At 44.8% G+C, this 70047-nt stretch overlaps 4 protein-coding genes across 12 annotated transcripts; all 4 read right to left on the reverse strand.

Moving 5' to 3' along the window:
- Positions 1 to 1187: 1187 nt before the first annotated feature.
- On the reverse strand, positions 1188 to 11522 carry LOC145505337 (glutathione S-transferase Mu 1-like). 4 transcript variants are annotated; one of them, XM_081487048.1, is made up of 8 exons: positions 11407 to 11522; positions 11039 to 11113; positions 10548 to 10612; positions 10163 to 10244; positions 9964 to 10064; positions 9138 to 9233; positions 8940 to 9050; positions 1188 to 1693 (listed from the first exon to the last, which is right to left on the reverse strand). In XM_081487048.1, the coding sequence occupies exons 1-8, from the start codon at positions 11450 to 11452 to the stop codon at positions 1604 to 1606; spliced, it is 666 nt and encodes a 221-aa protein (XP_081343174.1). In that variant the 5' UTR covers positions 11453 to 11522; the 3' UTR covers positions 1188 to 1603. The 4 variants fall into 4 exon arrangements, with proteins under 4 accessions (XP_081343174.1, XP_081343175.1, XP_081343176.1 ...); XM_081487049.1 differs by lacking the exon at positions 11407 to 11522 and adding an exon at positions 3554 to 3626 and having other exon boundaries at positions 10826 to 11088; XM_081487050.1 differs by lacking the exon at positions 8940 to 9050.
- A 6220-nt stretch (positions 11523 to 17742) lies between these two features.
- LOC145505339 (glutathione S-transferase Mu 1) lies at positions 17743 to 28230 on the reverse strand. 3 transcript variants are annotated; one of them, XM_081487054.1, is made up of 8 exons: positions 28125 to 28230; positions 27746 to 27821; positions 27265 to 27329; positions 26880 to 26961; positions 26681 to 26781; positions 25859 to 25954; positions 25661 to 25771; positions 17743 to 18271 (listed from the first exon to the last, which is right to left on the reverse strand). In XM_081487054.1, the coding sequence occupies exons 1-8, from the start codon at positions 28158 to 28160 to the stop codon at positions 18182 to 18184; spliced, it is 657 nt and encodes a 218-aa protein (XP_081343180.1). In that variant the 5' UTR covers positions 28161 to 28230; the 3' UTR covers positions 17743 to 18181. The 3 variants fall into 3 exon arrangements, 2 of the variants coding, with proteins under 2 accessions (XP_081343180.1, XP_081343181.1); XR_014052947.1 differs by lacking the exon at positions 17743 to 18271 and adding an exon at positions 19852 to 21528 and having other exon boundaries at positions 23522 to 25771; XM_081487055.1 differs by lacking the exon at positions 25661 to 25771.
- Positions 28231 to 30503: 2273 nt separating this feature from the next.
- LOC145505343 (glutathione S-transferase Mu 1-like) lies at positions 30504 to 39410 on the reverse strand. 3 transcript variants are annotated; one of them, XM_081487064.1, is made up of 8 exons: positions 39315 to 39410; positions 38947 to 39024; positions 38446 to 38510; positions 37936 to 38017; positions 37736 to 37836; positions 36989 to 37084; positions 36792 to 36902; positions 30504 to 31018 (listed from the first exon to the last, which is right to left on the reverse strand). In XM_081487064.1, the coding sequence occupies exons 1-8, from the start codon at positions 39346 to 39348 to the stop codon at positions 30929 to 30931; spliced, it is 657 nt and encodes a 218-aa protein (XP_081343190.1). In that variant the 5' UTR covers positions 39349 to 39410; the 3' UTR covers positions 30504 to 30928. The 3 variants fall into 3 exon arrangements, with proteins under 3 accessions (XP_081343190.1, XP_081343192.1, XP_081343191.1); XM_081487066.1 differs by lacking the exon at positions 36792 to 36902; XM_081487065.1 differs by lacking the exon at positions 38947 to 39024 and having other exon boundaries at positions 37936 to 38066; positions 39313 to 39410.
- Positions 39411 to 62612: 23202 nt separating this feature from the next.
- Positions 62613 to 68718, reverse strand: LOC145505342 (glutathione S-transferase Mu 1-like). 2 transcript variants are annotated; one of them, XM_081487062.1, is made up of 8 exons: positions 68576 to 68718; positions 68332 to 68407; positions 67839 to 67903; positions 67456 to 67537; positions 67256 to 67356; positions 66050 to 66145; positions 65852 to 65962; positions 62613 to 63138 (listed from the first exon to the last, which is right to left on the reverse strand). In XM_081487062.1, exons 1-8 carry the CDS (start codon positions 68609 to 68611, stop codon positions 63049 to 63051), a joined length of 657 nt encoding a protein of 218 aa, XP_081343188.1. In that variant the 5' UTR covers positions 68612 to 68718; the 3' UTR covers positions 62613 to 63048. The 2 variants fall into 2 exon arrangements, with proteins under 2 accessions (XP_081343188.1, XP_081343189.1); XM_081487063.1 differs by lacking the exon at positions 65852 to 65962 and having other exon boundaries at positions 68576 to 68651.
- Between the last annotated feature and the right edge of the window lie 1329 nt (positions 68719 to 70047).

A 70047-nucleotide genomic window follows, 5' to 3' on the forward strand; every position in this document is an offset into this window, starting at 1 on the left:
CATTAGCTTTTAGTTTACTGGACTTTTTTGTTAGCCGTTTCACTTTTTTAAATAATCATTTGTTTCTTATTTCTTAAAATAATCATGTGTTTCACATTATTCCTTTGCTATCTTTTTATTCAATGACTGCAAGAAATGACCGTCTAGACAAACACCCAACAGGATTCTTCTCCAAAGCTCAAGGCCTATCAGACTGCAGGCCAAGTCAAGACTTTAGGCCAAGCCATAACAAGGTCCAGCTCCACCATCCAGCCACTCTTTGAGCCTGCTAATCATATTGTTATCTGATGAGTCCTACACTTTGCAGCTATCCTAACATAAAATGGCACACCACTTCCTGATTGCACAGATAGGCTACACTTTGGCCCAGCACACTAGACCTGCCCATTTCAGGTCAAGTTATCCAAGGCCCAGCTACAACCTAGTAAATGCTTAAGTTAGTGAGACCTAATGTCTTTCTCCCAGACCTACAGATATTAAATCTTCTGAAATGTATTCTTTATCTCAAATGGCTATAACCATATTCAGACCAGTAAATCCATAGTGACTGTAGAGTTTGCCAGGGTTTTAACTAGAGATAATTCTATTATATTTCCAATTTTAATGAATATTTACTGTTTGCCAGGCAGTGTAATAGATATGAGATTTAAAGTCAAATAAGATATTGATTGTCTCCTTAGTGTCTTTATGGTCAAGTTACAGAAGAAAACAGGTAAAACAACAATTATAATACAGTGGGGGTAGGTTTTATTGAGATATGTTATAAGAACGCAGGGAAAGCTTCTAGGAAAGGGTGACAGAAATGAGTCCACCAGGATCCCACACCATCAGTAGACTACTCAGACCCCTTTCCTAGCACCCGAGAGCCCCCTAAACCATGACACAGAGTGCTACAAGCTTAAAGGAGGCATCCCATGAATGCTGAATTAAAGAGGGAACCAGGCACAGAAGGGCCCCCCTTCTGTAGAGACCCCATGCTAAGGAACAGAGGTGCATGAAGTGGAGACAGAAATGAACAAGCAATGGTATAATCCCACCTGTGCCCAACCTCCTACCACACACACACGCATGACCATCCATATAGCCCTGCAGTGGACAACACTAGGAAAAATAGACACCCACACACACCCAACACAGTCAGTCATGACTCCAGGAAGCCCCAAGAGAATAAGACAAGACACAGCAGGTATGATTAAGGCTTTATTGGGGATCAGACAGGCTGGGCAGGAACCATACTGGGAAGCAGGGCTTGCACACCAGGCCAGGTCTGGTCTTTAGACCTGCAGTGCTGGGAGCTCAGAACAGAGCCCCGTGGGTCAGGGGTCTGGCTGGGCTGCTCACAGCAGAAGTAATCATGGAGGGGAAGGACAGCCTGGGTGACTTTAATGAAGGAGGGATAATGTGCGGTGGGGGAGGAAATCTGCTCAAAAATAGTGGGAAACTGAATCTTTAAAGTAGGGACGGAAAGGGGTGTGGGAGGGAGATAAGGGGGCCAAGAAGCCATCTAGAGTGAACAGAAGGAAAAAGAAAAAGACCGATGGTTCTGCGGGCAGGAGGTCCACCTGGTCTCTGGCTCCTCGTGCCCATCTTCTGATTTCAGGCACTACTTGTTGCCCCACAAGGCAGTTTTTAAAAACAGAGGAGCTGGGAGGAAGCGGCTGGACTTCATGTAGGCAGAGATCTTCTTCAGGCCCTGAGGGTGGGAAAAAGAACACTGGGTCTGCTGCCCCACTGGATCCCAAGCAGCTTTCCCCAAGTTTGGGACCTGGGGTACAGCCCTTCCATGTGGGAGTCAAATGTTGGGGCAAAAGATAGTCTTCTGGGGTCCCCAGCTCTGGAAAGTTAACTCTTCCAATTTCCTGTAATTCATCTGATACCCAGACTCACCACATACAGAGACTCTATACTGTATTAGGTGCTACCTATCTACTAGGCATGATGACATAGGTTCAGAATCTCTACACGACTCCCCTGCAAGATGGGTTCTATGGAGACTATTTACCAGAAGGGAAACTGAGGCACACAGAGGATAAGCACCTCCCTCACGATCACACTGCACATAAGTAATATGGCTAGAATGCAGCCTGCTCACTCTCTCTCTCCGTTCTGAGTCTCTCCGCTGCACCCTTTTCCCCACAGCTGAAAACAACAAGGAGGCTCACTCATCATCCACTTACACAAACAGTTAAGTGACCCTCAGGGCAGTTGCCCACCATGCTGTTACATTGTGTGGGCTTTCCTTTCCGGTAGACAGGTTTGGTGACTCCAACAGGGCCCAGAGAAGACTTTTTCCCCTCACTGGAACGTTACCAGGAGGTGGAACATTGGTACCAGCAAGCCCCCTTGTGCTGGTCTACATCTCTATTTATGAATACGAATTTGGCTGAGTTCTCTAGTGATCTCAGATTTACCATCTTAGTTGACAATCCCGACTTTTCTTCAGTGGTGGGTGAAAATGTACCTGACTTCTCAGTTCAGAAATACTGCGAAAGTACCCATTGGAGAGAATAGGTCAGGATGAATAGATCAGGGGTTGGTTGGTGTCTTTCCTTGAAGTGACCACTTTACTAGAGTTGGTAGGAATACAGTGTAGATACTACAGGAGAGCTCTTAGCTCTTTAGATAAGGAACAGAGCTCCTCTTGGCTAAGCAAGGCTTTCCAAGGCAATTGAGAAACTTGTAGCAGAGGTGGAGGCCAGTCCTCATACCATGCAGCAGTCCCGTAGGGAAACCCACTCTTTAAAGAAACTTGCCCATCTGGGAGATGCACACAAAAGGTTTGGCGATCCTGTGTTCCCAGTGCCCACGGTGGTTTTAGACTGTCAGAAGGAAAAACTGAGACATGTATAAAACCTGAAATGACTATAGGATGACAACTAGGAGAGTTAAGCTCACAAACAGCAGAAGGGCCCACTACATACAGTTATCAATAGCAATTTGTCCAGACAGACTCTGAAATGGGAAATCAAACTTTCTAGGCAAAAGAAAGAGGGGTGATCAGTTGCTAAACAGTGACTAACACCACAGGTTTGGGTACATTACATATGAAGCTTAAACTATACCAGAGGAGATCTTGTCCTAAAAATCACCAAAGTGGGGTTCTTTGACATCACAAAATTGGGTTTTTTTTTCATGTACACAGCTAAAGAAATAGACTACAAGATCCAACAGACTGAATAAAAGGTCTGTTTCAATTTGTATTTAGAAGCTTCTAAAAGAGGAAATGAGAACGTAACTTCTTGCAGAAAACCAACAAAAAATTGTTTGAAATTTTATCAGAATTTTTAAAAGGCCCCTGAAGCTGGCCCTGCTCTCCACTGCTCCTCCCTGCTCCTCTAAGGATATTCTGCAATGCTCTCCTTCATGCTATTCAACTCTCTCTGAACTTCCTTTTTATAACACCAAAATCGATGCCCACAAAAGCAACAATAATTCAGAACACTTGGTAAAATTGTGAATATTTTGGCAAAAATAGTTTTTAAAACCTTTCTTTTTTCTTGACCTTAAGGAAACAAAAGGCCTTATAGAAGGACCTTGCTTCATCTCCCTGTACCTTTGAGACATCAGTGTTCTACCTCATCTTCTTAGGCATCTTCTAGTGCATTTTGAGAGATTAGTCTCTGCAACTGTAAAGGAACACATATGGTGAACACTCAGCACCAAGCTGCGTAGACTGCGATTCCAAGTCTTTTTGTGCAGCTATGCTAGCATTAGGTAAATGTGTCATTAAGGGTCCCAATTCATAAAAGGGTGTTTGTTGTTTCAACCTTCCTTGTGTCTCCCTGTACAACAAAAGCCTTTACTTTCTTAGACTATATTTGGGAGTAAACTTCCTGGTTCTTGAGAAGGCTGCATCCTTTGTACTCTCTTGTGGGGATTCTTCTTGCCTCTTACTGGTTTGAATCACAACTAAGAATCCTAACAATGGATCTTTTAAACTGGAAAAACTTCTAAATTGGTAAATTGTTAGAGAACTCTCATTGTAAACAGTTGTTTTATTGGTACCCATGGAAAGATACAATTAAAAGGTAGATATTCACAGTATTGATAATCAGCTATACTCCAATAGAAAATTAAAAGTTTAAATTAAAAAAAATTTTTAATTAAAGATGGCTACAAAGAAATATAATCACTGCTAACCTTAAGAACTTCCTTAGTTTCAAATCAATCAACCAACAAACAAAAGTTTTTCATAGAGCCTTATTTGTGGTCTCACACTTCCCCTCAATTGATCTTATAGGTGCTAATAAAAACAATAGAATAACTAAAGTTAATTAGGTTAATAAATAAGGGAATAAAAGCTGAGAGGAAAATCAAGTGATTTCTTCCTACAAGTAGGAAATTTTAAAGGGACTGGTCCCAACAGGATAAATACCTTTATATGGTTATTAAGAGATGAGATAAATGAAACAGACTTTGATGGCATGAAAACAAAAGTTTTGATACAACACTACCAAAAAGGATGTTTTCGACGGGCCAGAAAGACCCCTTTGTCAGTCCCCCAAACATTAAAGGGACCCAAACAAGTCCATTCTACTTACCCCAGTTTAGAAAAATTTTAAAGGTAAGAGGGTAAAAAAATTACACTGAGATACTTGACCAGCAATTGCATGGGGCAATCAATCCAGTTAGAGACTGACAAAAAGGCCTGGATCCCTTGGCTCAACTCCTCACTGGAGCTCAAAACCTTTTATACAGGACTGGGTATAAAATGGCCTGGGAAATAAAAGGGGAAGTTTCTATGACTCCTTATAAGACCAAGAGTTGTTAACAGAGTCCTGACAAGGGCTACAGTTAAAGGTATAACAGTTGATAGAACTGAGATTTGTTACAGGTAAAAACAAAATCTGATGCCACGTTGGATCTGTTTCTTTTACTTTAAGCATTGCTTCTCATTGCTTTTGTTCACTAAAAGGACACTGCCTATATATAATAGCCTACACAGGGGAACCCTGCCCCTCTGCCTGAATGTTAAACCAAAGTACCTTTGTTCAAGACCCTGGCTACCTATGGATGGCTACAGGAAAGAAGAAATTAACACATCCCCTCCACGAGGCTGGTCATTCCAGAAGACATTTGCAAGATTAATGGCCTTTTTACTTTACTTTCTCACTTACCCACTCTCAGTTCTATAAAACTGAGGCATATGGGCATTCAGACCCTGATAAGTTGGTTATTTTGGGACACTTGTCTGCCATTTTCTCAGTCCGCCAGCTTTCTGAATAAAGTCACATTCCCTCCCTCAACACCTTGTCTCTCAGATTATTGGTCTGTTGTGCAGCAAGCAGACCAAGCTTGGATTTGGTAACATATTTAAAAAGTGGTATATTTGAACAGGCTTTATGTAAGATGGTTACATCTCTTTTACCTGATTATACTGTGGGGATATACAAACATGTCTCACTGGGGAATGCTCCCCTGCCTGGCATAAGACAGGGCATATAATCTGCCTCTCAAACAATTTTAATCAAACATAATAAAGGAAACTAATAGGGTTACCTAAGCCCACAAACTATGAGATAAAAATTGCAGTCTAATATTCAGGGCCTAAGGAGAAGGAAATGGCAACCCACTCCAGTGTTCTTGCCTGGAGAATCCCAGGGATGGGGGAGCCTGGTAGGCTGTCGTCTATGGGGTCGCACAGAGTCGGACATGACTGAAGTGACTTAGCAGCAGCACTCAGGGCCTAATAGAAGCAATAATGGAGTTTGGTCTGGGGGGTTTGTTTGGTTGGTTGGTTTTATCTTTGTTCCTATGATAAATTGGCCTGAGTTTGACTTGTGCACTCAGAAAGATGGCCTTCTGCAAACATCTGAAGACATGATACATTGATCATGAATACAGATCAAGAATACAGAAATCTTTTGATTTCCAGTTGAGTTGGAAATTTTCCTACTGATATAAAAAAGCAAATTAAAGAAAACGTAGTTGGGAAAATCAATCTTTTGCCATCATTTAGGTGGCAGCCCAGTTCTTCAGAGAATTAAAAGCAACTATGTTTGTCTTGCAAATCTCCACATATCAAGGGACTTCCCTGGTTGTCTAGTGGTTAGGAATCTGCCTTCCAATGCAGGGACTCAGGTTCAATTGCTGGTCAGGAACAAAGATCCCACATGCCCTGGGGCAATGAAGCTCTCACATCACAACTACTAAGCTCATGAGCTCTAAAGCCTGCACACCACAACTGGAAAAAGCCCAAGTACCACAGTGAAAGATCCGGCATGACGCAACTAACACGCTATGCAGTCAAACAAATAAATGTTTTTAAAAAATCTCCACACACCAGAAATGTAAATACAGCTCACAATGACCTGAGACAAAGCAGGATTAACTTAATAAGGTAGAACCTGACACCAAAGGGAAGAAATAACAAAGAGGCCTCTTTAAACTCAAATGGTTGGAAAGGCTTCTTTACTCACAATATACTTAACAATCTCTTTAAGGGTTTGTAAAAAATGAATGCAAGGACTTCTCTAGTGGTCCAGTGGTTGAAAATCTGCCTGCCAATGCAGGGGACATGGGTTTGACCCTGGACTGGGAAGTTTCAACATGCCCAGCGCAAATGGGCCCATGTACCACAACTACTGAGCCTGGGCTCTATAGCCAGAGCGGCAAGTACTGAAGTCCACACGCCTAGAGCCCATGCTCCATGACAAGAGAAGCCACTGCAATAGAAGCCGGATGACCACACGAGAGATTAGTCCCAGCGAGCTGCAACTAGAGAAACCTGTCCCCAGGAACGAAGAAGACTGTAGCTGAGACAAAAATAAATACATATTTTTAAAAATCTACGAAAAAAAAAGAATGAATACAAATCTTATTCTTTTCCATGAGGGGTAAAAAGCCTGAAGATTTTCCTTCATTATTGGTTATAGAAAGGGGTAAGTTGCCACCAACTCCAGTCCCTCACAAACAGTGTACCCTGAGGAGAGCTCAGGATGAAGAAAACCAGGATTAAACATTCTGTGCTTTGGACATGGGGTCCTATAGAGAGTTAGGATGCATCCCAAACTAAGAATTACAGTGACCTAAGATTTATGCATCTTCCTACACATAGAAAAGCACTAAGATTATTAACTTGAGATGTCGGTGTTCCGATGATTAGCACTAATCTTTTATCAAGATGCATGCTTGGCTACATGTATTTCCCAGTCAAAAATTCATGTACCTACTGTCTCCTACCCTACATCTTCAGAGCTCTCTGAGAGGCTGTCTCTTGGGCTACAGTCCTCAGTAAGGTCTCCAAATAAAACTGTAATATGCTGCTCTTAAGTTCTGTCAAATGTTTTCCAATCAACATCTCATTATAGGAGTATTTGTTCTTCTCTTTATGCAAAAATATTCTCTTTTTCAGAAAAGGCTCCTAGGTTCCCAGGGTTCGCATAGACAGATGCGCCCCTAGCAAAACAAAAGCAACAAAAGAGTTCAGAAAGTGCCCGAGCAACTTGCAGAACCACATCTCACCCAATGACTCAGCAAAACATGGATGAAACATGATAGGAGGGTGTGGAGCACCAAGACTAGCCCAAGCCACACTCTAATTATTCCACTGAAAGGACACAGTCCAACTACCTGGCATGGGACCTCAGCCCAGTCTCACTGGGCCCCAACCTATCTCATCCCCAGTCCCGCTGCAGCCAATCAGGCAGCAACACTCAGGTGTATCTGTGCACCACCTTCCCAAGACAGACAATGCCCAAGAGTTCCGAGGACTCCAATATCTAGGGCTGCCTGTGCCCCACAGCCCAGGGCCCAACAGGCCACACACTGCAGCCCACATCTGTCCCCATCCTCTCTGCAGGGCAGTAATCCCAGTTCTTGGAAAATTCTCAAGGCAACAAGTCTTGGGCCAAAACCAGAGCGGATGAGAACTAGGTGAGAAAGCAGATTTCATGATGAGGAGTGGGAATACGAAACAGATTTCAGGCTGAAAGCCTTTATGACTAAAGCCTCAAATTCCCAAATCCATCACAACGCAGACTTCTTTGCTCTCAAATTAGTCGACTGAGGGTGACAATGAAGAGCTGAGAGGTGAGGTCAGGCTGTGCTCCTCCAGGACCAAGGCGGCTCCACCCACACCACACAGCTTGGGGTCCCTGTAGTTCTCCAGCTGCACTGAGCCCAAGAGGCTGGGCACCAGGGCTGCATGACTTGTGTATCCCCCTTGTGCCTGACACAGTGTCTCATACAGGGGAGAGGATCAGATCAGTGAATGTGACTTAAAATGAATGCACTATTGCATCTCTGAGATGGAATCTGGAGTTAACATGAAGGAAGAAGGGACAGGAGATGAGGAATGAAGGAACTGCCCATCATAAGATATGTCAAGATGAAAATCCTTGCACAGGACACCTCTGTTTGTACCCAAATCCCAACACCAACTACAGCCCTGAGAATCTCAGAACAACAGGTGGGGGCTCAATTGCTGCAGAGCCCTTTAGAGATCAGGAGAAAATATTGTCTGTGTTTTTACTACTTGATATCAATCCTACTGTGTCTCACTCTACTAATGCCAGCTGCATACCATCTCCTGAAGGTTCCGCTTCCTCCACACTTTCCAGAACTGTGAACACAGTCATGAAAGGGATCTGAGGTTTCTTTTTCCCATAGGAAATGAGGAGCCACTGATGCTGCCTGTAGAAGTTAGATGCTCTGACTGGGAGCCCAGCACAACCTGTACTGGTTCTATGACCTGCAGAAACTACTTGTTCTTTCAGGTTGACTCCTTATCTGTAAAATGCAGAGGATAATTCTTCTACCATATAGCAATGTTATATAAAGATTAAATTTGACACAATATATATCAGCTGCTGAGCAGAGATTCTGGCATAAACCAAGATCTCCATAAATGCTATTCTTCATCATAGTTCCAACTAGGAAATCAGGGAGAATAAGAAAGAGAAGAAAGATGTAAATACTAAGGAGTTCAGGGGAATCACCTCAAAACGAGAAATGAAGTCTTTCAGGTTTGGGAATTCATCCAGGCACTTGGGCTCAAATATGCGGTACGTGTCAAGGACGTCGTAAACCAGGAAATCCACATAGGTGAGCTGCAGAAAGACAAAGCATGAATGCAGACCGAACTCTGAACATGGGAAAAATGACAGCTATCCCACCCCCAAAGCCGTCCAACTTACCTTGTCCCCTGCAAACCAAGGCCTCTTCCCCAGAAACTCTGAGAACAGCTTGATTTTCTCAGGGATCTCCTTCAAGAAACCAGGCTTCAGTTTCTCCTGAGACACAAAACAGCTGTCACCACCCTCACACACAGACTCCCTGGCAGAGAGCAGTCCTCCCAGGGCTGTGTCTGATCCCAGCTGTCAGGTGAGCAGTCATGTCCCTTGACTGCACATGAATCAGGACCCAGGGGCAATTTAATCTACCTGTGTTCACTAGACTTCTATGGGTACCACCTCCCATCTGTGAGAAGCAATGGGAAGGCAAAGAGCAAAAATACACTGTTCCTGGACCTGTCACCGCTCAGTTCCAGACCCCTGCCCTGGGTCAGACCAGCAGTGCCGTGAGACCTGGCAGAGCTTGGGCCTCAGACCTCAGGCCGATCAACACTAAAATGACTAGGAAAGAAGTCCTACATTCCAGTGTGGGAGACAGGAATGGTGTGGACGCCTGAGCAGTTTCTGGACACTTGGAGAGAACTGGAAGCTGAAAGGAAGGAGGGAGAGGAATAAAGTCTAACCCTGTGCTGCCCACTGGGCACATGTCCTGATCCCTGAGATGCCAAGAAGGAGGCTGTGTGGTAAGGAGGAAAACATTCTGTTTACGAATTGAATTTCTATCCAGGGGAAACTGGACTCCTCTTAAGATTAGTGGGTACTAAGTCAGAGTTTCCAAGGAAATGTCTTGGTGGATAAAAAGCTCCAAGAAGATCAAAATCTAAAACACCAGTAGATGAGATCCTGACAAGCATCTCACACCCTCTCCAAGTCAGTGGGAAGGACTCACAAAGTCAGGGCTGTAGCAGATCCTGATCATGGCAAAGCGGACATCCATAACCTGGTTCTCCAAAATGTCCACACGAATCATCTCCTCCTCTGTCTCCCCACCTGTGGACACAAACAGAGACTCACCCTTGGCATCCCATTCCAGCCCAACCCAGGGCATGGCCACCTGTGTCCCTGCCCCCAACCCCAGCCCTACTCACACATGTTGTGCTTGCGAGCAATGTACCGAAGGATGGCGTTGCTCTGGGTGAGCTTGTGAGTCCCATCGATTAAGTAGGGAAGCTGGAAGAACAACAGAGTCTGGTTATTTGGGCCACCAGACTCCCCTGCACTCCCTCCATTGACCAAGGGCAGAGATGAAATCTGGCATTCACAGAACCTAAATACTATGGTGGGCACTAAATAATATGCTGTAAAATGGAGGAATGAGCTGGGACACAGAGTATCATGGCAGGGCAGGGGAGAGAACCAGGAAGCTGAGAGACAGAGCAGAAGGCACCTGTTCCTGAAACCTCTAAGCCAGGAAAGAAGATGGATGGAGACACTGTCCACTCCACCTCCCAGCACCTCAGCCCCTGCACCTACATTGGGGAAGTCCAGGCCCAGCCTGAATTTTTCATTCAGCCACTGGCTTCTGTCATAGTCGGGAGCTGTGAAAAAGAAGATGCAGTGAAACAACCTCCCACAGATTCAACTCTCCTTCCCGGGGAACCCACCAAGGAATCAGAGGCAAGACCCCCTGAACTGGTGGATATGGATTCTGAACTGGATTCTAATCTCATATCCATGTGAGATTTGGGGGAAATCTTTAGGGTTGAAAGCACACTTAGAAGGATTTGGAACCTCCCTGAGTTGAGGCTTACAAAGAGCTAATGCAAGCACTAAGCGGAGCCCAAAGGGGCTCTCATGTTCTGCTTTGGAGGACAGCTGCACCCCCAAAGGCTTTGGGAAGGGGCAAATCCCTACTCCAGCTGGTGGAGTTTTAGGAATGGAGCAACAAAGGCAGAACATGGGTTGCTTGGCAACAAATCAGCATGAGTTGGGCAGAAGTCAGAATAGGAAATGGATTCCATTACCATCTCCAACCGAGTACTGTCTCTCCTCATAGTTTGTATCTGTGTACTCCAGGAGAAGGCGGATGGATGGGCTAGCTGGGAGAGATGGTGAGACAGAGGGCAGACGTCAGTCTTGACTGCAAAACTCTCACTGTTCCAGGTCACTTCCACACCTCCAACTCCCTCAGCACCATCACCTCCACCAGCCCACCCACGCCACACACATACAAGCCAACACCCAGATAAGATGATCGGGCTGAGGGGAGAGGGGCTCCGCTGCAGCAAGTCCCGTGGAAGTTTCTGGTTTGAACAGGCCTCAGCTTTGCAGCATTTTCCCAGCGGGGCGCAGCATTTCCCCACCCGCCTCCACCTTCCCCGCCCTGGAGGACCCCCGCTCACCCCGCGGATGTCCCAGTAACCCAGGATCATGGGCATGGTGCAGGTTATGACGCTCAGAGTGCAGGAGCTTCACTGCAGCTGGGCTTGAAACGTGTCTTCTGAATCCGGGAAAAAGAGGGCCCGGAAGCACCCGCCCCTCTTCTCGGCCCCGCCCCCAGCCCAGCCCCTGAGTCAGCCCCCAGCCCAGCCCCTGAGTCAGCCCCCAGCAGGCAGAACAGGGTCTACTCTCGTCTCTCAGCAGATTGCTTTGGGAGCTAATCTCTGGGCGCCTAGAGATCAAAGGCCGCCGAGGTCGGGCTCGCCTGGTTCCCGACCCCAGTTAGACGTCAGCTAACCGGGGGAGTTGCCAGTGCCCTTGGGAAACAAGCCTGAATCATAACATTAAATCGACCCGTGAATGAAGATGAGAACCCAGGCAATCCTAACGCTCCCCCGTGATTTGCAACCCTAACGCTCCCCCATGATTTACAATCCATGATAGCTGCAGTCTTCCAGGACAGATATCAGTGCGATAGAAAGAGGTGAGGAGGCAGAGAAAGGAAATGTGTCCTCCATGTCTTCCTTTCCGGGACTGTGGAGGGCCCTGCCCTCCTCATGTGCCTAAAAATAAAAATATAACATAAATTAATCAAGTAGTTTATGGCCTCACTTGTGAATCTAAATCCAGAGTCATGCACAGGAGGGAGGGTACCCAGGGGCAGCTCCAGAGATGTCCTGACAGACAGCTCCATGTCTCTCACATTGATGGGACAGTGACCCAGGGGAGAAGACCTGTCCTCTGTGTGGGCGGCTCCAGAGGGTGTCCAGAGAAGGGTGACAGCCTGGATGACTCCACTCAGGACCAGAGTCAGAGTGGCCCAGACACCCTTGGCTACCTAGATCCACAGATCCCAGCCCTCACCCTGCCTCCTGACCCAATGTGATTTTAAGAGAGTGATCTGTGCCTTTAAAAAAAATTTTATTGAAGTATATTTGATTTACAATCCTGGTTTATTTCAGGTGTACAACAAAGTGATTCAATTATACATAAACATATATTCATTCATTTTCAGATTCTTTTCTCATATAGGTTATCACAGAATACTGAGTCGAGTTCCCTGTGCTGTGCTTAGTCTCTCAGTTGTGTCTGACTCTTTGTGACCCCATGGACTGTATGTGTCCACCAGGCTCCTCTGTCCATGGGGATTCTCCAGGCAAGAATACCAGAGTGGGGTGCCATGCCCTCCTCCAGGAGATCTTCCCAACCCAGGGATTGAACCCAGGTCTCCTGCATTGCAGGCAGATTCTTTACCATCTGAACCACTAGAGTCCCCTGTACTGTATAGTATGTCCTTGTTGATTATCTGTCTTATATATAGTAGTGTGTGGGCTCAGTGTCCTTTGAAGTTATTCTGTGATCTGTGACTTGTGGTACAAACTGCACAAGGACAATGTCCTACCTGCCAACTTTCCTCTTTGAGGCAGAAGGTTATTTCAAAATTAGGAGAATAGGACATGGGGTGGGCTCTGGGTTTTTTTGTTTGTTGAAAGGATATTACAAAGTAGTGGATGTAGGAAACACATGAGAGAAAGTTTGAAAAACAAATGAATTTTATAAATTAAAACACAAAGTTGTGCTATGTGTTATATGCTAAATTGTCTCAGTCATGTCTGACTCTTTGCAACCCCATGGACTATAAGCCCACCAGGCTCTCTTTCCACGGGATACTCCAGGCAAGAATACTGGAGTGGATTGCCATGCCTTTCTCCAAAAACACAAAGTTGGTATACTACAAAAATATATGTTTAAAAATAGAGTTTTCCAAGTGGCTCAGTGGTAAAGAATATGCCTGCCAGTGAAGGAGACTCAGGAGCCATGGTTTCGATCCCTGGGTTTGGAAGATCCCCTAGAGGAGGAAATGGCAATCCACTCCAGTGTTCTTGCCTGGAGAATCCCAGGGACGGCGGAGCCTGGTGGGCTGCCGTCTATGGGGTCGCACAGAGTCAGACACGACTAAAGTGACTTAGCAGCAGCAGACTTTTTCTAATCTCTGTTAAATCACAGACTTAGAGTTTGCTCATCTCTGCTAAATTTGAAAGCAGAGAGAGTGTGTCAGCAGAGACCAGCAGAGCTCAGTCCCTCTACGGATGGTCCCAGCCATTCCTCCCCTGCCATTCCTCAGGGCTCAGCTCTGGGTCCAGACTCAGGATGTAGCTCAGGGTCAAGTGGATTCTCTTGTCCTTCTGCCCACAGGGAGGCGATGGTAACTATGGTCACCAAAAGTGCTGACTTTCACAGTAGTTACACATTTCATAACATAATATGGAATTACAATTCTGACCTTTCTACATCTTGAACTTACAGAAACACCACTAGATTTCACTGAGAAAATGACTTTCCAAAGCAACATTAAGCACAATAGTAATATTTAAAATAGGCAAAGCAGATGCTGTAACATAATGCAATCGAACGCATCCATTTATCATTTTCCTTTATGAAAAAACAATCACTATGATCCTGACATATAGCAGCACCATAAGTAAGACCATCCTGGGTAATAAAGGCTGAAAGTCTTCTAGGAAATACAAGGAGGAATTTTTAAATATGGAAGAGATTTTCAGTGTTCAAACACCGAGGGGCACTGAGAAGGAGAGAGGTTGAAGACAGGAGAAAGAGGCAGTGCCTGGTAGGACAAGGAACTGAGGACCCAGGGATGGGCCCCGAGCACAGGTGGCCCCGTCAGGAGGAAGACGTCAGTTCTGCAGGAGGAGGAGGAGGCCTGGCTGAGCAGGCTCTCAGACTCAGCCTCCAGATTCAGGGGTCCCACCAGTGGGGGAGTGGGTGTGTGGAAGGCAGTAGGGGGCAGTGGGGACTCGGGAAATGGAGAGGGGGCTGAAGGGCGTGATGCAGCCAGTGGTTGTCTTGCTGACATTCAGTGTCAGTGTGGTCATGTCTTCTGGCTTTACATGTGCTCTCTCTCGACTGTAAATGTTGACAGGTTCTAATATTTTAGAGAACACTGTGCAAGACATCAAAACATACAGTGTCCAGTATCCAGTTGAGAAGTCTAGCCTGTGGTCTTTCTTCTGTACGGTCTTCCATAATTCCCTCCAGTTCTACTTCTGACCTGAATTCTCAGTGAATTAACAGTGTTTCTATATGAAATAGACTCAGAACACAAGATTAATAGTATAATAAATACAAACAGTAGAATCTAAATGTGTCTTCATCTTGCTAATTTTTTTGAGTTTATAAGTGTTGTCTGTGTAACTTTAGGTTATAGAGAACATTTTTTAATCTGAAAATAAAACAGTAGAAATAACCATTGACAAGATACTGACAAATTATATATGAGAAAAAAATTTCCCACTTGCTTATAACATTTTTAATAACAAAATGCAAACTAGGATTGCAAGAATTTACAAAAGGAACCAAGTTTAAGATGAAAAGTATGGAAAATAAGAAATACTATTAAGAAGAAATATATTCACATTTAAACAAATGTGTTCAGACTTTATTTGCAACTGTCTTCATTATCACATATTGCCTCATTTTTTTAAAGGATTGAGTTATTTTGTTCTTTATGTTTTTTTGATGGTCACCTCTTACATCTGAATCTAAGATTTAAGTTTTAAGATAGCTATTTATTTTTTATTTGGAGGATAATTGCTTTATAATATTATGTTGATTTCTGTCATATAATCAACATGAATCAGCCATAGGTATACAAATGTCCCCTCTCTCTTAACCCTCCCTCCCACACTAGCTATGCCTTTTTAATTTGAGCATTTAAATCTGGAGTCAGAGAAGTAAGTTCACCTGTTTTTGAAGTTCTGTTGAAATACAGCTCTATCCATTCATTTATATATGTCCCATGGCTGCTTTCACACTACAGTAATAAAGATGAACAATTGTGATGATGGAGACCATATGGCCTGCAAAACCAAAAATACTTACTGACTTATAAGTTTCATTAACTATTAGTTTACTGGACATTTTTATGTTAGCAGTTTTACTTTTTGAAATAATCATTTATTTATTTAAAAAATCATTTACTTCACATTATTTCTACTTTTGCTTAATGTTTTTTGCTTAATAACTGCAAGAAATGAGCACCCAGACAAATACCCAACAGGACTCTTCTCCAAAGCACCTGAGGGCTATGACTTGAGGCCAAGTCAAGACTTGAGGCCATGCTATAACAAGCCCAACTCCACCATCCATCCACTCTTTGAAGGACCTGCTAATCATATTGTTATCTGATGAGGCCTACACTTTACCTAAAATGGCACTCTCTCTCCTGACTGCACAGAGTGGCTACACTTTGGTCCAGCACACTAGCCCTGCTCATTTCAGGTCAAGTTATCCAAGGGCCAGCTACAGCCCACTAAATGTTTAAGTTAGTGAGACCTAATGGCTTTCCCCTAGACCTATAGATTTCAAATCTTCTGATGTTGATTCTTTATCTTAAGTGGCTCAGGAAACTATATAGTGCTGAGTCGCTTCAGTTGAGTCTGACTCTGCGACCCCATGGACTGTAGCCTGCTAGGCTCCTCTGCATCTCTTACATCTCCTGCATTGGCAGGTGAGTTCTTTACCACTAGCACCACCTGGAAGCTAGGTACCTGTATGCAGAGCTCTAAATCCATAAAATGGCTGTAGAGTTTCCCAGGGTTTTAACTAGAGATACTTCTTTCACATTTCCAACTATTATTGAACATTTACTGTTGGGAGCTGTTCTGGAACTACTGCCGGGTGACAAAGTCACGGCACCAATCAAGAAGAAACTGCAAAGCGTTTCTCTCCAGGATCAGAACCTTCCCTCCTTCCTGTTTCTATGCTTTTGTTGTGGCTAACTCTGTTTCATTCTCTGATGGCTGGAGTTGTAGGGGCTTCCATGATGAGATCATGAGAGTTCAATAAAAAGAAAAATGATCCCTTGCCCCAGAGAAACATTCCAAAAATGATTAAACCTACTGAGGCCCCTGACTGGTGGGTCCCTAACATTCAGCCAGGGAATAAGGCCATGATCATTTGGAAAACAAGCCCTAAGCCTATTGTGACCTGGCCTCATGAGGAAATTGTTATTGATGACTGGAAAATTTGGGTCATGTATCAGGGATGGTTACAGAAACTAAGCCAATTGCCTTTTCCCCTCAGAATCTAAGCATAAACGGGAAAGATATATATAAATCGTATTGTAAATAGTTTCTAGATAACTGCAAAAGATTTCCCCTTGCCAGAAATAGTCTTGTGGTATGTGGGTAGATGGTAAACAATCCACCACTGACAATGGCTGTACTATGAAACACTGCCCTTAGCCACCTCTATAGTTTTTAGTCATTGAAGCAAGACGCTGTACTCACTGTAGTAGCAGGCTGTACAAAATAAGCAGATGGAATAATATGATTTATAGATTATGTTTCAGTAAAATAAAAATAGGTTTCGGGGTAAACATGTAACCAAAATGTGACAATAGACTAAGAAAAAACTTTTAACACATCTTAGAATCAGGGGATGTTGATCTAAATGGAAAAATATTGTAAGAATCATTACGTAGAAGATCATATGCTATATAAATAGAAACTAAAGCAATAAAGTGTGTGGTCTTTGGGCCATCAAAGAAAACTCTCTGTCTCTTTTCCTTTCGCTGACGCCGTTCATCCCTTGGGGACCCCTGGACCAGCTGGAGAGGGACTCCGGCAATTTACTGTGTGCAAGGCAGTATAATAGATGTGAGATATAAAGTCAAATAAGAAATGGATTCTCTCCTCAATGTCTTTATGACCAAGTTAGAGAGAAAACAAGTAAAACAATGATTATAATACAGTGCCGGCAAATTTTATTGAGATATGTTGTCAGAACACAGATGAAGGGTATCTAAAGCAGAGAAAACTTCCAGGAGAAGGTGACAGAAGTGAATCCACCAGGATCCCACACCATCAGTAGACTACTCAGATCCCTTAACCAGCACCCAAGAGCCCCTTGAACCATGACACAGAGTACTGCAAGCTGAAAGGAGGCATCCCATGAATGCTGAATTAAAGAGGAAACCAGGCACAGAAGGGCCCGCCTTCTGTAGAGACCTCATGCTAAGGAACAGAGGTACATGAAGTGGAGATAGAAATGAACAAGCAATAGTATAATCCCACCTGTGCCCAACCTCCCAACACACACACACACACACACACACACACACACACACACACACACACACACACACACACACGCCCATCCATGTGGCCCTGCAGAGCACAACAGAAGAGAAAATGAACACCACCACACACCCAACATAGCCAGTCATGACTCCAGGAAGCCAGGAGGGAATAAGACAAGACACAGCAGGTCAGGTGTGATAAGGCTTTACTGGGGACCAGACAGGCTGGGCAGGAACCACACTGGGAAGCACAGACTGCACACCAGGCCAGGTCTGGTCTTCAGGGCAATGCGGGAGCTCAGAACAGAGCCCCACAGGCCAGGGATCTGGCTGGGCTCCTCACAGCAGAAGCAACCATGGAAGGGAAGGATAATCTGGGTGGCTTTAGTGCAGGAGGGATAATGTGGGGTGGGGGAGGACCTATGCTAAAAAAACATGAAAAAAAAGGTGGGAAACTGAATTAAAGGATGGATGAAAAGGGGGGTGGGGGTGGGAAGGAGATAAAGGGCCAAGGAAGCATCTAGAGTGAACAGAAAGATAAAGAAAAAGACAGATGGTACTGTGTGCAGGAAGGTCCACTTGGTCTCCAGGGCACTGGCTCCTCACTCCCATCTCCTTGTTGCAGGCACTACTTGTTGCCCCACACGGCAAGCTTCAGGAACAGAGGGCCTGGGAGGAAGCGGCTGGACTTCATGTAGGCAGAGATCTTCTTCAGGCCCTGAGGGTGGGAAAAAGGTCAGGCTTCAAGTCTGGGGCTCCACTACGGTTCATGCAGTTCTCCCTAAGTTTGGAACCTAGGTATAGCCCTTCCATGTGGAGTCAAACATTGGGACAAAATACCATCCTCCTGGTATCCCCAACTCTGGAAAGTTAACTCTTCCGATTATCTGTAATTCAAGTGATATCTTGAAAAAACATGACATATGGAGACTCCATTCAGTGCTTGTTGCTAGAGATGATGACATAGGTTCAGAATCCCTAAATGACTCCCCTGCAAGATGGGTTCTACTGAGACCATTTATCAGAAGGGAAACTGAGGCACACAGAGGATAAGCACCTCCCTCATGCTCACACTGCACATAAATAATATGGCTAGAATGCAGCCTGCTTGCTCTCCCTTTCAATTCTGAGGTCTCTCTGCTACACCACCTTCCTCACAGCTGAAAAAAAAAAAAAAAAGGAGACTCACTCAACATCCACTTATACATTTAAGTGACCACTCCTGGCAGTTGCCCACCAACAGTGTGCCCACAGGGGAATTCAGGTTGGGAAAAAAACAGATGAAACATTGTCTGTTTTGGATACATAGTCCCTAGACAGTTAAGATGCATCTAAAGAAGCACTCTAATCAACCTAGGTTTGTATAGTTTTCTATGCAGAGTAAAGCACTAAAATCAGTAACTTGAGATCCCTAGCTTTTGGTGATTAGCAGTGATCTTTACCAAGATGTATAATTGATTACTCCTATTTCCCAGACCTCCTCCTCCACCTCCTAAAAGCAGTTTCCCAGAGATATCCGAGATATCTGAGAGGGTGTCTCCTAGCATACAGTCCTTGGTAAGGTCTCCAAATAAAAGGGAAACTCACTGCTCTTACATTGTGTGGGCTTTGTTTCCAGTGGACAGTTATAGTGACCACAAAGGAGTCCAAATGAGACTTCTTACTGGTACTGGAACCTTACAAGGAGCTGGAGCCTTGGCACCAGCAAGGCCCCTTGTGCCGGCCCACCTCTGTACGTGATCATATGAATTTGGGTGAATCTCTCATGATCTCAGATTTACCATTTTGGTTGACAATCCTGAGTTTTCCTCAGTGATACATGAAAAAGCTTCCTGTCATCTCATTTTAGAGATACTGAGAAAGTACCCGGCTGAGACACTGGGAAGGTTCAGGTTGGGTGCGTAGGTCAGGGGCTGGTTGGTGTCCTTCCTTGAACCGACTAATTAACCAGAGTTGGTTGGAATATAGTGTAGATACCACCTGAGATCTCTTAGCTCCATAGTAAGGGACAGAGCTGCTCCTGGCCAAGCAGGGCTTTTTCAGGCAACTGAGAAACTTGTAGGAGTGGTGGAGGGAAGTCCTCATACCACACAACAATCCCATAGGGAATCCCACTTTTTAAAGAATCTTGCTCATCCAGGGACACACACAAAAGGTTTGGCCAACCTGTGTTCCCAATGCCCACAGTGTTTTCAGACTGTCAGAAGAAATTGAGACATATTAAAGACCTGAAATGGCTATAGGGTGACAATGAGAGTTAAGCTCCCAAATAGCAAAAGGGCCCACCACACACACTTATCAAAAGAAATTTATTCTGACAAACATACTGTGAAATAGTAAACAAAAGCTTTATAAACAAAAGAAAGAGGGGTGACAGATTGCCAACCTAAGACTGACACTACAGGCAGGTTCAGGTACATTACATATGGAGTTTATACTTGCAAATACTTACTTAATTGGGGAAACTATACCAAAGTAGATCTCATCCTAAAAATGGTCAAAAAAGGGTTCTTTGACATTCAAAATTAGGGTTTTTTTTGTGTACACAGCTAGAGGAATGGGTTATAAGATAAAACACACTGAATGATTCAGAAGGCTTGGTAAAATTGTGATTACTTTGGCCAAAAATTTTTGTTTTCAAATTCTGACCTTAAGGAAACAAAAGTCCTAGGAAGAACTTGCATCATCTCCTTGTACCTCTGAGATGTAAAAGTTCTACCTCATCTTCTTAGGCACCTTCCAGTGCACTTTGAAAGCTTAGTCTTTCTAATCGTGAAGGTACACATATGGTGTATGGTTGGCAGCAAGTTGCATAGACTATGATTCCAATTTTTGTCCAGCTATGCTAGCATTAGGTAAATGTGTCATTAGGGGTCCCAGTTCATAAAGGGTCTTTGTTGTTTCAACCCTCCTTGTGTCTCCCTACACAACAAAGGCCTTTACTTCCTTAGACTATATTTGGGAGTAAACTTCCTGGTTCTTGAGAAGGCTGCATCCTTTGCACTCTCTTGTGGTGATTCCTCTTGCCTCTTATTGGTTTGAATCATAACTAAGAATTCTAACAATGGATCCTTTAAACTGGGAAACCTGCTAAATTGGTAAATTTTTAGAGACTTCTCATTGAAAACAGTTGTTTAGCTGGTACCTATGGAAAAATCAAATTAAAGGGTGGATACACAGATACATAATGGTGGCTAACCTTAAGAACTTCCTTAGTTTCAAATCAACCAACCAACCAACAAAAATTGTTCCTCGAGTTTTATTTGTGGTCTCAGCTTCCCCTCAACGGATCTTACAGATGCTAATAAAAACAAAAGAATAACTAAAGTTAATTAGGTTAATTAACAAGGGAATAGTTGAGGAGAAACAAGCTGAGGAGAAAGTCAAGTGAGTTCTTCCTACAAAGTAGAAATTTTAAAGGGACTGGTCCCAGTAGGATGAAAATCTTTGGATGGCTATTGAGAGGTATGATAAATGAAACAGACTTTGATGGCATGAAATCAAAGATTTTGATACAACACTACCAAAAAAGATGTTTTGGACTGGCCAAAAAGACCCCTTATCAGTCCCCTTAAATGTGAAAGAGACCCAAACAAATTCACTCTATTTACCCCAGCGTAGGAAAATTTTAAGGCAAGAAGGTAGAAAAATTCACCAGCAATTGCTCAGGGCAATATGCCAAACAATCCAATAAAGACTGACAAAAAAAGCCTGGGTCCCTTGCCTCAATCCCTCACTGGGGACAGAACGGGGTAAAATGGGCAGGGAATAAAAAGGAAAGTTTCTGGGACTCCCTGTAAGACCAAGACTTGTTAACAGGATCCTTACAAGGGCTACGGTTAAAGGTAAAGTATTAATAGTTGATAGAATTGAGATGAAAGTTTATTTGTTACGGGGAAGAACAAAATCTGCCTCCATGTTGGATCTGTTTCTTTTTTTTTTTTTAAGATTTGTATCCTTTTTTTTTTTTTTTGGCTGCACTGGGTCTTCATTATGAGCCTGGGCTTTCTCTAGTTGCAGCCAGTGAGGGCTACTCTTCATTATGATGCACAGTCTTCTCATTGCAGTAGCTTCTCTGGTTGGAGCACACAGACTCTAGGTGCATGGGCTTCAGTAGGTAGTTGCAGCACACAGACTAGTAGTTGTGGCTTTCAGGCCCTAGAGCCGGGCTCATTAGTCGTGATGCAGGCTTAGTTGCTCTGCATCATGTGGAATCTTCCCAGAACAGGGATCGAACCCATGTCCCCTGCACTGGCAGGCAGATTCTTATCCACTGTACCAACAGAGAAGTCCAGATCTGTTTCTTTTACTTTAAACTTTGCTTCCCATTGCTTTTGTTCACTAAAAGGATACCCTCCCTACATAATGGCCTGCCTTGGGGAACCCTTCCCCTCTGCCTGAATGTTAAACCAAAGTGCCCTTGTTCAGGACCCTGTCCACATGGGGATGGCTACAGGAAGGAAAAAATTAACATATCCCTTCCCCAAGGCTAGCAGTTCCAGGAGATATTTGCAAGATTAATGACTTTTTACTTTACTTCCTCACCTCCCCCATCTCTGTTCTATAAAAGAACCTGGCATCCAGCCCCTGATAAGATGGTTATTTTGAGACATTAGTCTACCATCTTCTCAGTCTGCACATCGTCTCTCAGATGATTGGCCTGTTGTGCAGCAAGCAGACTAAACTTGGAACAGGCTTTATGTGAGATGGTTATATCCCTTTTACCTGATTATACTGTGGGGATATACAAACATGTCTCACTGGGGAATGCTCCCCTGCCTGGCATAAGACAAGGCATATAATCTGCCTCTCAGGCACTGTTAATTAAATATAACAGAGGAAACCAATAGGGTTACCTGAGCCCACATACCATAAGGTTAAAACTGCAATCTAATATTCAGGGCCTAATAAAAGCAATATTGGAGTTTGGTTTGGGGTTTTATTTGGTGGGTTGGTTTTGTTTTTGACCAAGGGTAAATTTGGTCTGAGTTTGACTTGTGCACTCAGAAAGAGGGCCTTCTGCAAACATTTGAAGACGTGATACACTGAACCCTAAAGTTCTAGAATATAGAAATATTTTGATTTCTAGTTTAGTTGGAAATTTTCCTACTGATATAAAAAAGCAAAATTTTAAAAAAGGTAGTTGGTCAAATCAATCTTTTGATATCATTAAGATAGCAGCCCAGTTCTTAGGGAAATTGAAAGCAACTGTGTTTGTCTTGCAAATCTCCACATATCAGGGGACTTCCCTGGTGGACCAGTTGTTAGGAATCTGCCTTCCAGTGCAGTGAAGGCAGTTCAATCCCTGGTCAAGGAACTAAGATCCTACATGCCCTGGGGCAACTAAGCCCGCACACCACAACTACTGAGCCCATGTGCTCTGAAGCCCACGCACCATAAGTAGAAGCCTGAGTACCACAATGGAAGATCCCACATGACACAACTAACATGCAATGTAGCCAAAAAAATTATATATTTTTAAAAATCTTTTCATATCAGATATGTAAATATAGCACACAATGACCTGAGACTAAGCCTGATTAACTTAATAAGATAGAATCTAACACCAAAGGGAAGAAATAACGGAAAAGAGGTGTTTTTAAACTCAAACAACTGGAAAGGCTCCCTCACCCAAAATCTAATTTACAGCCTTTTAAAGGATTTGTCAAGAATGAAGGACTTCCCTGGCGGTCCACTGGTTGAGAATCTGCCTGCCAAAACAGTGGACATGGGTTCAATCCCTGGTCTGGGAAGATGTCACATGCCCTGGGGCAACTGAGCCTACACTCTAGAGCCTGAGAGCCACTACTGAACCTCAAGTGCCTAGAGTCCAGTGCTCTGCAACAAGAAAAGCTACTGCATTAGAAGCCGGAGTACGGCAACTTGAGAGTAGACCAAGCTCCCTGCAACTAGAGAAGGCCAAGGCCCAGCAATGAAGACCCAGCCCAGCCAAAAATAAATAAATAACTTTTTTAAATTTATGAAAATAAAAGAATGAATGCAAATCTTACATCGTTTCCATGAACAGTAAAAAGCCTGAAGATATTCCCTCCTAACTGGTTATACAAAAGGGTAAGCTACAATCTACTGTGGTCAACCACAGACAATACCCTGAGGAGATTTCAGGATGAAGAAAACCAGGATGAAACATTCTGTGTTTCAGACATGGGGCCCCCAGAGAGTTAGGATGCATCTCAAAAAAAGAATTTTCATGACTCCAGATTTACCCATCTCCCTACACAGAGAAAAAGCACTAAGATCATTAACTTAAGATGTTTGTTTTTCTATAATTAGCACTAATCTTTTACCAAGATGCATGCTTGACTATATGTATGTCCCAGCCAAAAATTCATATACCTACTGTCTCCTACCCTACATCTTCAGAGCTCAATGAGAAGCTGCCTCCTGGGTTCCAAACAAAATTGAAGGTCTCCAAATAAAGTCAAAACTCACTGCTCTTAAGTGGTGTCGAATGTTTCTCCATCAACATCTCATCATAGGAGTATTTGTTCTTCTCATCAAACAAAAAATAATCTCCTCCTCAGAAAAGGCTCCTAGTTCACAGGGTTTGCCCACAGAGGGATGAATGTCTAGCAAAACAAAAGGGCTCAGAAAGTGGCCAGGCAACATAAAGAAGAGACCACATTTCACCCAATTACTCAGCAAAACATGGATGAAACATGATAGGAGGGTGTGGAGCAGCAAGACTAGCTCAGGCCAGACTCTAATTATTCTACTTAAAAGACACAGACCAACTGCCTGGCATGGGACCTGAGTCCACTCTCACTGGGCCTCAACCTACATCATCCTCAGTCCTGCTACAGCCAACCAGACAGTGAGACACTCAGGTGTACCTGTGCACCATCTTCCCAAGACAGACAGTGCCCAGGAGTTCCCAGGACTCCAAGATCTAGGGCTGCCTGTACCCCACAGCCCAGGGTCCAACAGGCCACACACTGCAGGCCACATCTGTCCCCATCCTCCCTGATGGGCAGTCACCCCAGCTCTTGCAAAATTCTCAAGGCAACAAGCCTTGGACCAGAACCAGAGCTGATGAGAACTAGCTGAGAAAGCAAATTTCAAGATGGGGAGTAGGAATACAAAACAGATTAGAGGCCAAAAAAACCTCCTGGACGAGAGCTTCAAATTCCCATATCCGTCACAAAGCAGACTCTGTTGCTCTCCAGTTGGGTGAATGATGAGCTGGGAGGTGAGGTCAGGCTGTGCTCCTACAGGACCAAGGCGGCTCCACCCACACCACACAGCTTGGGGTCCCTGTAGTTCTCCAGCTGCACTGAGCCCAAGAGGCTGGGCACCAGGGCTGCATGACTTGTGTATCCCCCTTGTGCCTGACACAGTGTCTCATACAGGGGAGAGGATCAGATCAGTGAATGTGACTTAAAATGAATGCACTATCGCATCTCTGAGATGGAAACTGGGGTAACAGGAAGGAAAAAGGGACTGGAGATGAGGAATGAAGGAACTGCCCACCATAAGATGTGTCAAGATGAAATCCTTGCACTGGACACCTCTGTATGTACCCAAATCCCAGCACCAACTACAGATCTGACAATCTCAGAACAACAGGTGCAGTTGCTGCAGAGCCCTTTGGAGATCAGGAGAATATATTGTCTGTGTTTTTACTACTTGATATCAATCCTACTGTGTCTCATTCTACTAATGCCAGCTGCATACCATCTCCTGAATATTCTGCTTCCTACACAATTTCCAGAACTGTGAGCCCAGACAATAAAAGGACCTGAGCTTTTCATTTCAGTACAGGAAATGGAGAGGCACTGACTGCTGCCCATAGAAGCCAGATGGTCTGACTAGCAACCCAGTACAGCCTGTACTGGTTGTGTGACCTTCAGAAATTACTTATCCTTTCAGCTTAATTCCTTATCTTTAAGATGGAGAGGATAATTGTTCTACATGTAGGAATGTTATAAAGATTAAATGTGACAGAATACACATCAGTAACTGAGAAGAGAGTCTGGTAAACAAAATTTTCCATAAATGCTATTCTTCATTGTAGTTCCAACTAGGAAATCAGGGAGAATAAGAAAGATAAGAAAGATGTAAATACTAAGGAGTTCAGGGGAATCACCTCAAAACGAGAAATGAAATCTTTCAGGTTTGGGAATTCATCCAGGCACTTGGGCTCAAATATGCGGTGCATGTCAAGGACGTCATAAACCAGGAAATCCACATAGGTGAGCTGCAGAAAGACAAAGCATGAATGCAGACCGAACTCTGAACATGGGAAAAATGACAGCTATCCCACCCCCAAAGCCGTCCAACTTACCTTGTCCCCTGCAAACCAAGGCCTCTTCCCCAGAAACTCTGAGAACAGCTTGATTTTCTCAGGGATCTCCTTCAAGAAACCAGGCTTCAGTTTCTCCTGAGACACAAAACAGCTGTCACCACCCTCACACACAGACTCCCTGGCAGAGAGCAGTCCTCCTAGGGCTGTGTCTGATCCCGGCTGTCAGGTGAGCAGTCATGTCCCTTGACTGCACATGAATCAGGGCCCAGGGGCAATTTAACCCACCTGTGTTCACTAGACTCCTGTAGGAACCATCTCCTATCTGTGAGAGACTATGGGAAGGCAAAGGGCAAAACCACACTGTTTCTGAACCTGTCACCACTCAGCTCCAGACAATGCCCTGGGTCAGACCAGCAGTGCTGTGAGACCTGGCAGAGCTTGGTCCTGAGACCTCAGGCTGATCAACACTAAAATGGCTAGGAAAGAAGTCCTATGTTCAAAGTAGGAGACTGGAATGGTATGGACACCTGGGCAGTTTCTGGACAGTTGGAGAGAACTGGAAGCTGAAAGGAAGGAAGGAGAGGAATAAAGTCTGACCCTGGGCTGCCCACTGGACACATGTGTTTAGGCCTTAGATGTGGAGAGGAGGTGCTGGGGTAAGGAGGAAAATATCCTGTCTAGGAAGTGAATTTCCATCTAGGAGAAGCTGGACTCTTCTTAAGATTTGTGGGAACTGAATCAGAGTTTCCAAGAAAATGTCTTGGTGGATAAGTAGCTCTAACGAAGTAAAAATCTAAAAGACCAGTAGATAAGATCCTGACAAGCATCTCACACCCTGTCCCGCCAAGTGAGAGGACTCACAAAGTCAGGGCTGTAGCAGATCCTGGCCATGGCAAAGCGGACATCCATAACCTGGTTCTCCAAAATGTCCACACGAATCATCTCCTCCTCTGTCTCCCCACCTGTGGACACACAACAGAGACTCAACCTCAGTATCGCCTCCAGCCCAGCCCAGGGCATGACGACCTGTGCCCCTGCCCCCAACCCCAGACCCACTCACACATGTTGTGCTTGCGAGCAATGTACCGAAGGATGGCGTTGCTCTGGGTGAGCTTGTGAGTCCCATCGATTAAGTAGGGCAGCTGGAAGAACAACAGGGTCTGGTTATTTGGGCCACCAGACTCCCCTGCACTCCCTCCATTGACCAAGGGCAGAGATGAAACCTGGCACTCACAGAACCTAAATACTATGGTGGGCACTAAATAATATGCTGCAAAATGAAGGGATAAGCTGGGACACAAAGCATCATGGAAAGGCAGAGGAGTGAACCAGGAAGCTTCGAGACAGAGCAGAAGGCAACAGATTCTGCAACCTCTAAGCCACGACAGGAGATGGATGGAGACACTGTCCACTCTGCCTCCCAGCACCTCAGCCCCTGCACCTACATTGGGGAAGTCCAGGCCCAGCTTGAATTTTTCATTCAGCCACTGGCTTCTGTCATAGTCGGGAGCTGCGAAAAAGAAGATGCAGTGAAACAACCTCCCACAAATCCAACCCTCCTTCCCAGGGGACCCACCAAGGAATCAGAGGCAAGATCCTCCAAACTAGTGGATCTGGAATCTGAACTGGATTCTAATCTCACATGGTGCTTTAGCGGAAAGCACACTTAGAAGGATTTGGAACCTCCCTGAATTGAGGCTTACAGAGAGCTAACGCAAGCACTAAGTGGAGCCCAAGGCTGCCACAGGGGCTCTCATGTCCTGCTTTGGAGGACAGCTGCACCCCTAAAGGCTTTGGGAAGGGGCAGGTCCCTTTTCCAGCTGGTGGAGTTTAAGGGATGGGACCAATAAGGGCATAACATGGGTTGCTTGGCAACAAATCAGCATGAGATGAGCAGAAGTTAGAATAGAAAAAGGATTCCATTACCATCTCCTACCGAGTACTGTCTCTCCTCATAGTTTGTATCTGTGTACTCCAGGAGAAGGCGGATGGCATGGGCTAGCTGGGAGAGATGGTGAGACAGAGGGCAGACGTCAGTCTTGACTGCAAAACTCTCACTGTTCCAGGTCACTTCCACACCTCCAACTCCCTCAGCACCATCACCTCCACCAGCCCACCCACGCCACACACATACAAGCCAACACCCAGATAAGATGATCGGGCTGAGGGGAGAGGGGCTCCGCTGCAGCAAGTCCCGTGGAAGTTTCTGGTTTGAACAGGCCTCAGCTTTGCAGCATTTTCCCAGCGGGGCGCAGCATTTCCCCACCCGCCTCCACCTTCCCCGCCCTGGAGGACCCCCGCTCACCCCGCGGATGTCCCAGTAACCCAGGATCATGGGCATGGTGCAGGTTATGACGCTCAGAGTGCAGGAACTTCACTGCAGCTGGGCTTGAAACGTGTCTTCTGAATCCGGGAAAAAGAGGGCCCGGAAGCACCCGCCCCTCTTCTCGGCCCCGCCCCCAGCCCCGCCCCTGACTCAGCCCCCGGCAGGCGGAGCAGGGTTTACTCTCGTCTCTCAGCAGATTCCTTTGGGAGCTAATCTCTGGGCGCCTAGAGATCAAAGGCCGCCGAGGTCGGGCTCGCCTGGTTCCCAACCCCAGTTAGATGTCAGCTAACCGGGGGAGTTGCCAGTGCCCTTGGGAAACAAGCCTGAATCATAACATTGAATCGCCCCGTGTTTTAATGAAGATGAGAAACCCAGGCAATCCTAACACTCCCCCATGATTTTTTTTTTTTCCTCATGATTTATTAATATAACCCATGATCGCTGCTGGAGAAGGCAATGGCACCCCACTCCAGTACTCTTGCCTGGAAAATCCCATGGATGGAGGAGCCTGGTAGGCTACAGTCCGTGGGGTCACTAAGAGTCGGACACGACCGAGCAACTTCACTTTCACTTTTCCCTTTCATGCATTGGAGAAGGAAATGGCAACCCACTCCAGTATTCTTGCCTGGAGAATCCCAGGGACGGCGGAGCCTGGTGGGCTGCCGTCTATGGGGTCGCACAGAGTCGGACACGACTGAAGCGACTTAGCAGCACGATCGCTGCCGTCTTCCCGAACAGGTTATCGGTGAGATAGAAAGAGGTGAGGAGGCAGAGAAAGGAGATGTGGTCTCCCTGTGCTCCTTTCAGGGACTGTGTAGGACCCTGCCCTCATCATGTCCCTAAAAATAAAGATACAACATAAATTAATCAAGTAGTTTATGGCCTCACTTGTGAATCTAAATCCAGATCCACACACAGCAGGGAGGGTACCCAGGTGCAGCTCTAGAGATGTTCTGACAGACAGCTCCATGTCTCTCACATTGATGGGACAGTGACGGGGAGTGTGGTGGGAAAGTGACCCAGGGGACACCAGTCTTCTGAGTGCGTGGCTCCAGAGGGTGTCCAGAGAGGGGTGACAGCCTATACAACTCCACACAGGACCAGAGTCTGAGTGGCCCCACACACCCTCAGCTGCCTAGATCCACAGATTCCAGCTCTCATCCTGCCTCCTGATTTTAAGAGAGTGATCTGTGTCTTTAAAAAAATTATATTGAAGTATAGTTGATTTCCAATGGTATGTTAGTTTCAGGTGTACAACAAAGTGATTCAGTTATACATATACAGATGTTCCCTCTTTTTCAGATCCTCTTCTCATACAGATTATCACAGAATATTGAGTAGAGTTCCTTGCACTGTACAGCACATCCTTACTGATAATCCATCTTACATATAGTAGTGTGAGGGCTCAGTGTCTTTTGATGTCACTGTGTGATCTGTGACCTGAGGTACAATCTGCACAAGAATAATGTCCTACCTGCCAACTTTCCTCTTTGAAGGGAGAAGTTTATTTCAAAATTAGGAGAATAGGACATAGGTTGGACTGTGATTTCTTTTCCTTGTTGAAAGGATATTACAAAGTAGTGGATATAGGTAATTAATGAGAGGAATTTTAAAAAACAAATAAATTTTGTAATTTAATACATAAAGTTGGTATACTGCAAAAAAGTAGTTAAAAATAGAGCTTCCCAGGTGGCTCAGTGGTAACAAATCCGCCTGTCAATGAAGGGGGCACAGGAGACTCAGGTTTGATCCCAGGGTCGGGAAGATCCCCTGGAGAAGGGAATAGCAACCCACCAGAATCCTTGCCTGGAGAATCCCATGGACAAAGAACCCTGGCAGGCTAGATCCATAGGGTTGCAAACAGTTGGACACAACTGAAGCAACTTAGCATGCATGCGCATACACATGCATATTTTAAGAACACAGATGAAGGGTATCTAAAGCAGGGTAAGCTTCCAGGAAAGGGTGACAGGAGCAAATCCACCAGGATCCCACACCATCAGTAGACTATTCAGACCCCTTCCCCAGCACCTGAGAGCCCCCTGAACCACGACACAGAGTATTGCAAGCTGAAAGGAAGTATCCCATCAATGTTGAATTAAAGAGGGAACCAGACACAGAAGGGCTCCCCTTCTGCAGAGACCTGATGCTAAGGAACAGAGGTGCATGAAGTGGAGATAGAAATGAACAAGCAATCATATAACCTACTCATCTCCAACAGTCTACCCCTCCCCCCCACACACACACCCATACCCATCCATGGACCCCTGGACACCAGAGAGGAAAATAGACACCCCCACACACCCAACACAGTCAGTCATAACTCCAGGAAGCCGTGAAAGAATAAGACAAGACACAGCAGGTGTGATAAGGCTTTACTGGACATCAGACAGGCTGGGCAGGAACCATACTGGGAAGCAGGGCCTGCACACCAGGCCAGGTCTGGTCTTCAGGGCAGTGCTGGAAGCTCAGAACAGAGCTCCAAGGCCAGGGGTCTGGATGGGCTGCTCACAGCAGAAGCAACCATGAAAGGGAAGGACAGCCTGAGTGGTTTTAATGCAGGAGGGATAATGTGGGGTGGGAGAGGAAATTTGCTCAAAAATAGTGGGAAACTGAAACTTTAAAGTAGGGATGGAAAGGGGTGTGGGAGGGAGATAAGGGGGCCAAGAAGCCATCTAGAGTGAACAGAAGGAAAAAGAAAAAGACTGATGGTTCTGTGTGTAGGAAGTTCCACCTGGTCTTCAAGGCACTGGCTCCTCATGCCCATCTCCTTGTTGCAGGCACTACTTGTTGCCCCACATGGCAAGCTTCAGGAACAGAGGGCCTGGGAGGAAGCGGCTGGACTTCATGTAGGCAGAGATCTTCTTCAGGCCCTGAGGGTGGGAAAAAGAACCCCAGGCCTCAGGTCTGCTGCCCCACTGAAACCCAGGCAGCTCTCCCCAAGTTTGGGACCTGGGGTACAGCCCTTCCATGTGGGAGTCAAATGTTGGGGCAAAAGATAGTCTTCTGGGGTCCCCAGCTCTGGAAAGTTAACTCTTCCAATTTCCTGTAATTCATCTGATATCCAGACTCACCACATACAGAGACTCTATACTGTATTAGCTGCTACCTATCTACTAGGCATGATGACATAGGTTCAGAATCTCTACACGACTCCCCTGCAAGATGGGTTCTACAGAGATTATTTATCAGAAGGGAAACTGAGGCACACAGAGGATAAGCACCTCCCCCACGATCACACTGCACATAAGTAATATGGCTAGAATGCAGCCTGCTCACTCTCTCTCTCCGTTCTGAGTCTCTCCGCTGCATCCTTTTCCCCACAGCTGAAAACAACAAGGAGGCTCACTCATCATGCACTTACACAAACAGTTAAGTGACCCTCAGGGCAGTTGCCCACCAACAGTGCCTGCAAGGGAATTCAGGATGGGAAAAAACAAGATGAAACTTTCTGTGTTTTGGATACATGGTCCCTAGATGGTTAAGATGCATAAGCTCCAGAAAGAATGAAGTGGCTGGGCCAAAGCAGAAACAATGCTCAGTTTTGGATGTATCTGGTGGTAAAAGCAAAGTCTGATGCTTTTAAGAATAATATTGCATGGGAACCAGGAACAATAGGTCCATGAATCAAGGTAAATTGGTTGTGGTCAAGCAGGAGATGGCAAGATTAAACATCATCTTAGGAATTGGTGAAATAAAATGGATGGAAAAGGGAGAAATTAATTCAGATGACCATTTTATCTACTGCTGTGGTGAAGAATCCCTTAGAAGAAATGGAATAGCCCTTATAGTCAACAAGACTCCAAAATGCAGTACTTGGGTGCAATCTCAAAAATGAGAGGATGATTTTGGTTCGTTTCGAAGACAAACTATCCAACATCACAGTAACCCAGATCTATGCCCCCCACCACTGATGCCAAAGAAGCTGAAGTTAACTAGTTCTACAAAGACCTACAACACCTTCTAGAACTAACATCAAAACAAATCAGTCTTTTTTCATCATCAGGGATTAGAATGGAAAACTATGAAGTCAAGAGATAGTGGAATAACAGGCAAGTTAGACCTTGGAGTACATAAATGAAGCAGGGCAAAGGCTAACAGAGTTTTGTCAAGAGAACAAGCTGGTCATAGTAAACACCCTTTTCTAACAAACCAAGAAACAACTCTACACAAGGACATCACCAGATGGCCAATACCAAAATCAGACTGATTATGTTCTTTGCAATCAAAAATGGAGAAGCTCTACACAGTCAGTAAAAACAAAACTTGGACCTTACTGTGGCTCAAATCATCAGCTCCTTATTGCAAAATTTAGGCTTAAATTGAAGAATGTAGGGAAAACCACTAGGCCATTCAGGTAGCACCTAAATCTATTCCCTGATGATTATACAGTGGAGGTGATTAACAGATTCAAAAGATTAGGTCAGAGTGCCTGAAGAAAGTGGATGGCGGTTCATAACATTGGACAAGAGGCAGTGACCAAAATCATCTGAAAGAAACAGAAATGCAAGGAGGCAAAGTGGTTGTCTGAGGAGGCTTTACAGATAGCTGAGGAAAAAGGAGAAGTGAAAAGCAAAGGAGAAAGGGAAAGATATACTCAACTGAATGCAGAGTTCAAGAGAATAGCAAGATCTATTAAATGAGATAAGGCCTTCTTAAATGAACAATGCAAAGTAGAGGAAAACAATAGAATGGGAAAGACTAGAGATCTCTTCATGAAAATTGGAGAGATCAAGGGAACATTTCCTGCAAGGAAGGGCACGGTAAGGACATAACAGAAGCAGAAGAGATTAAGAAGAGGTGGCAAGAATACACTGAAGAACTACACAAAAAAGGTTTTAATGACCCAGATAACCACAATGGTGTGGCCATTCACCTAGAGCCAGACATCCTGGAGTGTGAAGTCAAGTGGGTCTTAGGAAACATTACTACGAACAAAACTAGTGGAGGTGACAGACTTCCACCTGAGCTATTGAAAATTCTAAAAGATGATGCTGTTAAAGTGCTGCACTCAATATGTCAATAAATTTGGAAAACTGATCAGTGGCCACAAGACTGGAAGAGGTCAGTTTTCATTCCAATCCCAAAATAGGGCAATGCCAAAGAATGTTCAAACTACTGTACAACTGCACTTATTTCACATACTAGCAAGGTTATGCTCAAAATCCTTCATGCTAGGCTTCAACAGTACGTGAACCAAGAACTTCCAGATGTAAAAGCTGTCTAGAAAAGGCAGAGAAACCAGAGATAAATTGCCAACATTTGTTGGACCATGGAAAAAGCAAGGGAGTTCCAGACAGACATCCACTTCTGTTTCACTGACTGTGTGGATCACAACAAACTGTGGGAAATTCCTAAAGAAATGGAAATACTAGACCACTTATCTATCACCTGAGAAACCTGTATGCAGGAGAGTTAGAACCTTAGATGGAACAACAGACTGGCTCAAAACTGGCAGAGGAGTAAGACAAGACTACATACTGTCACCCTGCTTATTTAACTTACATGCAGAGTACATCATGCGAAATGCTGGCCTGGATGAATGACAAGATGGAATCAAGATTGCCGGGAGAAACATCAGCAACCTCAGATAAGCAGATGACACCACTCTAACAGCAGAAAGTGAAGAGGAACTAAAGAGCCTCTTGATGAGGGTGAAAGAGAAAGTGAAAAAGCTGGCTTGAAACTCAACATTCAAAAAAATAAAACCATGGCATCCGATTCCATCACTTCATGGCAAATAGAAGGGGAAAAAGTGGAAGCAGTGACAGATTTTACTTTCCTGGGCTCCAAAATCACTGTGTACAGTGACTGAAGCCATGAAATTAGAAGATGTTTGCTCCTTGAAGAGCTCCCCTGGTGGCTCAGATGGTTAAGAATTCACCTAATGTGGGAGACCTGGGTTTGATTCCTGGGTTGGGACGATTTCCTGGAGAAGGGAAAGGCTACCCACTCCAGTATTCTTGCCTGGATAATTTCATGGACAAAGGAGCCTGGCAGGCTACAGTCCATGGGGTAACAAAGAGTCAGACACGACTGAGTGACTTGCACTTTCCCTTGCTCCTTGGAAAGAAAGCTATGACAAACCTAGACAGCATATTAAAAAACAGACATCACTTTGCTGACAAAGGTCTGTTTGGTCAAAGCTATGGTTTTTCCAGTAGTCATATATGGATGTGAGAGTTGGACCAAAGAATTGATGTTTCTGAACTGTGGTGTTGGAGAAGACTCTTGAGAGTCCCTTGACCTGCAAGGAGATCAAACCAGTCAATCCTAAAGGAAATCAACCTTGAGTATTCATTGGAAGGACTGATGCTTAAGCTGAAGATCCAATACTTTGGCCACCTGATAGGAAGAGCTGACTCATTGGAAAAGACCCTGATGCTGGGAAAGATTGAGGGCAAGAGAAGAGGGCAACAGAGGATGAGATGGTTGGATGGCATCATCGACTCAATGGACATGAGTTCGAGCAAACTCTGGGAGATGGTGAAGGACAGGAAGGCCTGGTGTGCAGCAGTTCACGGGATTGCAGAGTCAGACACAACTGAGCAACTGAACAACAACACTGTTCTTAAGCTGTGAGGGTTTTTTTCCAATTGACATCTGGTCATAAGAGTATTTGTTCTTCTCATTCTCCAAAATTATTCTCTTTCTCAGAAAAGGCTCCTAGTTGCAAGGGTTTCCACAGAGAGATGGGCCCTAGCAAAACAAAAATGCTCAGAAAGTGCCTAAGCAACTTGCAGAAGAGACCACATTTCACCCAATTATTCAAGAAAACATGGATGAAACATGATAGGAGGGTTTAAGCAACAAGACTAGGCTGGGCCAGACTCTAATTTTTCCACTTAAAAGACACAGACCAATTGCCTGGACTGGGACCTGAGTTCACTCTCACTGGGCCTCAACTTACCTCATCCTCAGTCCTGCTGCAGCCAGCAAGGCAGCAACACTCAGGTGTACCTATGCACCATCTTCCCAAGATAGACAGTGCCCAAGAGTTCCCAGGACTCCAAGATCTAGGGCTGCCTGTACCCCACAGCCCAGGGTCCAACAGGCCACACACTGCAGGCCACATCTGTCCCCATCCTCCCTGCTGGGCAGTCACCGCAGCTCTTGCAAAATTCTCAAGGCAACAAGCCTTGGACCAGAACCAGAGCTGATGAGAACTAGCTGAGAAAGCAGATTTCACGATGGAAGTGGGCATACAAAACAGATTGTAGACTGAAAAACCTCTTGGACAAGAGCTTCAGATTCCCATATCCATCACAAAGCAGACTCTGTTGCTCTCCAGTTGGGTGAATGATGAGCTGGGAGGTGAGGTCAGGCTGTGCTCCTCCAGCCCTAAGGTGGCTCCACCCACACCACACCGCTCAGGGTTCCTACAGTTCTCCAGCTGCACTGAGCCCCAGATGCAGGGCACCAGGACTGTGTGACATCTGTATTCCACTGTGCCTGACACAGTGTCTCATACAGGGGAGAGGATCAGATCAGTGAATGTGACTTAAAATGAAAATACTAACCCATCTTTCAGACAGAACCTGAAGTAATGGGAGGGAAGACAGGATGGGAGATGAGGAGGGAAGGAAAGTGCCCACCAAATGAGGAGTCAAGATAAAATCCTTGCACAGGACATCTATGTTATGTTAGCAGAAATGTTATGTTAGTCACTCAGTCATATCTCTTTGGGACCCCACAGACTATAGCACCCCCAGGCTCCTCTGTCCATGGAATTCTCCAGGCAAGAATACTGGAGCGGGTAGCCATTCCCTTCTCCAGGGTATCTTCCCAACTAAGGGATCAAACAGGGGTCTCCCACAGTGTAGGCAGATTTTTTACCACCTGAGTCACCAGGGAAGCCACCAACTACAGCTCTGAGAATCTCAGAACAACAGGCAGAGACTCAATTGCTGCAAAGCCCTTTGGAGATGAGGAGAAAATATTGTCTCTCTTTTTAGACCTTGATATCAATCCTACTGTGTCTCACTCTACTAATGCCAGCTGTATACCATCTTCTGAAGGTTCTGCTTCCTCCACACTTTCTGTGAGCCAGTCATGAAAGGGACCGGAGGGTTTTATTCCTACAGGAAATGAGGAGCCACTGATGCTGCCCATGGAAGTCAGACGCTCTGACTAGGAGCCCAGCACAGCCTGTACTGGTTCTGTGACCTGCAGAAACTACTTGTCCTTTCAGGTTGACTCCTTATCTGTAAAATGCAGAGGATAATTTTTCTACCGTGTAGTAATGTTATAAAGATTAAATTTGACACAATATATGTCATTGCTGAGCAGAGATTCTGGCATAAACCAAGTTTTCCATAAATGCTATTCTTCATTGTAGTTCCAACTAGGAAATCATCCAGGCTTCCCAGGTGGCACTAGTGATAAAGAACTCATCTACCAATGCAGGAGATGAAAGAGATGCAGGTTCGATCTTTGGATTGGGAAGATCCCCTGGAGGAGGGCATAGCAACCCACTCCAGTATTCTTGCCTGGATAATCCCATGGACAGAGAAGCCTGGCAGGCTACAGTTTGTAGGGTCAGGAAAAGTTGGACAGGACTGAAGCAACTTAGCATGAGTACACGCAGGAAAGCATCAGGGAAAATCGGGAAAAGAGACATAAATACTGGGGGATCATGGGAATGACCTCAAAACGGGTGAGGAAATCTTTCAGGTTTGGGAATTCATCCAGACACCTGGGCTCAAATACACGTTGCAAATCAAGGATGTCATAAGCCAGGAAATCCACATAGTTGAGCTGCAGGAAGACAAAGCATGAATATGCACCAAACTCTGAACCTGGGGAAAATGACAGCTCTCCCTCCCCAAAAGCCAACCCCTTACCTTGTTCCCTGCAAACCAACACCTCTTCCCCAGAAAATCTGAGAAGAGCTTCATCCTTCCAGGGATTTCCTTCAAGTAACCAGGTTTCAGTTTCTCCTGAGACACAAAACAGCTGTCACCGCCTTCAGACAGACTCCCTGGCAGACAGCAGGCCTCCCAGGGCTGTGTCTGATTCCAGCTGTCAGGTGAGCAGCCATGTCCCCTGACTTCACCTGGGTCAGTGCCCACGCTGCAATTCAACCCACTTGTGTTCATCAGACTTCTATGGGTACCACCTCCCATCTGTGAGAGGTGATGGGAAGACAAAGGGCAAAACCACACTGTTCCTGAACCTGTCACCAGTCAGCTCCAGACACCTGCCCTGGGTCAGACCAGCAGTGCTGTGAGACCTGGCAGAGCTCAGTCCTCAGGCCAATAAACACTAGAATGACTAGGAAAGAAGTCCTATGTTCCAGTGTGGGAGTCAGAAATGGTGTAGATGCCTGAGCAGTTTCTGGACAGTTGGAGAGAATCTGAGGGACTGAAAGACAAGAGGGAGAGAAATAAAGTCTGACTCCGGGCTGCCTACTAGGCACCTGTGTTTATGCCAGAGATGTCGAGGAGGAGACACTGGGTGAACAACGTAAACACCTATCTAGGAACTGAATTTCCACCCAGAGGAAGCTGGAGTCTTTCCTAAGATTCTCCAGTGTAGAGGACCGTGTCCAGCGTTTCAAACCCTATCCAGTCCAATGCGAAAGGACTCACAAAGTTAGGGCTGTAGCAGATCCTGGCCATGTGCAAGCGGACGTCCATAACCTGGTTCTCCAATAAGTCCACTCGAATCCTCTCCTCCTCTGTCTCCCCGCCTGTGGCCACACAACAGAGACTTACCCTCAGCATTCCACCCCAGGCCAGCCCAGGGCATGGCCACCTGTGCCCCTGCCCCCAACCCCATGCCCACTCACACATGTTGTGCTTGCGAGTGATGTGGCGAAGGATGGCATTGTTCTGGGTTAGCTTGTGAGTCCCATCGATTAAGTAGGGCAGCTGGAAGAACAACAGGGCCTGATCACTTGGGCCACCTGCATCTCCTCCCCTGAGTAAGAGCAGAAATGAAACCTGGCACTCACAGAGCCTGGCTCATTGCAGACACTAAATGCTGCTGCTGCTGCTAAGTCGCTTCAGTTGTGTTCGACTCTGAGCGACCCCATAGACGGCAGCCCACCAGGTTCCCCCGTTCCTGGGATTCTCCAGGCAAGAACACTGGAGTGGGTTGCCATTTCCTTCTCTGGCAGACACTAAATGATATGCTGTAAAATGAAGGGACACAGAGTATCACGGAAAGGCAGAAAACAGAACCAGGAAGTTGAGAGACAGAGCAGAAGGGACCTGTTCCTGAAACCTCTAAGCCAGGAAAGGAGGTGGATGGAGACACTGTCCACTCACCCTCCCAGCACCCCAGCCCCTGCACCTACATTGGGGAAGTCCAGACCCAGCTTGGATTTTTCATTCAGCCACTGGCTTTTGTCATAGTCAGGAGCTGTGAAAAAGAATATGCAATGAAACAACCTCCCAGGAATCCAACCCTCCTTTCCAGGGGGACCCAGCAAAAGAGTCAGAGGCAAGACCTCCCTGAAACTGGTGGATCTGGAATCTGAACCACCAAGTCTCACATAGAGCTTTGAGGGGTAAAAACCAACTTAGAAACTTCTTGAAACTAGATGAGTTATCCTTACAAAGTGTTTAGGTAAGCACTAAGGGGAGCCTGTACGGATGGCTGATACAGGACCCAGCTGTGGACTCTCATATCCTTCCTTGGAGGCCAGCTGCACCCTAAAGGATTCGGGAGGGGGCAGGTCCCTGCTGCAGCTGGTGGAGGGCGACAGACGTGAACAACAGGGGTCAGGACATAGGATGCTTGGCACCAAACCAGCATGAGCTGGGCAGAAGTCAAGACATGACAAGGATGCCATTACCGTCCCCCATCGTGTACTTCTTTTCCTCATAGTTTGAGTCTGTGTACTCCAGGAGCAGGCGGATGGCGTGGGCCAACCGAGAGAGACGGCCGGAGGGAGAGCAGATGTCAGGTCCTAATTGCCTGACTTTCTGTGTTCCCACAACCTCAACACCAACCCCCACCCACACTCCCGCGCACAAGCCCTACTTCAGAAAAAAGGGCAGAGGGATAGGACTTTGGGCTTGGCTCCACCAAGCTCTTAAGAGGAATAGTCTAGTGAAATCAATCCCCCTTGCACAGCATTTCCCACCCCCACCCCCACCCCCACCCCCCCACCCCCACCCTGCCGGCCTGCACCCTTCCCGCCTTGGTGACCCCAGCTCACTCCGCGGGTGTCCCAATAACCCAGGATCACGGTCATGGGGCTGGTTTCCTTGCTGAGTGGAAACACTTCACAGGGGCTGGGCTGGAAATTTATCCTCTGACCCGGCGGTGAAGGCGCGGCCGGAAGCACCCGCCCCTCTTCTAGGCCCCACCCCCAGCGCGGCCCCCAACTCGGCGAGACCTTTCATGAGACCTATTTCCGCCTCAGAGCCAAGGGGTCTCCAGAGTCATGGTGTGGGCTCTGAGATGCCAAGAACCCCTGGGTCGGGCTCACCTGGTTCCTGACCCCAGTCAGATTTCTGCTAAGTCGGAGTTGGCGGCACGCTCAGGAAACAAACTGGAATCAACAGCAGCAAAGCTCTTCTGCCTTCCCTTCCCTCTCAGGAACCGCTTAGTTTTGCCCTTGGGCTTCAGAGATCCCGTGAGCTCTGGGTAGCTCTGACCACCAAGTTTAGGCCAAGAGCAGGTGCCCCTCTAATTGAGAGTTTAATTGGCACCTGTCACAGGAAGAACAGGACTCCAGGCAATCCTAAAGCTCCTCAATCAGTTACGATGCCTACCAGCCTCAAGGCTGGGAAGAAAAGCCTATCACTGGGATAGGAAGAACTACCCAGGTCAAGAAAATGTGTCTCAGTCCCTTTCTTCAGGATCTATGGAGGACCCAGCCCTTCCCTGCTGTTCTTAAGAGAGATACTGATCAAATGTAAATTAATCAACTAGTTTATGGTTTGGATTGTGAATCTAAATCCAGTACTAGGCCCAGCAAAGAAGATATCAAAGTGCAGTCCAGAAATATCCTGACAGCCAGCTAGATGTCCCTCATATGATACAGTAATGGAGAGAATGGTGGTCACAGAAGGAATGTGACTGAAAGGGGGAGAGCTGTCCTCAGAGTAATCAGTCTCCTCTCTTGTAGCAGAGAGTTGCCAGAAGGGATGGCAGTCAGGAACCTGAAGGACGGTGCACAGGACCACAGTCAGAGGGGGCCCAGCACACCCTCAGTTGCCCAGGTCCACAGATTCCAGCCTTCATCCTGCCTCCTGACCCCTGTGTGGTTCTGTGTATGAGAGGATGGTTCAAGTGTCCTTTGAATTCACTCTATGATATAACCTCCAGAAAACCAGCTTCTACCTGTCAGTGTTCTTCTTGGAAGTTTGAAGACTATTTCAAATTTAGGAGAATAGGACTTAAGTTGGCCTGTGTTTCCTATTCTTTGTTTAGAGTATTACGAATTAGTGGATATATGAAAACAGATTAGAAGAACATTTAAAAACAAATGGGTCTACAAGTTAAAACACAAGGTTGAGGGACTTCCTGGGTGATCCAGTGGCTAAGACTGCATGCTCCCAATGCGAGAGGCCAAGGTTCAATCCCTGGTTGGGGAACTAGATCCCACATGCCAAAACTAAGAGTTTGCATGCCACAACTAAAAAAAAAAAGATCCCACATGCCACAAGGAAGATCAAAGATCCCCCATGCCACAACTAAGACCCAGCACAGACGAATAAATGAATAAATATTTTTTTTAAATAATTCAAGATTGATGCACTAGAAAAATAAGTTAAACTAGGTAACACTTTGTTCAGATTGAACTAATGTGAACCAGGTATTCAATAAAAGTTTCAAACCACCAAGGGGTTGAGGATACAGATAGGCTTTATCTAATTCACACTAAATCACAGAATGTGCACATCTCTGCTAAGTTGGGAAGAAGGAAGAGTGTGTCAGCAGAGACCAGCAGAGCTCAGTCCCTCTATGGATGCTCCCAGCCATTCCTACCTTGCCAGTCTTCAGGGCTCAGCTCTGGGTCCAGACTCAGGATGCGGCTCAGGTCAAGTGGATACCCTGGTAGGTTTGCCCACAGGGAGACAATGGTGGCCATGCAAACACAAAAGTGCTGGCCCTCTTGATAATTATATGTTTCATAGCATATTAAGGAGTTGCCATTCTGGGTTTTACACATCTTGAGCTTAGAACAGAAACATGACTAGATTCCATGAAGAAAATGGCTGTTTCAAATTAACAAAGAGAATAATAACTTTTAAAGTAGGTAAAGCTGATACTGTAATATAATGTAATTCATTCATCCATCCTTCATTACTTTTTTGCAAAAAACAATCATTGTGATCTTGTCGTATAGTAGCCACAACAGTAAGACAATCCTGGGCAATAAAGGCTGGATGTCAGCTGGGAAATAACGGAAGAAATTTTTAAGTATGGAAGAGATTTTCAGTGTTCAAACACCAAGGGGCACTGAGAGGGAGGGAGGCTGAAGGCAGCAGAAAAAGGCAGTGCCTGGTAGGACAAGGAACTGAGGACCCAGGGATGGGCCCCAAGCACAGGTGGCCTGGTCCAGAGGAAGATGTCAGCTTTGCAGGAGGAAGAAGAGGGCTGGCAGAGAAGGCTCTCAGACTCAGCCACCAGGCCCAGGGGTCCCACCGGTGGGGGCAGTGGGTGTGTGGAAGGCAGTAGGGGGCAGTGGGGACTCGGGAACCTGGAGAGAGGGCTGAAGAGCGTGATGCAGCCAGTGGTTGCCTCGCTGATATTCAGTGTCAGTGTGGCTACGTCTTCTGGATGTACATATGCTCTTGCTTGACTGTAACGTGTTGACAAGTTCTAATATTTTAGAGAACACTGTTCAGGACATCAGAACACATAGTGTCCAGTAGCCAGTCAAGAAGTTCAGCGTCTGGTCTCCTGCGTGGCCTTCCATAATTCCCATCAGTTCTACTATTGACCTTTTGAATTCTCTAGTGAATTAACAGCAACTGTATGTGAAATAGCCTCAGAATACTAAATTATACAGTATAAGTGAATACAAACAATAGAATTAAAATGTGCCCTACTTGTTAATTTTTTTAAGACTTGGAAATAGTCTATGTAAGCTTAGGATATCCAAGATAAAAAGAACATTTTTTAACCTGAAAATAACAAAATAAAAAACCCAGTGACAATTTACTGCCAAATCGTATGTTTGACAAATTTTTACTACTTGCTTATATTATTTTGAATAAGGAAAGACAGATGAACTCGGATTTCAGGAATTTAGAAAAGGAACCAAGTTCAAGATGAAAATTATGGAAAATAAGAAACAATGCTAAGAACAAAAATTCCACATTTAAACAAATGTTTATAAAACCCTTAGTTAATTGTCTGAAAACATTAGTAAATCAATACAACAGTAGTCTAACAACAAAAACGAAAAGTTTTACATACTAGTAAAAATCAGGACTGAGGAAGATACCTAAAAATTAGTCAAACAATTTCTAAAGGTGGGGGAAATCTCATAACGGCTAATTAATATTACCAAACAAATGGAACAAACATACATACATCAAAACAAGTGCTAAAGAAACAAAGATTCTGAATGAATAATAGCATCATAAAGAAAAATAATAACCCAAAAGGACACTTGGTCCTTGGAAATTTTTTGGTAATTTTTCAAAACTTTCTAAACTGAAATGCAATACAGAAATTGTCACAAACTGTAGACAAGTGTGGCCTGAATACTCTGGAAAGGACAAGACAGGTGAGGACAATTATAAATCACTGTCACTTATGAACCTAAACCCAAACATTAGCAATGACAGCTTAGAGCACAGAGGGTGGTGTTTTGGTATAAAAGGCCCCTGTGCTCATAGGGAGCATTTGAGAAACAGAGAGAAGATGGAAGGAGAGGGAGAGGAGAAGGCAGAGAAATCAAGTGTGGAAAGTTAGTATCCGGGGTCTACACAAGTTCTTTGTACTTTTGAAAAATTTCTAAAAGTCTGAAATGTCAAAGCTTAAAAAAAATTTACCAGATGATCTAGGACATACATGGATATATTATTAATAAAAATAGAAATTTCGTCAAGGAAGACTGACCTTATCAACATGTGTTGCATTCTTATTTTCCTTTCTTCTTTTTTTAAAATTTATTTTTATTTTTTTTTGACATGTATACACTTCTATATTTATTTATTAATTATTTTATTTACTTCTGGCCGCACTGGGTCTTTGTTGCTGCTATGGGCTTTCTCTCATTGCAGAGCTTCTCATTGCAGTGAGCTTCTCATTGTGGTGGCTTCTCTTGTTGCAGAGCACAGGCTCTAGGAGCATGGGCTTCAGTAGTTGCCGTATGAAGGCTCTGTAGTTGTGGCTCCCAGCCTCTAGAGTGTGTACACTTTAGTAGTTGGGCACACGGGCTTAGTTACTTCTCAGCATGTAGAATCTTCCCTGACCAGGGATCGAACCCATCTCCCCTGCATAGGCAGGTGGATTCCTATTCACGGCACCTCCAGGCAAGTCTGATTTTCCTTTCTTTTTAAATGCTAGCCTCCATTCACTACATCATTTGTCTTCCTTTTGGGCAGGGGGTGATTCTTTCCCTCAGGGGATATTTTCAGTGTCTGTGGACATTTGTGATTGTCACAACTGGGAAGTGCTACTGACAGCTAATGGGTGAGGGATTGGGATGCTGCAAAAAACCTCAATTTGCATAGGACAGCCCCCCCACAATCGAGAATTACGCCATCTAAACTGTCCGTGGTGCTGAGGTTAAGATATTCTATCTAGTCCACGACCATAGGTCAAAACCTGCAGCTGGTTTTCCTCCTACTGTCCTGGCAGGAGGAGCCAGAGCACCCACGAGCCTGGTCACAGACCGACAGCAGGAAGGGCTGTCTGCAAGGACGACCTGAAATTGTCTTGCTCTGGGGCCCCGCAGGCACCAGGCAGCATATCAGGACAAAAACAGGAGAGCAGGGCAGAGAATGTGGTGCTGGGCTGGCAGCCTGGCCCTCCAGGCTGCAGGGTGTGGTGTGGGGTTGCTCTGGTTGTCAGACAGTGGACTCATGCGGAGCTCCCCAGGGTTCATTCCGGGGCCACAGCGCTGACCTCCGCCAGGACAGTTAATTCTCCAGGAGCTGCCAACATGGCTACATGGGAAGAACTGAATGGATTGTTGAACCCTGTCCCCCATGGGGCAAGTTTGGGAGAGGTCTTTGGTGTGGCTCTCACAGCACAGCCCTGCTTAGGTACCCACTTAGGCTGGGGGAGCTGGGTCAGGTGGTTATCAGGACACCCGTGTCTGAAAAGCAGTGGCGTGCTCAGGAGAAGCCTGGACAGCCATGCTCCCCACAGCCAGGCGCTGTGACAGCCAGCTCCTGTGACAATCTAAAGGCCATCTTCCAGCCCCTGGGCCAGTGGGGTGGCCCTGCAACAGAGGTGGAGCAACCGCATTACACCAAAGGTGCAGGGCTGAGATTGACCAGCCAAGTTTCTGGGGGCCCTGCTGGGAACTGACCTGGCCCCAAGGAAAAAAGGGAAAAAGTTAAAGGAAAAAAAAAAAAAAAACTGTCCACATGACTGAGAAGGACGTACAGAAAATTCTTACAAGTTACTGCTTTAAAAATAAAATAACATACCCTAAGGAAAGGAAAATGAAGAAAAATCCATAAAGGAAAACATAGAAAATGGCTAATGAGGACCCAAAATAAAATGAAGCTAGGCAGTTATGATGGACCTGGGTTTCAGTCATGTGCTCTGTTTTCTTAGAAAACTGTCGGGAGCCGCGTTAGGCATTACTGACAAAATGGAGGCATGGCCCCAACCCCCTCTCCTCATCCCGCAGGCACTGTCCCGGGATGAAGGAGTTAGGTCTTGTGATTCTGACTTGTCCTTTCCTTCCTTCGGTTGAGTTGGCTGGAAAGAATGTTAAGGTGCTTATTGTTCTTGCACGAGAAAGCACAAAGCCTTCTGCAGTTGCCCAGGAAATAATTCATAAAGTTACATTTGTTCAAGGACCTTTACAAAGACTGTTCCAGGATGAGCACATAGGCCGCAGCTTGAGGCCATGGGAAACATTGTTATCTGAAACCTGCTTGTAAGGGAAATGTTTATGGCAAAAGCAGTTTGCTGAGTTTAGTATTTAGGAATAATTAAGAATAGTTAGAAGCTAAAAAGTTTAAGGTACGTTGTAGTGTTGGCATATTTTACTATAGCTTATAGAGACTAGGAATTTTAGAGATACTAATAGCTAGAAGCCTTTCTAGGAGATATTGAGCTTGAGTTACTAGGGGATAGCAGGACTTAGAGAGATAAGAAATAAACTGAGGAATGTGGTCTACAGCCCAGAGACAAACTTGAGTTGCAATGTTATCACAAGGACACTTAAGAGGGAACTCTGAAGGACAACAATGATTTATGGAGACAGTAAATCTGGGTGAGGGGAAACTGAAGATGTCATACCTCTGACCTAGTGCTTTTGTAAAAGTATAAAAGAAAACCTGATGCTTAAAATAAACATGCAGCCCAGTGCTTTGAGTGAGAGGATGCATCATTTTCTCCACCGAAACTTCAGCGTTTCCCTGGCTGTCGGAGCTGGACTCCGGCAGAAAAGCACAAGCAAGTTCTACAAGGATGCCTGTTTCTGCGAAGGGTCCTATCTTAAAAAAACAAAAACCCTAACAGGAAGCTCCGATGACAGCCAATTATTGAAAACAATCTTGCCATCACTCAGCCAGGATTTGTGGCTGCAACGACCATCTGGTCCCATTACAAGTCTCTCAAACTATGGTTTCTGTGTTTTTTGTTTACAGAAATCACTCACTCCCTCTCCCTGTGCCCTGCCTCCCAACATATTTTCTGTTCTAGCTGAAGACTGAATATACTCAGTTTGCAAACCTTGAGACTAATGCTGTCCTTTTGCTTCAAGATATTCCTTATTTTTCTCTGGGGGTTATTTCTATTAAGGATGACACTGGCAATTCACGATGTCTAGACTGGGATCCTCTCTGTTTTTAACACCCTCATAGGGTGATCACAGTTGAATATGTCAGCACCTAATGACTGCCACACACATGGATATCAGTGATGGAAGTAACCATAGAAACAGCTCCTTCTCCATATTTTATGTACCACTCAAGGCCTCCTAGAGACACTGATGCACACACATCAGGTGGGCAAAACATGCAGGCAGACATGTTTGTGACTTGCTCTTTCTTTAAAACAGTCCCTATGGTCGAGGAGACTGACCAGTAGAAAAAAGGACCTCTTCTCTCCAGGCCTCCTTAGAGTTCTATTATAAGACATCTCAGCCAGTCCAGTTTGATAGAGAAGACTTCAAAAAAACGGGGTGCTTTAGCTTTTTATATTATGATTAGTTTTACAAACATATTCATTGATTATTATAATTAGTTTATATATTTATTTGCTATGTGGTAAGAAGTGCAAAATAAAACCACAATTAGTTCCACTTTGCCTATGAAAAAAGGTTGTGACTGCTGCCACCTCATCTTTTAACTATGATCCAGAATTAAATAAGTCATGGACGAACAAAGCCAAACAGCGCTGGACACGGGGAGATTCATAGACAGGGATTCATTCATCAGCTGGAAACAAGCAAAGCCAATAAACACCAAAAGGTAAAGGTGGAAAACCATGTGATTGTGAGCCCATAAAACTAGCATAAGATGAAATTGTGACACCCCAACTGCCTAAGATACTGCAGAAAGAGGTCCACATGCCTTGTTGGGGGCATCATCATGTAAATTACTCTCTCTGCAGAGCAATAAAATAATCTACTATCAAAGCTTAAAACCGTTCTCACCCTTTGCCTTCTAGTATCTGCTTGGGGATCTACCAAATAAAGGAAATAAGACAAAGGAAAACATCAGTTTAAGGTAATCCTATAGTGTGGTAAAAAAAAAAAAAGGTAAAAAATTAGAAAACTCCACATGTCCAATAGTGTGCGACTGACAAGGCAAATTGCACTTTATCTGTTAGAAATAATGAAACATATCCAGTAAATACTTAGTAGTATGTGGACAAGTGTATGGCCAATAGGTATAGATTTAAAGGGAAATGTTAAAGGAAAAGAAGAACCTAAGGGTATATGTACACAGGTAGAAGTGAACATAGACAGAACATCCTCTGACATAAATCATACCATTTTCTTAGGTCAATCTCCCAAGGCAATAGAAATAAAAACAAAAATAAATAGGACCTAATCAAACTTACAAGCTTTTGCACCGCAAAGGAAACCATTAAAAAATGAAAAGACAGCCTACAGAATGGGAGAAAATATTTGCAAATGGTGCGACAAGGGCTTAATCTCCAAAATATACAAATAGCTCATACAACTCAGCAACAAAAAAACAAACTACCTGATCAAAAAATGGGCAGAATACCTTAACAGACATTTCTCCAAATAAGACATACAGATGGCCAGTAGGTACATGAAAAGATGCTCAATATGACAAATTATTAGAAAATTGCAAATCCAAGCTACAATGAGGTACCATCTCACACCAGTGAGAATGGCCACCATTAAAAAGTCTACAAAAAACAAGTGGAAAAAAATAAAAATAAAAAAAATAATACATGCTGGAGAAGGTATGGAGAAAAGGGAACCCTCCTACACTGTTGGTGGGAATTTAAGTTGGTGCAGCCACTATGGAAAACAGTGTGGAGATTCCTCAGAAAACTAAACATAGAGCTACTCTATGATACAACAATACCATTCCTGGGCATGCACCTGGGTAAAACTGCAATTTAAAAGGATACCTTCACTCCATGTTCATAGCAGCACTGTTTACATAACTAAAGTATGGAAATAACCCAAATGTCCATCAACAGAAAAATGAATAAACAAGATGTGGTATATATATGTATTCCACATACATATACACCTAGGGTTATATAAACCTCGTCCTACGGGCCTCTGCCTTGGGCTAGGAGGAAGAGAAATTCCACTCTGAGGTCCATGCTCTGGCTGAGGCCTTATGGAACCTATATCTTGACAAGAGTTGTGGCAGTCTGCCCCTCAGGTGTACCTAGCAACTCCCCCCCACCCCCAACTCAACCGAGGGTCTCATGCCTCACACTGCCCTCCATCAACATCTTAAAATAACAACTGTACTGAGCTTGTAAACAACACTGCTTTTCTGGGCCACCTCAACAGGGTCTTGGCGTGTCCCTGGAGAGGCATGGGTCCTCTGCTTCCTGTAGACAGGGCTCAGAACCCCTGCAGCCTGTTTCAGACACTTGGGAAGCTGGCCTCACTGCCCAGCCCACCCCAGGGAACGAGCCCCACTCAGGCAGGAGGCCAGGGGCCCCAAGGCAACTCTGGATTTCCCCTTTCAAGCAATGATAGTGCGCTGTCCAAAGTGGGCCACAATAGTTTCAAAATCCCGAGTAAAAACTAACAGCATTTGGGAATCTCACCGTGGTGCTGCACCTCTGTAACCTGGGACCAGCCACAATCAAATGGGAGGGAGAAGCTGGGGTGAGGATGGGGAAATGAAATAATGCCATTTGCAACAACATGGATGAACCTAGAGATTAGCATACTAAGTGAAGTAAGTCAGAAAGAAGACTAATACCATATGTGGTATATAAAATATGGCACAAAATGAATCGATCTGCAAAACAGAAACGCTCATAGACATAGAGAACAGACTTGTGGTTGCCAATGGGATGAGATAGGGGAGGGAAGGACTGGGAGTATGGGGTTAGCAGATGTAAGCTGCTATATATACAATGGATAAAAAACAAGGGCCTGTGCTATTGCATAGCACAGGCAATCATACTCGATATCCCTTGTGATAAACCATAATGGAAAAGAATCTTTAAAAAAAGACTGTTTTTTACACAACTAGGTTGTGTATAATTGAGTCACATTGCTATACGGTAGATACTGGGACAACTTTGTAAATCAACTATTGTTGTTGTTCAGTCGCTCAGTCATGTCCGACTCCTTGTGACTCCGTGGACTGCAGCACACCAGGCTTCCCTGTCCTTCACTGTCTCCTGGAATTGGCTCAAATTCATGTGCATTGAGTCATGATGCTATCTAACCACCTCATCCTCTGCTGCCCTCTTCTCCTTTGCCTTCAACCTTTTCCAAAATCAAGGTCTTTTCCAATGATTGGCTCTTCACATCAGTGGTCATAGTATTGGAGCTTCATCTTCAGCATCAGTCCTTCCAATGAATATTCAGGGTTGATTTCCTTTAGGATTGTCTGGTTTGATTTCCTTAAAGTCCAAGGGACTCTCAAGAGCCTTCTCCAGCACCACGATTCAAAAGCATCACTTCTTCAGTGCTCTGACTTCTTTATGGTCCAACTCTACATCCATATATGACTACTGAAAAAACCATAGCTTTGACTATAGGGAGCTTTGTTGGCAAAGTGATGTCTCTGCTTTTTATTACACTGCCTAGCTTTGTCATAGCTTTCTTTCCAAAGAGCAAGTGTCTTTTAATTTCATGGCTGCAGTCACTATCCACAGTGATTTTGGAGCCCAAGAAAATAAAATCTGCCACTGCTTCCAATTTTTCTTCTCCTATTTGCCATGAAGTGATGGGACTGGATGCTATGATCTTAATGTTTGAATGTTGAGTTTTAAGCCAGCTTTTTCACCTACCTCTTTCACCTTTCCAGAGGCTCTTTAGTTCCTCCTTACTTTCTGCCATTAGAGTGGTATCATCTGCATATCTGAGGTTGTTTATATTTCTCCTGGCAATCTTGACATCCAGCCCAGCATTTCTCATGATATACTATGCATATAAGTTAAATAAACAAGGTGACAATATACAGCCTTGTGTTACTCCTTTCCCAATTTTGAACCAGTCAGTTTTCCCATCTAAGGTTCTAACTGTTTCTTCTTGATCTAAATACAGGTTTCTCAGAAGACAGATAAGATGGTCTGGTATTCCCATCTCTTTAAGAATTTTCCACAGTTTGTTGTGATCCATACAGTCAAAGGCTTTCAAGTAATCAATGAAGCAGAAGTAGATGTTTTTCTGGAATTGCCTTACCATCCCTATGATCCAACAAATGTTGGCAATTTGATCCCTGGTTCCTCTGCCTTTCCTAAAACCAGCTTGTACATCTGGAAGTTCTCAATTCATGTACTCCTGAAGCCTAACTTGAAGGATTTTGAGCACAACCTTATTAGCATGTGAAGTGAAGGCAACTGTACAGTAGCTGGAATATTCTTTGGCATTTCCCTTCTTTGGGATTGGAATGAAAACTTATCTTTTCCACTCCTGTAGCCACTGCTGAGTTTTCCAAATTTGCATACATATTGAGTGCAGCACTTTTGCAGCATCATCTTTTAGGATTTTAAACTACTCAACTGGAATTCCATCACCTCCACTAGCTTTGTTCTCAGTAATGCTTCCTAAGACCCACTTGACTTCACACTCCAGGATGTCTGATTCTAGGTGAGTGACCACACCATCGTGGTTATCCTGGTCATTAAAACTTTGTTTGTATAGTTTTGTGTATTCTTGCCACCTCTTCTTTATCTCTTCTGCTTCTGTTAGGTCCTTACCATTCCTGTCCTCTATCATGCCCATCTTTGCATGAAATGTTCCCTTGATCTCTCCAATTTTCTTGAAGAGATCTCTAGTCTTTCCCATTCTATTGCTTTCCTCTACTTCTTTGCACTGTTCCTTTAAGAAGGCCTTATCTTTCCTTGCTATTCTCTGGAAGTTTGTATTCAGTTGGGTATATCTTTCCCTTTCTCCCTTGCTTTTCACTTCTCTTCTTTCCTCAGCTATTTATAAAGCCTCCTCAGACAACCACTTTGCCTTCTTGCATTTCTTTTTCTTTGGGATAGTTTTGGTCACTGCCTCTTGTACAATGTTATGAACCTCTGTCCATAGTTCTTCAGGCACTGAATCTGCTTGTCGCCTCCACTGTTAATCATAAGGGATTTGATTTAGGTCATATGTGAATGGTCTAGTGGTTTTCCCTACTTCAATTTAAGTTTGAATTTTGCAATCAGGAATTCATGGTCTGAGCCATAGTCAGCTTCCAGTCTTGTTTTTGCTGATTGTATAGAGCTTCTCCATCTTTGGCTGCTAAGAATATAATCTGTCTGATTTCAGTATTGACTATCTGGTGATGTCGTTATGTAAAGTTGTCTCTTATGTTGTTGGAATAGGCCGTTTACTATGACCGGCATGTTCTCTTGACAAAACTCTGTTAGCCTTGGCCCTGCTTCATTTTGTACTCCAAGGTCAAACTTGCCTGTTACTCCAAGTATCTCTTGACTTCCTACTTTTGCATTCCAGTCCCCTATGATGAAAAGGACATTTTTTTTTGGTGTTAAGTCTAGAAAGTGTTGTAGGTCTTCATAGAACCAATCAATTTCAACTTCTTTGGCATCAGTGGTTGGGGCATAGACTTAGATTACTATGGTATTGAATGGTTTGCTTTGAAAACGAACCAAGATCATTCAGTCATTTTTGAGATTGCACCCAAGTGCTGCATTTTGAAGGCTACTCCATTTCTTCTAAGCGATTTTTCCTCACAGTAGATATAATGGTCATCTGAATTAAATTCTCCCACTCCCATCTATTTTACTTTACCTATACCTAAGATGTCGATGTTCAGTCTTGCCATCTCCTGCTTGACCAGGTCCAATTTACCTTGATTTATGGACCTAACATTCCAGGTTCCTATGAAATATTGTTCTTTACATCATCGGATTTTACTTTCACCACCAGACACGTCCACACCTGAGCATCCTTTCCACTTTGGCCCAGCTGCTTCATTCTTTCTGGAGCTATTAGTAGTTGCTCTCTGCTCTTCCCCAGTAGCATATTGGACACCTTCTGAACTGGGAGGCTCAACTTTCAGTGTCATAACTTTTTGCCTTTTCGTACTGTTTATGGGGTTCTCGCAGCAAGAATACTGTAGTGGTCTGCCATTCCCTACTCCAGTGGACCATGTTTTGTCAGAACTCTCCACTATGACCTGTCAGTCTTGCCTGCACAGCATGGCTGATAGCTTCATTAAGTTACGCAAGCCTCTTTGCCATGATAAGGCTGTGATCCATGAAGGGGAAAATCAACTATACTTCAACCTAAAAAATTAAATTTAAAAAAAGCACTCTTTTCTGTTCTTCTAATTTTTGTCTATGTAGGTATGTAATAAGATCTGAGTTCTTAACTTCTCCATTATCTAATGATGCTAAGCACCATTTCATATGCTTATTGGCCTTTTTTGGATATTCTCTTTTAGGAAATGCCCATTCAAGACTTGGGCTTTTCATTGGATTATATTTTTAGATAAATGTCCTTTGTTGATTTGCAATGTTTTCTCCCAACTGAGTGTTGCCTGAATACCATACCCACAAAATCAGCAGCTACTTACGTATCGCAGGACAGTTTGGGGACCCCTGAGATACTAGAAACTTCCTCTTAAGCAGACCATTGGGCAGTGTGATTTGAAATTCCTTCCAGTGGATGCAATGCAGAGAAATGAACAGTGACTGGTAAATTATGGTGGAGAAAACTTGTACTTAAAATATTCATGGAAGGGTGTAATGGAAAAAATTTTCATCTATTGAGGCTAGAGAAAGTCATTCTGGCTTTTATGATTTAAACATTATGTCAATAGAACAGCCTATTTTGTAATCTGTCAAACATGGATTGTATATCTGCTTTAATCTTTAAAGAAAAGAATGCATCTACAGATCAAAATGCAGTAATTGTGGTTCAGGCATCCAAAACGGAGCCCGATGGCCATTGTGGCTATAATTTCAGATGTGTTCTTGTGCTGCTGAGAACTTTTTTTCTGAGCAAAATCAGACTCTAGGACACTAGCCCTGCCAGCTGCAACCTTATGTTCTCAAGGTTTCCCCTCATAACTCTGCAACCATTCTGGACTCCAATCAATCCTTGCTTAACAAGCACCCTTACTTCTTGCCAACTTCAATTATAATTCTTCACAAACAACCTACATAATTTTGTGGGGGTTTTTTGCCTGTATAAGCCTCCCCTATTTTGTAGTTTAGAGAAACACAATTCAAGTGCTTCTTGAATCTGTGTCTCCTGGGCTAAATTTCTCAGTTTGCCTCAAAGAAAACTCCTTTCCATTATAGATTGGATTGTTGATAATTTCCACAGACATTGCTTGGCATAGTCGACAAGATACCTGAAAATCTACCTGAGGGCACCTGGAGTCTATGTGGTAGACTTAGTATAGCACTTGGTACAGTGCTCAGTACTAAGCTTGGGCCTTCTGAGTCCCCCTCCCTTTAGCCTTATAGAACACTTCAGGTGCTTCTGGGAGTTCTTCCTGATATCTGGACCTCCTTATGGTAACTTTATTTGAAATCTTAGCATAATTTCACTTAATAAGGACTCTTATTTGAAATCTTAGGATATTAAGATTTGAAGTCTTTAAGTTCTGCTTTGTTTTCTCTGAGCTTCGTATCTTGCAGGATCTTAGTTCCCTGACCAGGGATCAAACTTGGGCCACAGCTATGAAAACGCCAAGTCCTAACCACTGGACAGCCAGGGAATTCCCAAGACCTGAAGTCTTAATACGGTACTACTACATTTCCTAGATCAAAGTAACCTATGAGGAATCTATAGGCAGGAAAGGTCTAGAAGAAATTTTTCACACATTTCCTCAGTGAAATAAGCCTAGGAATCCCTAGGCAAAAAAGCCTGGGAAAAAAAAAAATCTGGATTGATTTACTAGGCAAGGGCCTAGAAGTGATTTCTAAGCAGGAAACTAGAAGGAATCTAGAGACAGGAAAAGTCTAGAATGAGTCTTGGAATGAATTGATCTGGCTGACTTTTTTTTAATATGGCTTAAAATTGGAAAGATTTGTACTTTATAAGAAAATAAGAAATTGTGTTTCTAAAGTCTATCAAAATTGTGTTTCTGAAAGCCTTCCTAAGTGATCAATGCAAAAAAATAGAGGGAAACAAAAAATGGGGATGACTAGAGATCTCCTCAAGAAAATTAGAGATACCAAGGGAACATTTCATGCAAAGATGGGCTCAATAAAGGACAGAAATGGTATGGACCTAACAGAAGCAATAGATATTAAAAAGAGGTGACAAGAATACACAGAAGAACTATAAAAAAAGATCCATGATGTCACAATGGTGTGATCAGTCACCTAGAGCCAGACATCCTGGAAAGTGAAGTCAAGTGGGCCTTAGGAAGCATCACTACAAACAAAGCTAGTGGAGGTGATGGAATTCCAGTTGAGCTATTTCAAACCCTAAAAGATGATGCTGTGAAAGGGCTGCACTCAATATGCCAACAAATTTGGAAAACAGCAGTGGCCACAGGACTGTAAAAGGCCAGTTTTCATTCCAATCCCAAAGAAAGGCAATGCCAAAGAATGCTCAGACTACCACACAATTGTACTCATCTCACATGCTAGTAAAGTAATGCTCAAAATTCTCTAAGCCAGGCTTCAACAGTACACGAACAACGAATTTCCAGATGTTCAAGCTGGATTTAGAAAAGGCAGAGGAACCAGAGATTAAATTGCCAACATTCACTGGATCATCGAAAAAGCAAGAGAGTTCCAGAAAAACATCTATTTCTGCTTTATTGACTATGCCAAAGCCTTTGACTGTGTGGATCAAAACAAACTGTGGAAAATTCTTCACGAGATGGGAATACCAGACCATCTTATCTGCCTCCTGAGAAATCGGTATGCAGGTCAAGAATCAACAGTTAGAACTGGGCATGGAACAACAGACTGGTTCCAAATCGGGAAAGGAGTACAACAAGGCTGTATATTGTCACCCTGCTTATTTAACTTATATGCAGAGTACATCATGAGAAACGCTGGGCTGGATGAAGCCCAAGCTGGAATCAAGATTGCCAGGAGAAATATCAATAACCTCAGATATACAGATGATACCACCCTTATGGCAGAAAGCAAAGAACTAAAGAGCTTCTTGATGAAAGTGAAAGAGGAGAGTGAAAAAGTTGGCTTAAAACTCAACATTCAGACAACTAAGATCATGACATCTGGTCCCATCACTTCATGGTAAATAGATGGGGAAGCAATAGAAACAGTGAGAAACTTTACTTTGGGGGGCTCCAAAATGACTGCAGATGGTGACTGTGACTGCAGCCATGAAACTAAAAGGCGCTTTCTCCTTGGAAGAAAAGCTATGACTAACTTAGACAGCATATTAAAAAGCACAGATATTACTTTGCCAACAAAGATCCTTCTAGTCAAACTATGGTTTTTCTAGCAGTCATGTATGGATGTGAGAGATGGACTAAAGAAAGCTGAGTGCCAAAGAATTGATGCTTTTGAACTGTGGTGTTGGAGAAGACTCTTGAGAGTCCCCAAAATTAATATGTTTATAAAATAGTTTGTTAATTCTCTGAAAACATTAGCCTAATCAATATTTCATTTGTCTGAAAACAAAAACAAAAACACTGCTACCATTTATTTTTTATATAAATTTATTTATTTTAATTGGAGGCTAATTACTTCACAATATTGTAGTGGTTTTGCCATACACTGACATGAATCCACCATGGGTGTACATGTTACCTTTAGAAACAATCAGGACTGAGTAAAAGTCCTCAAAGTCAGTCACATTTTCTAAAACTGGGGAAATATTTTTCCCAGGGAATGGCTAATTAACATTGCAACCAAATAAAGTGAAAGTGCTAGTCACCTAGTCGTGTCTGACTCTTTGAGACCGCATGGACTGCAGCCCGCCAGGCTCCTCTGTCCATGCAATTCTCCAGACAAGAATACTGGAGTTGGTTGCCATTTTCTTCTCCAGGGGGTCTTCCCAACAACCAAATAGAGCTAACACAAATGTATTCAAACACATGTTAAAAGACATAAATATTTTGAATGAAGATCCATAAAGAAAAATGATAACACGAAAGGACACTTGGGCCTCGAAAATTTTCTGGATTATTACTCAAAACTTTCGAAAAAGGAATGGATTACATAAATTTTCACAAACTGTAGACAAGTATGGCCTGAATGCCCTAACCTGGAAAGGACAAAGGTGATGATGATTATAACCACTGTCACTTATGAACCTAAATCCAAATATCACAATGACAGCTTAGAGCACAGAGGGTGGTATTTTGATGTAAATGCCCTGCGCTCACAGGGAGCATTGGAGAACCAGAAAACAGATGGAGGGAGGGGGAGGGGAGAGGGAGGAGAAAGCAAGTTTGGAAAAGTAGCATCCAGGATCTACACAAGTTCTTTGCAATATTTGAACATTTCTGGAAGTCTGATACATCAAACCGTAAAAAATATACTTATGACATGATCCAGAACATAAATACCTATGTTATTATTAATCAAAAAAGTCTTATTAAGAAAGACTTACCTTGTTGATATATGTTACATTTTGATGTTTAAAACCTATTCGCTTTTTAAAGTGCTCACCTCCACCCACCACATCTGTTGTCTTCCACCGGGAGCAATTCACAAATCACTGGTAGAGATTTGTGATTGTCACGACTGGGAAGTGGCTACTGACAGCTAATGGGTGAGGGGTTGGGATGCTGCAAAAAACCTCACTATGTATACAGCAGCCCCCCACAATCGAGAATTATGCCATCTAAACTCTCCGTGGTGCTGAGGTTACGATATTCTAGTCTACGACCATAGGTCAAAACCTGCCGCTGGTTTTCCTCCTACTGCCCTGGCAGGAGGAGCCAGAGCACCCACGAGCCTGGTCACAGACTGACAGCGGGAGGGCTGTCTGTAGGGACGACCTGAAACTGTCTTGCTCTGGGGCCTGTCTCTGCAGGCACTGGGCAGACCATCAGGACAAGAGCAGAAGAGGGCAGAGAATGTGGTGCTGGGCTGGCAGCCTGGCCCTCCAGGCTGCAGGGTGTGGTGTGGGGTCACTCTGGTTGTCAGACAGTGGACTCACGCGGAGCTCCCCAGGGTTCATTCCGGGGCCACAGCGCTGACCTCCGCCAGGACAGTTAATTCTCCAGGAGCTGCTGACATGGCTACATGGGAAGAACTGAATGGATTGTTAAACCATGTCCCCCAAGGGGCAAGTTTGGGGGAGGTCTTTGATGTGGCTCTCACAGTACACCCTGCTTAGGTACCCACTTAGGCTGGGGGAGCTGGGTCAGGCAGTCACCAGGACACCTGTGTCTGAAAAGCAGTGGCGTGCTCAGGAGAAATCTGGACAGCCATGCTCCCCACAGCCAGGCGCTGGTGTCCACAGCTCCTGTGACAGTCTGAAGGCCATCTTCCAGCCCCTGGGCCAGTGGGGTCGCCCTGCAACAGAGGTGGAGTAACCCCATTACACTAAAGGTGCAGGGCTGGGTTGGCTGGCCCTGCCTCTAGGATCACAGCTAGAAACCTCCCTGGCACTGAGAATTAGGAAAAGAAATTTGGAAAACAAAATAATAATAATAAAAAACCCACATGACTGAGAAGATTGTATAGAAATTTGCAACAAGTCACTGCAAACTCAGTGTCTAGACTGAGACCTCTGTTTTTATCACCCTTGTTGAGTTCAGTTCAGTTGCTCAGTCATGTCCGACTCTTTGCGACCCCATAATTGCAGCATGCCAGGCCTCTCTGTCCATCACCAACTCCCGGAGTCGACCCAAACCCATGTCCATCGAGTCAGTGATGCCATCCAACCATCTCATCCTCTGTTGTCCCCTTCTCCACCCGCCCCCAATCCTACCCAGCATTAGAGTCTTTTCCAATGAGTCAACCCCTTGCATGAGGTGGCCAAAGTATTGGAGTTTCCACTTCAACATCAGACCTTCCAATGAACACCCAGGATTGATCTCTTTTAGGATGGACTGATTGGATCTCCTCGCAGTCCAAGGGACTCTCAAGAGTCTTCTCCAACACCACAGTTCAAAAGCATCAATTCTTCAGCACTCAGCCTTCTTCACCGTCCAACTCTCACATCCATACATGACCACTGGAAAAACCATAGCCTTGACTAGACGGACTTTTGTTGGCAAAGTAATGTCTCTGCTTTTAAATACGCTATCTAGGTTGGCCATAACCTTCCTTCCAAGGAGTAAGCATCTTTTAATTTCATGGCTGCAGTCACCATCAGCAGTGATTCTGGAGCCCAAAAAAATAAAGTCTGACACTGTTTCCACTGTTTCCCCATCTATTTCCCATGAAGTGATGGGACCAGATGCCATGATCTTAGTTTTCTGAACGTTGACTTTTAAGCCAACTTTTTCACTCTCCTCCTTCACCTTCATCAAGAGGCTCTTTAGTTCTTCTTCACTTTCTGCCATAAGGGTGGTGTCATCCGCATATCTGAGGTTATTGATATTTCTCCCGGCAATCTTGATTCCAGCTTGTGTTTCTTCCAGCCCAGCGTTTCTCATGATGTACTCTGCATATAAGTTAAATAAGCAGGGTGACAATATACAGCCTTGACGTACTCCTTTCCCGATTTGGAACCAGTCTGTTGTTCCATGTCCAGTTCTAACTGTTGCTTCCTGACCTGCATACAGGTTTCTCAAGATAGCTGGGAAGAGAAGAGAAGCAAAAAGCAAAGGAGAAAAGGAAAGATATTCCCATCTGAATGCAGAGTTCCAAAGAATAGCAAGGAGAGATAAGAAAGCCTTCCTCAGCGATCAATGCAAAGAAACAGAGGAAAACAACAGATTGGGAAAGACTAGAGATCTCTTCAAGAAAATTAGAGATACCAAAGGAACATTTCATGCAAAGATGGGCTCGATAAAGGACAGAAATGGTATGGACCTAACAGAAGCAGAAGATATTAAGAAGAGGTGGCAAGAATACACAGAAGAACTGTACAAAAAAGATCTTGACGACCCAGATAATCACGATGGTGTGATCACTCACCTAGAACCAGACATCTTGGAACGTGAAGTCAAGTGGGCCTTAGAAAGCATCACTACGAACAAAGCTAGTGGAGGTGATGGAATTCCAGTTGAGCTATTTCAAATCCTCAAAGGTGATGCTGTGAAAGTGCTGCACTTGATATGCCAGCACATTTGGAAAACTCAGCAGTGGCCTCAGGACTGGAAAAGGTCAGTTTTCGTTCCAATCCCAAAGAAAGGCAATGCCAAAGAATGCTCAAACTACCGCACAATTGCACTCACCACACATGCTAGTAAAGTAATGCTCAAAATTCTCCAAGTCAGGCTTCAGCAATACATGAACCGTGAACTTCCAGATGTTCAAGCTGGATTTAGAAAAGGCAGTGGAACCAGAGATCAAATTGCCAGTATCCTCTGGATCATCGAAACAGCAAGAGAGTTCTAGAAAAACATCTATTTCTCCTTTATCGACTGTGCCAGAGCCTTTGACTGTGTGGATCACAATAAACTGTGCAAAATTCTGAAAGAGATGGGAATACCACACGATCACCCTCGTAGGGTGATCAAAAGTTGAATATGTAAGCATCTAATGACTACCACACAATCATATTGGTGATGGACAGGACCACAGTGCCTCTCAATTACCACTGGTGCCCATCACTCAAGGCCTTCTAGAGACACTCATATACATCAAATCGGCAAAACACACAGACTGACACATGACTTGCCCTTTAAAGACCTTAAAATAATGACAATGTCAAGAAGATTGACCAGTGGAAAAGAGGACCTCCTCTCTCCAAACCTACTTAGAGTTCTTTTATAAGGCATCTCAGCCAGTACCCTCTAATTCATGAGTCCTGTAAAAATGGATTGCTTTAGCTCTTATGTTTTGCTTTAAAAATTTATTTATTATCATATTCAATATGTGTGTTCATTTGCTCTAGATAATAAGCTAGAATAGAACCACAATAAGTTCCACTTTGCCCATTAAAAAAAGGTTGTGACTACCATCATTTCACCTTTTCACTGTGATCCAGAATTAAATGAGTAATGGGGCGAGCAGAGGACACAGGGAGATGTATAGACTGGGATTTCTTCAGCTAGTGGGAATATGCACAGCCAATAAACAATTAGAAAAATGTAAAGATGGGAAACGGCAGGGTATGAAAATCAGCCCGTAAAATTAGCATGCGATGAAATTGTGACACCCCAAGTGCCTAAGGTACAGGAAAAAGAGGCCCACATGCCTTGCTGGGGGCACCATCAAGTAAATTACTCTCTTGACAGAGCAATAAAACAGTCTGCTATTAAAGCTTAAAACCATTCTCACACTTTTCCTTCTAGTATCTGCTAGGGGATCTACCAAATAAAGCCCACAAATCAGAGGAAAACATCAGTTTAAGATGACACTATTGTAAGGAAAAGTAAAAAATAGAAAACCCCACATCGCCCAGTAGTGATGACTGATTGAGCAAATTACACTTTATCTACTGGAAGCAATGAGACATATTCAGTAAATATTTAGAAGTATGTGCACAAGTGTATGCCTAATAGGTATAGATTTTTAAGGGAAACATTAAAAGTAAAAAGAGCAGAACCTAAAAATGTATGTACACACAAATTATATCTACCCAAAGAAGTAGGCACGAGTAAAAATCAAGTGAATACTTGAAGTGATCCCCCTAATATTAACTACAACTAGCTTAATAACTGTTCATTCAACACCCAGGATCTTCCAAGTGCTGTTCTGGTTGTACACAAACACCTGTAAGACCAGGAACAAGAAGAGACAGAAATGCCTTCTTTCGTGGTATTTATATCCTACGGTGAAGACTGATGATAAAGAAAAACATAAGCAATGTAACAGTGAGACCATGTCTATGTCCATGACAAGCAGTAAGGTGCACCATCTTAAGTGGACAACTCAATGGGTTGTTAGATATGTATACTTTTATGGAATCACCACCTGGATCAAGGTAGAGAATATTTATTTACAGCCCCGCACAATCTCTTCAACAAAGACAAGCTCACACTTCAGCTAACCTCTGTAACCCTGGACTTGTTTTGCCTATTAGTGATCATGTAAATACAAGGATGCAGTAGGTGCATTTGGTGTCTACATCCTTTTGCCCACATTGTGTCTCTGAGAGTCATCCATGTCGTTGTGTGTAGCAGTACCCCTTCATAATATTTTCCTCGTAAGTATATACATTCTATAATACTCCATCATATGAATCATGAATTTGTATAATGGACTTATATAACATATCACAGCTTATCTGTCCATTCTTGCATTGCCAGACATTGGAAAGTTGCCAGTTCTTGGCTTTTTCATATAAAGCTGCTTTGAACAATATGGTACATGTCTGTTGAAGACATAAGCACACATCCCCATTCGTATATAACAAGGCGTGGCATTCCAGGGGCATAGGGTAGATGTTATGTTTAGTTCCAGGAAGTGCTGTTGGTATTCCAAAGTGGTTGTTCCACCAGCAGTGAGTGATGCTTCCAGTTACTGCACATATTTGTGAACAATTGTTGGTCCTTTTAATTTTAGACTGTGTGGGTATATAATTGGATTAACTGTGTTCATAACTTCCCCAAATCCAATATTGTTGGCCACCTTTTCATACGCTTACTGGCCTTTTGGATATCCTCTTTTGTAATGCCCAATCAAGACTTGGGCCTTGGAGTTCCCTAGTGTTTAGGATTCTGGGCTTTCAATGCCCGGGCCTGGGTTCAACCTCTGGTTGGGAACCTGGGGTCCTACAAGCCACATGATGGGGCCAAAAATACCACTTAGGCCTTCTTTTCATTGGTTATATTTTCAGCTAAATATTTTTGGATAAAGGTCCTTTGTGATTTGAAACATTTTCTCCCAACTGAGCCTTGACTGGATACTAGACCCCAAAATAAACAACTATTTATGGTAGCATGGTCTGAGAACTCCTGAGGTCCTAGAAACTTTCTCTTAAGCAGACCACTGGACAGTGTGATTTGAAATTACTTCCAGAGGTTGCAAAGCAGAGTGATGAATGGTGCCTAATGAAAAGGAGACCAGGAAACTTAGTATACTTATAGAAGGGTGTGAAGTAGGAACACAACAGCCCCAAGATCTCTATATAGACTCTGGACTTGGATAACTCACACTGGCAAGAACTGAAAAGCAAGTGCCTTAAGTTAAATATATATATATCCATCAGATATTCAAGAGAGACTGGCATCACCCTTCCCGTGAACAAAGCTTAATTCTAGATGTGTCTAATTGCATCAGAGGCCTGAAAGTCTTTATCCTGGGATCGTATAACCAACAAAATCGTTACTTCAGTGTACACTAGCAACACATCTTCAGATACGCGAGGACTAAAGAAATTTACCTCCTGGGTAGCTAAGAAAATGAGGAAGTAACCTAGAAAGAAGCTCCTGAATAACAGCTGCGCAGCAGCCAACAGAGGATGCCTGAGCTCTTAAAAAGGAGGAGGAATGGATGAGAGATGGATGCTGAGGAGGAGGCTTCCCTTCTATTAATAGAAAGAGCCCTCTGAACTCCTGCTCTGAGGGCCTCAGAAATGGGAACAAGAAGTCTCAGAACATCTTCCTGCCAGACAGGGACCCCATGCACCCAGCCACTACCAGCGTCACCTCTCCATCCCTAGGAAGCAGCAAGGCCGGTTAGATAGTTCAGATGGTCAGGAGGAAAAAGGATAAGACATAGCAGGTGTGCTTAAGGCTTTATTGGTGATCAGCAGGGCTGGGCAGGGCTCAGGCTGGGAGAGCAAGTCCTGCACACTAGGCCTGTCCTGGTCTTCAGGGCAGTGCTGGGGGCTCAGGCCTCAGCTCTCCAAGCCAGGGGTCTGGTCAGGCTACTCACAGCAGGAGGGAAAAAAAAAACATGGAAAGGAAGGATGATCTAGTTGGTTTAGAGCAGAAAGGATAATGTCAGGGGGTACCTTCACTGAAGAAGACGGGGGTGCTATAGAGCTTAGAGATCCTGGATGAATGGAGTTGGGAAAGAGTTGGGGCGAAATAAGGCCTAAGTGCGACACATGGAAAGAAAGAAGGAGAAAACAAGACATCTGGTCCTGGGGTGCAGGAAGCTCCAGCTGTTCTCCACACACAGCACTGGCTCCTCGCTTCATCTCCTGCTGTCCAGAGCACTACTTGTTGCCCCACACGGCTCTCTTTGAAAACACAGGGTATGGGAGAAAGCGGCTGGACTTCATGTAGGCAGAGATCCTCTTCAGGCCCTGAGGGTGGGAAAAAGGTCAGGCCTCAGATCTGCTGCCCCACTGGGGCTCACGCAGTTCTACTCCATACTCTGAGTTGGGACCCTGGTCCAACCCTTCCTTGTGGGGTGAAGCAATCAGCAAAAACCAATCTTCCTAGGGTCCCTAGTTCTGATAAGTTACCTCTTCAATTTCCTGTCGCCAATGTGGTATCTTACTAAGACCTGCCACACATGGAGAACATGCTGTGTTAGCTGCTGTATATACCCAGAGATGAGACTACACAGCCATCCCTCATTCCAGTCCACTTCTAATTACTGTGATTCGCACATTTTGTGTAGTTGACAACTTGAAGCTTTGTGTCAACCATCATTAAGCAAGTCAACTGATGCCGTTTTTCCACATTTGCTCACTTTCTGTCTCTGTGTCATCTTTGGTGATTTTCCCAATATTTCTACTTTTTCATTATGATTATGTTTGTTATACGGCAAAAAAATCAAACTCATTTAAGATTCATATGATGGTCTCAGTATTTTTCAGTAAGAAAGTTTCAGTTTTTTGTTTGTTTGTTTGGTCAAGTTGTGTAGCATCTTAGATTCCAGAGCAGGGATCAAACCCAAGCGCCTGGCAGTGAAAGCATGGAGTCCTAACCACTGGACTGCCAGACAATTAATGCCCAGCAATAAAGGATATTTAAATTAAGGTAAGTATATATATAAGATATACTGCTATAGCACATTTTACAGGCTACAGTATACTATAAACAACTTTCACATGCCCTGAGAAATCAGAAAAGCTATGTGACTTGCTTCACTGTACTGTGGGCATCTAGACCCAAACCCTCAATACATCAGGGAGGGTTGCACCTGCACGTCTCTATAGTGGGCAATTTCCTTCCCTCTCTTTCCCTCTTCCAGTTAGTTACTCGTGATTCTGTCTCAGAGACAGGATCGTACATTCATTTTAAGTTACATTCACTGATCTGACCCTCTCCCCTGTATGAGTCACTGTATCAGGCCCAGAGGGGATGCAGAAGTCACACAGTCCTGGCGCCCAGCCTCTGGGGCTCAGTGTAGCTGGAGAACTATAGGAACTCTGAGGTATATCTGAGAACCTCCACAGAAGTATCCTAAGATTGGTTCTAGTGTCTCCATATGTGAGTGGAAACACGATTACAGAGGTTAAGCACCTTCCTCATGTTCAAGCCACTAATAAGTGATAGCATGGAACACAACCTGGCTCTCTCTCCAACTCTGTGCTCTTGGCAAAGCACTCCCTTCCCCCATTTCCCCACAGGAGGGCTTCTCTTCCCCCTGCACACAAACCTGGTTCTTTTGCAGAGGGAGGCTCCAGGCTTTGCCCACAGAGGGACTCCCAGCACAACAAAGAGCCTCAGAAGGTACATGAGCAGCTTGCAGAAGAGACCAGATCTCACCCAATGACTCAGCAAAACCCGGAAGAAAGGTGATAGGAGGGTGTGAAGCAGTAAGACCAGGCTCTAATTATTCCTCTTAAAGGACAGAATCCAACTCCTGGCCTATGACCTGAGCCCACTCTCACTGGGCCCCGACCTACCTCATCCCCAGTCCTGCTACAGGCAACCAGGCAGTGAGACACTCAGCTGCACCTGTGCAGCATCTTCTCAGGACAGACAGTGCCCGAGAGTTCCCAGGAGTCCAAGACCTAGGGCTGCCTGTACCCCACAGCTCAGGCCCCAACAGGCCACACACTGCAGTCACATCTGTCCCCATCCTCCTTCCCAGGCACTCATCTCAACTCTTTGTTGCTCTCCAATTATTAATAGTTGACTGACGGTGACGATGAGCTGGGAAGTGAGGTCAGGCTGTGCTCCGCCAGAACCAAGGGGATTCCACCCATACCACACAGCTTTGGGGTTCCTGTAGTTCTCCAGCTGCACTGAGCCCCAGAGTTAGGACTCCAGGATTGTGGGAATTCTGCATCCCTCCTGTGCCTGACACAGTGCCTCATACAGAAGACACGGTCAGATCAGTGAATGTGACTTAAAATGAATGGACCATCCTGTCTCTCAGAGAGAATTATGAGGAACTGGAAGAAGGAAAGAGAGGGAAGGAAACTGCCTACTGCAGAGACTTGAAGATAAAATCTCCCCAAGAAGCCACCTACCTATGGAAGAAAATCCCAGAACCAATAACATTCCTGGAAATCTCGGTACAACCCCAGAGAGGTAGCCAATAGCTGCAGGGCCCTTGGGTGATCAGGAAAAAACATTATGTCTTTGACACCTAAATCACTCTTACTGTGTCTCAACTTTACTAATGCCAACCACACCCAAACTCCTGAGATTTCTGCTTCTTCCACACTTTCCAGATCTCTGAGCCCAGACAACAAAAGGACCTGAGCTTTTCTCTTCCACACAGGAAACAGAGAGCCACTGACTGCTGCCCATAGAATCCAGACACTCTGACTGGGAGCCCAGCACAGCCTGTACTGGTTCTGTGACCATCAGAAATTACTTATCCTTTTGGCTTATTCCTTGTCTGTAAGATGGAGGTGATACTTCTTTACCTTGTAGAAATAAGGCAAAGATCAAATCTGACACAATGTATGTAAAGTCCTGAGCAGAAACCCTGGCATAAACCAAGTTCTCAATAAATGCTAGTTATACTTTGTTTTAGTTTCAATTAGGAAAGCTGCAGGGAGAAGAGTGTAGAGAAAAGAGATCTATTAATAGTAGGAGGATCGGGAGAATCACCTCAAAATGAGCAATGAAGTCTTTCAGGTTTGGGAATTCATCCAGGCACTTGGGCTCAAACATGCGGTGAATGTCAAGAACGTCATAAACCAGGAAATCCACATAGGTGAGCTGCAGAAAGACAAAGCATGAATGCATACCAAACTCAGAATCTCAGGAAAATGACAGCTCTCCCTCCCCCAAAGCCATCCCACTTACCTTGTCCCCTGCAAACCAAGGCCTCTTCCCCAGAAACTCTGAGTAGAGCTTCATCTTTCCAGGGATCTCCTTCAAGTATTGAGACTTTAGTTTCTCCTGAGACACAAAACAGCTGTCACTGCCCTCAGACACAGAGTCCCGGGCAGAGCAGGCCTCCTGCGGATGTGTCTGATCCTAGCTGCCAGGTGAGCAGCCATGCCCCCGACTGAATCTGGGTTGGTGCCCAGCTGCCATTCAACCCACCTGTGTTCATCAGACTCCTGTGGGTACCACCTCCCATCTGTGAGAGGTGATGGCAAGGCAAAGGGCAAAACCACACTGTCCCTGACCCTGTCACCAGTAAGCTGCAGACACCTGCCCAGGGTCAGACAGCAGTGCTGTGAGACCTGGCAGAGCTCAGGCCTCAGACCTCAGGCTGATCAACACTAAAATAACTAGGAAAGAAGTCCTTTGTTCTAGTGTGGGAGACAGAATGGTGTGGATGCCTGGACACTTTCTGGACAGTTAGAAAGAATTGGAAGCTGAAAGGAAGGAGGAAGAGGGATACAGTCTGACCCTGGGCTGCCCACGGGACACATGTCCTGATCCCTGAGATGCCAGGGAGGAGGCACTGCTTGAACTCATAAACACCTATTTAGGATCTGAATTTCTACCCTGGGAGGCTGGACTCTATCCTAAGATTGATGGGAACTGAGTCCAAGGTTGCATTTCATGCACTGGGGGTTCTGAAGGTCACTCTTGGAGCTCTGTAGGGACTAGCTTGGTGAATCAGTAGTTCCAAGGAGTTTAAATGGCAAAAGGACCACTGTAGATGGGACCCTGTCCAACTCAGCAGGAGTGGACTCACAAAGCCAGGACTTTAACAGATTCTGACCATGTAGATATAGATCCAGCCCTGCCCCCCGGGAAAAATGGGTTTATGCCTGCGATGCTGAAGAGGAGGCATTGGGCTAACAAGGTAAATACCCTGTCTAGGAACTGAATTTCCACCTTGGGGAGTCTGGATTCTATCCTTAGATAGGAGGAAACTGAGTCAGAGCTTCTATATCCTGAATTAGAGTTATGAGAATCACTCAGGGGACTCCATATAGACCAGCTCAGTAGCTCCAAGGAGATCAAATTACAAAATGATCTGTGTAGAAGGGATAAACTAATCTAGTCTCCTTTCAAAACACATCCAGCCCAGATCGGCGGGAGGAGACTCACAAATTCAGGGCTGTAGCAGACTATAATCAAGTCATTAGCAGTGTCCGTAGCCTGGTTCTCCAACACATCCACGCGAATCTTCTCTTCCTCTGTCTCCCCACCTGTAGCCGCACAACAGAGACTCACCCTCAGTATCCCCTCCCAGCCCAGCCCAGGGCACAGGCACCTGTATCCCTGCCCCCAACCCCAGCCCCACTCACACATGTTATGCTTGCGAGCAATGTAGCGAAGGATGGCCTTGCTCTGGGTGAGCTTGTGAGCTCCATCAATTAAGTAGGGCACCTGGAAGAACAACAAGGCCAGGTCAGGTGGATCATCAGGCTCCCCTGCATCTGCTCCCTTGAGCAAGGGCAGAGATGAAACCTGGCACTCACACAGCCTGTCCCATGGCAGGCACTAAATAATATGCTATAAAATGGAGGGATGAGCTGGGACACACAGCATCATGGCAGGGCAGGGGAGAGAACCAGGAAGCTGAGAGACAGAGCAGAAGGCACGTGTTCCTGAAACCTCTAAGCCAGAAAAGGAGATGGATGGAGACACTGTCCACTCCCCCTCCCATCACCCCAGCCCCTGCACCTACATTGGGGAAGTCCAGGCCAAGCTTGAATTTTTCATTCAGCCACTGGCTTCTGTCATAGTCGGGAGCTGTGAAAAAGAAGATGCAGTGAAACAACCTCCCAGGAGTCCAACCCTCCTTTTCAGGGGACCTACAAAGGAGTCAGGGCAAGACCTCACTGGAACTGGGGGATCTGGAATCTGAACCATTAATCTCATATGGAGCTTTGAGGGGAAAAACAAACAGAAATTTCCTAAAACTACATGAGTAATCCTTACAAAGGGTTTAGGTAAGCACTAAGGGGAGCCTGTGCCAATGGCTGATACAGGACCCAGCTGTGGACTCTCATATCCTTCCTTGGAGGCCAGCTGCACCCTAAAGGGTTCGGGAAGGGGCAGGTCCCTGCTCCAGCTGGTGGAGGGCGACAGACGTGAACAACAGGGGTCAGGACATGGGACGCTTGGCACCAAACCAGCATGAGTAGGCCGAAGTCACGACATGACGAGGATGCCATTACCGTCCCCCATCGTGTACTTCTTTTCCTCATAGTTTGAGTCTGTGTACTCCAGGAGCAAGCGGATGACGTGGGCCCGCTGAGAGAGATGCCACACACAGACACACACACACACCTGGGAAGGATGCGGCGGTGCGAAGGGGCTAACCTCCAGCGAGCAGAAAACATTTCTGGCTTACTGGTCCCCAATTGCGCAGCATATCCCCGCCCGCCTGCCTCCCACCCGCCCTAGGGGACCCCCACTCACCCCGCGGATGTCCCAGTAACCCAGTGTCATTGCCATAGTCAGCGTCTATGGATCGAGTTTCCAGCTTGGCACCCTTGACTTGGAAGTTTATCCGGTGCCCAGGTCAAAGTCTTGGCGTGGCCTGGGTGAGGCCACGCCCTATCGCCTCTCTCCGCCCCGCCCCCAACCATTGCCCACCCTCCGAAGCTTCCTGGGACTCGAGGCACCCGGGACTGTTGAAGGAGGCATCTGCTCCCAGGGCAGTCGAAATAGTCCATTTTCCCCTCCAGCCTCAAAACTCGGGAGCCGAGCTCTGGACATCAGGACGCTGAGGGCAGCCTGGTATCCATCGCCAGTCCTATCTCAGCTGAATCAGGGGAATTGGTAGTGCACTCGGGAAACAAGCCTGAATCCTAACGACAGCACGAATCTTCCACCTCCTCTGCCCTCCCAGGATCACTCAGACTTGCTCCTGGGTTACCGACTTCCCTTGGGCTCTGGGAAACTCTTAACTGCCAAGTTTGGAGCTGGACTCCTCTACGTGTCACTCAAGAGTCGCTTCTTCTCCCTCCAGCGGTGTAAAACCAGCAGGGGCTCTCAGAGCCAATCTCAACATGGCTTCTCACATGGCCAATCCTAATATGTGTGTCCCTCAGACAAGCAGTTTTTCAACTAGTGAGTGGTTTTCCCTGAGGGACCCCTGCACGGGTATAGGGCTCACCTCCACCACTTCTGTAAATTTCTCACTTGCCTGAAAACTCTGTACCTGGCCAGGAGGAACTCTGTCCCTTAACTTTGGAGCTGAAAGCTCTCATACAATATCGTCACTTTTATTCAAACAAACTCTGTTAAAGTAGCTCATTGACAAAGAACACCAGGTCCCTTTTACCCAGGTCAGCCCCTACCTAAACCCCTCTCAGTGCCTTTCCATTAAGTGACCTTCCTTCCCAGTGTCTTTCAACTGAAAGTCCAGGTGCCTCTTTCTGAACTGCTTTAAGTTCAGAGAAACTTTCTCCTCATAGTGAGGAGTTTACCAATCATGGAATAAAACTCAGGATCCTCAGCCAAGATGTGAGATCTGAGGCCAGGAGAGACATCCAGTTATCGGGACTTGCTGAGGAGGTGAAGGGCACAAGGAGACTTGACTAGCACCAATGCTCTGGATCCTTGTAGATTCAGGTGAAGAAGAGAAATTTGCTCTGGGTCCCTTTGTGGTCACTGAAACTGTTAACCAAAAGAAAGACACCTAACGTAAGAGATGTAAGTTTATGTTTTATTCAGTATCTTACTGAGGACAACAGCCCAGCAGAGAGTCGTTCAGTAGCTCAGAGTAAATGAATCCATAGAGGTACACAGAGAAGCCAGTTTATGTGTAATTTTTAGCTAGAGGCTATGTGAAGTCAATCACTGAGAAAAGCTTTCTTATCTCTCCTTGCTATTTTTGGAACTCTGCATTCAAATGGGTATATCTTTCCTTTTCTCCTCTGCTTTTC

The sequence above is a fragment of the Giraffa tippelskirchi genome, chromosome 5, assembly GCF_054371585.1.
Source record: "Giraffa tippelskirchi isolate mGirTip1 chromosome 5, T2T-mGirTip1v1.2.pri, whole genome shotgun sequence".
NCBI classification, from domain to species: Eukaryota; Metazoa; Chordata; class Mammalia; order Artiodactyla; family Giraffidae; genus Giraffa; species Giraffa tippelskirchi.

Excerpts from the sequence above, each read along its gene's own strand:
- LOC145505343 (XM_081487064.1), bottom strand. The coding sequence starts at position 39,348 with ATGACCGTGATCCTGGGTTATTGGGACACCCGCG. Across the intron at positions 37,837-37,935 it reads CACTCGCAAGCACAACATGT|GCGGGGAGACAGAGGAGGAG; the intron begins GTGAGTGGGCAT and ends GTGTGGCCACAG. Across the intron at positions 31,019-36,791 it reads ATTTCCTCACCCGTTTTGAG|GGCCTGAAGAAGATCTCTGC; the intron begins GTCATTCCCATG and ends TCCCACCCTCAG.
- LOC145505337 (XM_081487047.1), bottom strand. The coding sequence starts at position 10,973 with ATGTTCTGCCTTTGTTGCTCCATTCCTAAAACTCCACCAGCTGGAGTA. Across the intron at positions 10,065-10,162 it reads TGCTCGCAAGCACAACATGT|GTGGGGAGACAGAGGAGGAG; the intron begins GTGAGTAGGGCT and ends TTGTGTCCACAG. Across the intron at positions 1,694-8,939 it reads ACTTCATTTCTCGTTTTGAG|GGCCTGAAGAAGATCTCTGC; the intron begins GTGATTCCCCTG and ends TCCCACCCTCAG.
- LOC145505339 (XM_081487054.1), bottom strand. The coding sequence starts at position 28,160 with ATGCCCATGATCCTGGGTTACTGGGACATCCGCGGG. Across the intron at positions 26,962-27,264 it reads TGGGCCTGGACTTCCCCAAT|CTGCCCTACTTAATCGATGG; the intron begins GTAGGTGCAGGG and ends TTGTTCTTCCAG. Across the intron at positions 25,772-25,858 it reads CTTGGTTTGCAGGGGACAAG|CTCACCTATGTGGATTTCCT; the intron begins GTAAGTTGGACG and ends GTCTTTCTGCAG.
- LOC145505342 (XM_081487062.1), bottom strand. The coding sequence starts at position 68,611 with ATGGCAATGACACTGGGTTACTGGGACATCCGCGGG. Across the intron at positions 67,904-68,331 it reads GAAGTACACGATGGGGGACG|CTCCCGACTATGACAGAAGC; the intron begins GTAATGGCATCC and ends TCTTTTTCACAG. Across the intron at positions 67,357-67,455 it reads TGCTCGCAAGCATAACATGT|GTGGGGAGACAGAGGAAGAG; the intron begins GTGAGTGGGGCT and ends GTGCGGCTACAG.